Genomic DNA, 72,089 nt, shown 5'->3' on the forward strand with positions numbered 1-72,089 from the left:
GAAGTCATATTCTCATAAGAAATCTTATCACCCACAATCATTAGGATGACAAACTCTATCAATCTACCGGATGATAAGTCAATAGATCAACTCTTACGACAACTTACTAACAGTTGCAAATTTATAACTCATACCAACCCAACAATAAAAGATAGACACAAAAGTCTAAAGAACATTTGAATTTAAAATGTTTCTAAATCACAATTATTAATTATTCAAAAAAACAAAAAGGGGCGATGTTTTTTGGAACGGTTTTCAAAATTCTAACACAAGTAATATCATCAAGAAGCAGGAGATAAAAATCTATTTTGAATTTAAAGAGTTTCACGAATTTATTTCGAATTTTATATCATCAGCAAACTCACTGGACAGCTAGGTTTACCTACTTAATTTTACAACTTCGAATGGCAGACATCATATCTTTGTGTTTTTTTTCTTGATTTTGGCTTTCATCATTGAGAAGCCAAAATTCTCCAGAAAATGGTGAAATTATTGATTCTAAAGTAAGGTTACGCTCACTCCCCGAAAGAATAAACAACCAACAGGATACGCTGATATGAGCTTGGCTTCTTTCGTCACTTCCTCAAGGATTCCACAATATAGGAAGCATACAGATCCCTGCAAATTGGAAAAAGAAAAGGATTAAGAAAATTGCTAAAAAAAATTATCACAGCAGATAATTTAAGCCGGATGTTCTGTTGAATCAATTTTATTTATATATCTGAATAATTATGCGTTGTAAATTATCTATTAAGTTAAACATAAAATTAAAGTGATCGGTTAAAATCTTGGCTATTAGGATTTAATGTATCTAATAGATTGTTGGTCTTTAATGTATAGAGACATAAGTGTAATTTCTGTTTTTATGATAGAGTAAAACAAAAATAGCAAAAAGATAATGATATACATTATCTATATATGAGTCATGGTCCGTTGATCGCGCTTAATTATGTTCTTTATTTTCTCCTCCATTAAGAAAATAGTTCGGAAGAGAAACTAAATGATTCCCTCAAAGAAAAAGAACGCGTAGATCTGGAAGATCAAGACACGTTTTAAAGAATTCAGGATTATGATTTCAAGTACAATACCACTTAAGTTTTTAGACAAATTCTTAATGAATTAGTATGATGGATTCTGTGGTTTATTTGGATTTTCTGCAACAAGTGGTAACAGAGCCACTCATCCTTAAATCATTGAAATTTGTTTAAATTTTTAGATATTTTTTGGTTTCAAATCTGGAAGAGAAAATTTTGTTTGAAATTTTTTTGATATGGTTTCAGCTCTAGAAAATATTTTTGTCGAAAATAAATCTTTTAAATTTTCAGTTTTAGTAAAGAGATTTTGGTTGAAAAATATAAAGATTCGGCAAAAGACTTCCATTTTCTGTCCATTTTTTGTTCGAAAAAATATTTTAGAGAAAAATCGAAAATTTGGGTTAATTTGTTTTTGCAAAAATCGACCTAGGGCATATCCAAAAGAATATAGTACAATCGGAGGTGCACAGGGGCGTGGATTTTGGGCGCATGACGTTCAGGACAGTACCAGGCGCGATTTCGAGGTGCCCCCGCGCGTGCCGCAAATAATTTTCGGAATTTTTTTTTACGGTTGAGGTTTATTCAGTTTAAGATTAAATTCTCAATTATTCAAATAATGATAAATTTATGTTTTTCCAAATAGAATGATTGAAATAAAATGTCGTCAGAGTGATCTCTTTTATGTAACTTAATTTTTATTTTGAAATACAAAAGGATTTTGGTATGTGTGATTTATATGGATATTGATTGGCTCAAATGAAGGTTAATATTTAATATAATTACATATGCACTTGTGGTGGTAAACATGTGATAATTGTTCGTTTTTCATACGAATAATAAATTGGCCCAAAGGAATGTTGTCATTTGATATGATACTAACTATCAGTATTTGACTGCTGCGGCAGGATATTACTTACAAGTTAATCTTTAAGAGTGCTCGATATTCTATTTATGGGGGTTAAGTTATTTGAATTTATTGATTATTTTATTTGGATATTTGTTAGAACATGTATATTTGGTTTTTTTTCTCTATTCAGATTTTGACTCCTGCAAATATTCATTCCAACATAAATATTATTCCTATGTTAAATGGCTTGAACTTTAAATCATGTCAAGTTCTCGGAGTCATGGATTTGGACCTTGCGATAAGGTCGACTCTCCTCCTACCATTATTGATAAAATTACATCTGATGAAAAGAAGGAGTTTGAAAGGTTGGAGAGATCGAATTGCATGTGTATGATGATTATGAAGATAGTCATTCTAGAAACATTCAGGGTACAATGTCTAGTGACATTGCTACGACTAAGACTTTCCTTCAGGACCTGAAAATAGGTTTGCTAAAAGTGAAGTCTGAAATCGGTACTTTTTTGGCAAGCCTCGTTTCAATCATGTACACAATTAAGGGCAACATAGGGAGTACATTATGGAAATCTCTTCTTGCATCAAGGTTGAAAGCACTGAAGCTTAACCTCTATGAGGACTTGCTGGTGCATCTGATTGTGATATTTCTTCCTCCTCAGTTTAACCAGCTCAAGGTAAGCTATAACTGTCAGAAAGAGATTTGGTTTCTGAATGAGCTCATATCGCACCGTGTTCAAGAATAGGAAAGGTTAAAGCAAGATAGAACTAAAAGTTCTCATTATGTATATACCTCGAAAGATAAAGGAAAGAAAATGAAGGATAAGGAAGCTGCGGATACACATCCTCCGAAGAAACAACAGAAGAATCCTAGTAATTCTCAAAGTGCTCGTTGTTTCTTCCGTGACAAGTGATGTGAATATAAAGAAGCAATGCACAAATTATCACGCTTGGCGTGCTAAGAAAGGTATGCATCTGCATAAGTGGTTTGTTTTAACGTTGATTTAACTTAAGTACCTAGACACACGTGTTAGATAGATTTTAATGCAACAACTCATATCAGTGTGTCTATGCAGGGTTGTCTGGATTGTTGAAAACCAAGTGATGCTGAAAGATTCATCTATGTTGGAGACGAACACAAAGTTGAAGTTAAGGCAACAAGAAAATTTAGATTATTGTTAAAGACTGAATATATTTGAATCTTTTTGAAATATTCATTGTATCTTCTTTTATACGGAATTTGATTTCTATTTCTGCATTGGATAAATTCAGTTAGTTCATTTGAAATGAATTCAGTTTGTTTCATGATTCAAAATTGGTTGGTTCTGGTTCTTTATTAAGATACAATAATCTTTATTATTTCGATGTTATTACTTCATTTAATGAACTCCTGCAAACAAGTAGAGGCACTGAAAGAAAATTAACAAATGATAATTCAGCTAAGTTATGACACATGAGATTGAGTCTTATCTCTTTAAAGAGAATAAGGAGACTTGTGTCAGATAAAATTCTCGAACCTTTATATTACACAAGTTTTAATAAGTGTGTTAATTGTATAAAGGAAAACAAACCAACAAAAAGATATTTGAAGCCAACAGGAGTTTAAGCGTCTTAGAACTTATACATATTGATATTTTTGGATCACTCCGTTCAGCTTCTTGGAATGATCAACAATATTTTATAACGTTCACAGAAGATTTTTCAAGATATGTTTTCATTTATCTCATCCATGAAAAGCAGTCATTGGATGTGTTCAAAAGTCATAAAGATGAAGTTGAAAATCAACTTAGTTAAGATTAAAAGCGTCAGATTTGACCGTGGTGATGAATATTATGGTACATATGATGGTTGCGGTGAACGTCATCTAGGACCTTCAGCTAGATTCTTATAGAAATAATGTATCGTCCTATAGTACATTATGCAGGGTTCGTCCACTGAATGGTGTTGCTGAAAGGCGAATAGAATGCTTAAGGACATGGTGAGGTGTGTGATTAGTCATTCTAGATTACTAGAATCGCTCTGGGGAGAGGCACTAAAGACCGAAACATATATCCTTAACAGAGTTTCAACTAAGGTAGCAACGAAAACCCGTCGTGAACTTTGGACAAGCAAAAAGTCTAATCTTAAAGATCTGCACGTTCGGGGATATCTAGCTGAGGTAAGGCCTTATATGCCTAATGAAAAGAAATTGGAGTCAAGGACGGTCAACTTTTATTTTATTAGATACTCTTAAAGATCTAGGGGTACAAGTTTTATGATCCCACAATTAAGTCGATTTTTTACTCAGAAAATGCCCGTTTTTTTATGATGTTGAGTTCGTAATGAGAGATAAAGTAAGTGATATTGTCTTTGAATAGAAATATGTAAATATTCACACATGTGTCTTGGACATTGATCAAGATCACATTACTCACTTTGACCAGGAGTCCAAGACACAATACATAAAGAAAACATTGGAGATCTTCTTATTCCAGATGAACAAACTCAAGCACCTACAGAACCTATGCTATTAAGGAGATCCATTAGAGAGCGGAGAAATGCAATGTTAGTTGATTACATTGTATTTCTTCAAAAACATGAGGTAGACATTAGAATGATGGACGATGGTCCTATCAACTTCCGTCATGCCATAGAAATTTCTAACTCTCAAAAGTGGAATGATGTCATGAATGAGGAAATATAGTCTTTGAAGGATAATGACGTATAGATCTTGTCCCATTAGCCTTAAGGTACAAACTACAAAGCCTATTGGTTGCAAATAGATATTTAAAACCAATAGGGATTCGATAGACAATGCGGAAAGATATAAGGCTCGCCTTGTCACTAAATGTTTTACACTGAGAGAAAACATTGATTATGAAGAGACTTTCTCTCCGATTTCTTCGAAAGACTCTTCAAGGATTATAATAGCTTTGGTGGCACATTTCGATCTTGAGCTTCATCAGATGAATGTAAAGATTGTGTTTCTAAATGTTGACTTTGATGAAACGATTTATATGATGCAGCCAGAAATTTTGTGTCCAAAGACAAAAATAATATGGTTTGTAAATTAAAGAAATACATTTAAGGCTCAAACAGACATCTCGACAATGGTATTTCAAATTGCATCAAGTGATAATCCCGTTTGATTTTGAGATGAATTTGGTCGATGATTATGTGTATCATAAATTATATGTTGATGACATTTGGTTCACTAGCAATGATATAGAGTTGGTCATTCCTAAACCAACGAATATCCATGTGGCAAAGGGAGACAGTATCGGAAAATGTCTCAAGAATGATTTTGAGGAAAAGGAAATGCAGAAAATTCCCTATAGCGGAGAGTCTGATTTATGCTCATGTTTGAGGAGACAATATCGAAAAATGTCTAAAGAATGGTTCTGAGAAAAAAGAAATGCAGAAGATTCCCTATACGTATTTAGCGGAGAGTCTGACTTATGCTCATGTTTGTACACGTCTAGATATTGCATACATGACATGAATGCTGGGACGATATTTAAGTAATCCAGGACATGAACATTGAAAATTAGTCAAAAGAGTTTTACAGTACCTACAGAGAACAAAAGATTACATGCTCATATATCAGAGGTTGGATCAGCTTGAAATCATTGGTATACTAACTCCGGTTTTTTCGTATGCCAAAATAGTATGAAATCTTTGTCGGGCTACATCTATCTTTCACCATGACAACTGAGTTTGTAGCATGTTATGAGGCATCCAATCATGGAATATAACTGCAAAATTTTGTCACGGGACTTGCGCATAGTTGATGGCATTGAAAGACCACTAAGAATACATTATGACAATAAATCAGCAGTTATGTATTCCAATAATAATAGGAGCTCGAAGAAGTCAAAACATATTGACATCAAGTTCCTGGTTGTTAAAGAAAAATTCATATTAGAAAGTTGTCTATTGAGCATATCAGTACAAACTCCTGGTTGCAGATCCACTTACTAGGATACTACCACCAAACAGTTTCATAAGCACATTACTCGTATGAGTGTTATGTCAATTGATGAAATTCAGTTTTAGTATTATTTTGTTATTTTAAATACTTTTCAATTGTAGACATTTTCATTTACAAATATGTAAATTTATTTTCTGCGGAATTAAATTTCAAATTAAGTCACACTATGATTATAGTTTAAAGTTTGATCTCCATAAGGTTTAGAGATGACCAGTTGGAAGTAAGCATGTTATGATCACATTGCATTAAATTTACATGCTACACATCCACTTCATAATTCATGTCATTTAGTTGTGTTGACATATGTGATCATTGATTGGTCTTAATTACCTTGAGTATAACGAAGACTGCTTTGATCCTAATGTTAATGTGATTGATGAACCAGATTGGTTATAGATACATTTCGAAATGACAATATTTTTGAGCTCATAAGGTTATTTTCACAAACATAATTATAAAGTTACGCATATAGTCCAAGTGGGAGGTTGTTTGATCAATTTTATTTATATGAGATCATATCTAAATAATTATGCGTTGAGAGTTGTCTATTAAGTTATGTCCAAAATTAAAATGATCGATTAAAGTTTTGACTATTGAAATTTAATATATCTAATAGACATTTAATGTATAGAGACATAAGTGTAATTTCTATTTTGATGATTAGCTAAAACTTAAGTATCAGAAGATAATGATAAACATTATCTATATATAGATGAATCATACATAATCATGTTTCATATTCTCTCACATTAAGAAATAGAAAAATAAAAGATTATCTCAAGGAAAAAACGCATAGATCCTGGGAGATCAAGACATATTTTAAAAAATTCGGAATTATGGCTTTAGGTTTCCTTTTACATAAGTTTTTAGTCAAATTCTTAATGATTTAACATGAAATTATGTGATTTACGTGAATTTTCCACATGTTCATGTTTAAAAAACTTGAAGCTGATTTTCGTTGAATCTTTGGACTCACATGGAGTGCCTGACTGCATCAACAGCTGCTTTAGCTGGCAGGAAGTCTTCAACTGCAACTTCTTTGTTCTCATTCTTTTTGTCTATTTAATACAAGTCAAGGACCTGGAATATGATCAAACATAAACTATAAACAACTAACTATTCATTTTTTGTTTTTACTGTCAGTAACTTGGATTGAGGGCTAAACTTGTAACAAATAAAAACAGCTCGACTCTGAGTTAAAATACTTGTGTATCAAATTTTTGCTCAAAAAAGGATTTCTTTCAAAATGTTCACGAGGTATAAAATATAAAAGATGAATGAGTGAATAATAAGTAGTGATTGATGATTGCTAAGTGGATACAGTCCTCAAAGAAGCGGCGGATTTCAGCCAGGCGGTGTGGTGGAAGATCCTTTATGTCCTCGTGATGGCGAAACTCGGGGTCATCAGCACATACCGCAATTATTTTGTCATCCTTTTCACCCTGTGGATTGAATGAATTCCTGTGAGCTAGCAGTTTTGCAAAATAATCTATTACAGTTACAAATATAACTTGGAAGAATCTCCAGGGATGCCTTGATACTCTGCAACCAGTTCAAAAGTTTTAGGGATACAAGGGTCAATTGTGGCTACCATCTATCCTGCTCCAAAAGGTTGCATCAACTTGTAAATTTTTAGAATCTAACATGTGTCGCTGAACCATGGTGCAACTCAAATTCTTTTTAAAATCATATATAGTAAGCCATTAATGCTGCGTTGTAATCACTATGCCACCACACATACAACCACATAAGATAATGGGGCCAATTGTTGCTCCCTAATACGTTCCATAAACTATGTTCTTCCCACAATTCCTCTTCGAAAATGTTGTGTACACGTTGAACTAAATAGTGCTTTTAGAGGTTTTTCAAGACATGTAGAGACTAATTTTAATCAAGAAGCATCAATTTGGCGAAGTAAAATACTGTACCAGCGTTCCAGAACTAGTGAAAGGCGTACCTGATCTATCATTGGCATCAGCCCAATGGCACGTGCACGGAGGTAAGTACCTGGTAGTACAGGTTCCTGTGCAGAACCCACAAAAAATATGAGCAAGACTAATAAATTTCCAGTAGTAAACATAAAAAATGACATTTATCAAGTCGGAGCAACCTGCATCAGAACTAGAACATCCAAAGGATCACTATCTTCACAAAGGGTTCGAGGGATGAAACCATAGTTGTGTGGATAGACAACAGATGAGTAGAGCACTCGATCAACCTGTAACAAAATTACTATTTTTAGTACTTCACTACGAAGATGGAAAACACAACATAAAGCAAATTTTCATTCTGCTCTTGAACATAGAAGGAACCGGCATTGAGTAAACTGAGTGCACATATGAAGAACACGGAAGAACATTATTATGAAAAATTGCTGAAATGGAGATTGTTTTGCAAAAGTAGATCCTATCATGTTTCTGGAAACCCAGACTTCTCTTATTCCGTGCAATGTTATGACGTGTGGTTTTAAGGCCATGCATGCCCATTTGCTCTCTTAGCCAAAGTAACAGAAGATTGAACCGTTGAGTTCATTGGCAAAAAGAAACAAAATTTTCTGTTAAGGATTCATAGAAAGATTGTTTAGCTAATAGAACTCACAAATATAATCAAGCACATTTTCCGAAAGGTATAGCATAACTTCAAACAAAATCTTTTTTTCGTCAAAAAAGAAAAACCAAACTGATCAGCAAACAAGTAGTGTTTTGCTTCACATAAAAGTACATGGAAATGAATTTCTCACCTTGATGAGGCCGCTGTTTTTGTCAAGCTCATATTTAACCTTGCTGCCTTTACCAATTTCAATCACCTGCCAAGTTACTACAGATCAAAATACTATAACAACAAAGATAATCACATTAAACATACATTCAACATTAGCATCACATTTTTTTAAAAGAAAAAATATGCTGACAATGATTTTGAAATTTTACAATATTAAAAGGGCCACATGAAGAGAAGAATCACTCACACAGTTGAAAGTTGCTGGTGCCCCTGGCCCTGCATATCACAAAATTAGATTAAAAACGTATGTAATGCAGAGTAGAGAAAGAAAATCAGATAGGATAAAGAATGGCTATGGCTCCCGAAGAGGTTGATTCTAGAAATAAAAAAAGAGGTCATCTTAAATCTTAAATTTATGTAACTATATAATTTTATCAAGTTTTAGTTTAGTCCCGCCACGAGATTTGATCCTAAATTTTCTACCCCTACCACTCACTAGAATTATATTAGGAAAACCAATATTCTCATCTCAAATAAACTGAAAAAGCAAATTTAATGCACAACTTTAGCCCAAAAAAAAAAAAGTTTCGAATCTTCTTGACGACGATTCAATAGTTGGGTATAAATATTACCAATTTCCAAGTCATGCCATGGATGAGCAGCGACAGTTCTCCGTGACATAGAGGCTAGAATTCTTTCATTAAGAGCAACATGAGAGTTTGCCGAACTTTTCCCGGTCTTGTATTCTCCCTGGCTGTCGCCCATACTCAACTAATTATATAAATAAAACCAAAATATCAATATTTTTAGGAAAGATTCCCATGAAATCAATCATTACAAAAATAAATTCATGTTTGATACATTATTTAAAGTTAGAGAAACAGATATTTGATAAGATCTAATTACAGTATACTTGGTATAAAATCGTGGATCCATATTTGATATATGTAGACATACATAGATATTCAACAAGGTTTTATTGTTATATAATTTATAGAGCTGTAATAATACAAGCATGTTTTTATAGAACATCCTCTCTTTCACACTCTTAGATGCCATGAAAGAAAAACAGAAAAAAAAATAAAAAAATCAAAGCTTACGATGAATTCATTTTTCATGAAAGGATAAAACTGAACAAAGTGAAGAAACTGTAAAGTGGCTATGAGATAAGCATATTGCATACGGACAGCAAAAAAAATTGATTTTTTAAAATTTAATTTAATTTTCTGGCAACTCCCAGTTATCGTACGCAGTTTGCATCAGCCATCCAGTTTCTTGGAATCAATCAGCTGTTGTAAGTTAAGCTTCAACGATTCTACCAACACAATTAATCAAATTCACTTGTAAATCACTAAAACAACCGCAATAACGAAACTTGGATAATAATCAAAGATACCAAACACAATAAAGAAAGAAGACACAACTGTTTAACAATATTTCTTGATGACAATGGAATAATAGAAGTGTGACTTACAGTTTACAGGGAGAGAGATAGAATTTAGAAGCTTTCCGAATAATAATAATGATAATATAAAGAGAGAGAGAGAGAGAGTGCGGTGCGGCAACAGATGATTCGTGATCGGAATATATATATACACACACATGTGAAAAGCTACCAATGGATCCGTGCCACCTAATTTTATATATTTTGTTTTGTACCCAAAAAAAATAATACTTTTGTGGGAGACGGGAGGGTTGCGAATATAAGTATTCTTTCTTTTTCTTATCTTTTTTCCTACAAGAACATATATATATATATATAGAGAGAGAGAGAGAGACACGCGCAACATACATACATACACAAACATATATATACATAGGTATAGGGATATAGCATCATGCATCACCATAACTTTTTATTGAAACATTGAAGCAAATGGTTGGGACTTTTCGGATTCCCGTGCGTTCACAATTACACCATTAGCAGTATACAGAATAATACAAAATACAATCACGTAAACAGTTTTCCCACTTCTTGAACTTCTAATGCACATAAGAGGCCATGAGAGAATGTTGTTCTTGCTACTATGAGACGTGCCGACTTGAAGAGCTTTTCCTATATATACTCATAAATTTGGCGACGAATTCTGCACCATCAACTCAAATTCAGTGAACATCAAAAGACTGAACGGGCACTAACCATAAAAAATAATCTCTAAAGCATTAACAAATGATTAGAAGTGGTCCATCAACATTACCTTCTAGCTTTAGCAAGGCCGTTGTTCCACTTGGGAGTCTTTTATCCTGCAGATGGATATTCCATCGCTCATATGCTTCCCTTTATGTTCTGATTTGTGCAAATTGAAAAAGTTGTGAAAGAATGATACTCACATAATATGCGTACCAATAGTAAAGTTCCCTTTTCAACTTTGGCTCAACTCCCTGAAGGAATTGTTCAACAAGTTTCTGCAAAGTTGGCTATTTGTTATGATACAAACTAAATAAGACAGGTAATACAATCAGCAGTGCTGGAAAAAATTTATATTGGCCTGTTACCAGGAGAATCAATTTTGGATGAACAAAATCAGCAAGAAGCTTCTGAACCTTCCCACGAATGAGAAATAATCTGACCAAGACAAAATGCACATGTTTACCGTTAAGTGAAACATTCATGACAACTTAGAACAGTGGCGGGGTTAAAATATCTTTGTAGATGTGAAAAATGAAGCTCTTAGACCTCTTTCAAGGTAGTGATATATGCTTTTGTCTATGTTTAGTTAACTTTAGGAAATAATTTTTATTGTAATTGTGAGAAAGCAACAATTGGCCATGTTGTTCTTGATCATTGGTTTACTATATGGCAAATCAAGTTGAAATGTGGTGGCTGAATCTACTTAAAATTTCGAGCTGTAGTATCAACTATAATTTTTGGTACACCAACAAAAACTCGATCCTATAATATCTTAGTATTAGTACCAAACGAGCATTATAAAAATGATAATTGCACTAATACCTCTTAGGCAATGGATCTTCAAGAATATCAGCAGCAAGTTCCACGAGGGACTCTTCCCATCCTATTGGAATAGGTTGATCCTCCGCAAAGGGATAGCTGAAAGTTCTTAATTTAAGTCCAAAAAGCAAAAAAAAATCCTGGCCACTAGCCTTAAAAATCTTCCATTAATGAACATACTTGTGTGCTTTACAGGCTTCAAGTGCCATGACAGCTCGCCTCAGGTTTTGCTTTGATTTGGTTGCAATTTTAGCAGCAAAGCTCATTGGTAATTCAAAACCTTCTCTTTTTGCTATCTGGAGAAGAACTTCCATGACCTACGGGTGAAAGGAAAATAAGAAGAAGAAAAAAATCATTGATGATATAAATATGACAATATAATCTTCTTTTATTAAGCTGTGTAAATATTATAGTCCAAATTCAAAGAGTATATTCTAGAATATGTCAATATATTCACATGTATAAAGAGGTTAGTTATATTTTAATCTAAATTTAACAGATAGAAACTTATTTTTATGGGCATCGTACCGTGGATGTGTTCCATCATGGCTGGACCACAAAAATCCAGTATTGCATCCCATTCTCTTTTCAACATAACATTACGACTTTTAAAATTTAACAAATATTATTTGTCATACATACTTACTTCATGTGTCACAGGAGCCTCAACCTTGATAATTTTGCATCGGCTCTTAACAGACTCAAGGATATCTACGTCATCTTCACAGCAAAGAATTAACTTACAAGAATCTGAGTAACAGTCCATGATCCATTTTATAAGGTGTTGTATGTTTTCTGGGGCTTTGTCAACATCATACAGAACCAATACTGCAAGTCAGAAAATAGTTAATATTACAATTAAAGCTTATGATTAAAAAGAGTAGCATGAACATGAAAATAGACCTTTATACTCTGGCTTCATAGCTGCGGTGCTGATTTCTGGGGTGACAGTATATTTGCTGCTTATTTCCTTGACCAAAGCTGTTAGTGCATATGCTGCCTTAGGCTCTATGTACACATTAAGTTCCACATGGTGAGAACTTGAGCTTACAGGAACAACTACTTGCATAGGTCTTGACTCCTGTTGGCATTACAAAATGATAACTCAATTTGAAGTCTTGTAATTGCTTTAGAAAGAAATAATATAGATGGACGTCGGAGAAAGACATTGAGAATAAGATTATATCTAGATAATAACGATCACCGGATCAATGCTTCAACAGTATAAAAAATGAACCAAGTATAAAGTCACACACGTATATATAGATATATAATCTAGATAATGACGATCACCAGATCCATGCTTCAACAGTATAAAAAATGAACCAAGTATAAAGTAACTCAGGTATTTATATGTGTATGTGTGTGTATGATTTCTCAAATTTTTTGCTAAATAATATTTATTACCCATGACATTGTGGCTTCAATGCTTTTTACTGAATATTATATCAGTATTTTTGGTGCTATCATGGAAACTAGTCCACTAGAATACTAATTATATAGACCTGAATTTAGATTTGGCCTTTGCACAAAAAAAATAAGGTATTGTCATTTGCAATATTAACTCAATCGGCAATTTGGGAAACTTTAGATCTGAACATGAGAAGGATTGAGCACATTTACGGTGAGTGTTCAGTCTTTCCATGTCTAGATTTTTAATAGACGCAAGGGTTTGAGAAAATCATCAGTGGCTAACATACCATAACCTGAAAGTATCGTAAATCATGAGATATCTGCCAAAGGAAAATTCAGGTAGATTTCAGTTAGGTATCCAAAATATGTGTGTATGAAATTAAAGATGCGCAATAAGGAACAAAAGAACATACATTCCAAACTGGATCACCATATATTTCACGCAGAAGAGCCATTGTCAGTGACTTCTTACCAGAACCAGGTGGTCCTTTCAACAAGATATGAGGGAAAATCTCACTGGTCTTCTATGAACAATGAAAATATTAAGAATCAATAAACCATATTTAGAGATGGAGATAATTATATTTTAGCATTTGAGCCAGGCTGAGAGTAAAATATATCTTTCTCTTCCTCGTTTGGTTGATTAAGTTTATTTATTCTATCAGAAACCAGAGACAAGTCTTTTGCAAAGAATGTAAACAGAACCCCTTACAAGTTGTTGAAGAAGCTGAGCCTCCTGCTTATGGCAAGTGAATCCAATCAATGAACCAGGCTGGTGTTTATCAGCCCAAAATGGCCTCAAGCTCTCCACCACAATTGCTTTCTCAATAAATGAAGCTTCGTCAAAAGGTCTCTCTTTTTCTGGAGATTTTTGAAACTTCTTGCAGGATCCTTTCTTAATGCAAGAAAACCAAGCATCTGTCTGGCCTTTTCTTCTATTGGCTATGAATTTTTTTGTACTCGCACTAGTCCTACCACTCGAGTCACTTATGTTACTACTTTGCCGGCTTACAACAGAGCTTGAGTTTGTTGTTGTTTGAGAAATTGCCTGAATATCGTGATTGAAATTCAAGGTCACTTTGTTCCCCTGAGAGCCAGGATTTCTGTCGACAAAACCAGGTGGTTTTGGGAGAGGTTTTCTTGGATCGACACTAACATTTTTCGGAAGCACCACCTTCTGAAAGCCACCATAGTCCTTAGAAAAGAAAATGTCCCCCGGAGAAATGGAATCAGTGCTCTCAAAGTTGGGAGCATGATTGTCCGATTCTTTAGAAACCTTAGCATTTGCAAGCATTTCATTGATTTCAGACACTAAAGGGACATGCTTATGAGGAGTTTCATGAGGCAAAGGGGGGAATTTTGTCCCGTCCCCTTGATCATATTTGATATGTTGCCCCCTTTCTCTAAACCTTGTTCTGGGAGCAGATGCCGTTCTCCTACTGTAATCAGATTTCTCTCTCCCTCTACTTGAATCATGATTCGACTTTTGATAAACCAGACCATGAACCTTTCCACCACTTTATATGAAGAAACATATCTCCTACGCTCGGATGTTGAAAAGGGGCTCGCATTTTCAATATAGTTTTCGGGATTAGTCCTTTGTTCGGATTGTGCGATTTCACAAACAGTTGCACCAGAATCATTATTCTTACTACTATCGAGATTAGTCCTCCGATCAGACTTAGCAAAAGGACTCGAGTTTCTGTCCAAATCAGAATAAGTCCTACGCGTAAAAGGACTACGATTTCTATATAGATCATTATATGAAAGGGGGGGAGCATTACCATGCTCTCCTCGCGGCTTATATGGCGATATACTGTGCCTCCTTCGAGAAGAACCTGAGGATGTAGCCTCCATTTCTACGAGCATGCCAGCGGATTGCATCACTTCCACACCATCCAGAGGAATCCTGCTCCTACTCTGCATATCAAATCCCTTATTCTGAGTTTCTCTCCTGGGACTGTCGAGCCAATCAGTTTCAGTATCCGACGGCTCATAACCACTTCTTCTCCTGTTGTTACGCAATGTGCTCTCCATTTTCAATCCACAGACAAGAAACTGTATCAGATGATATGCATACAAAATCTTCAAAGCATGGAGTGCTAGTCAGTTTAGGAAGGATTTTGGGGGCCGGGAAGATGATGAGTACGAGTGTTTGGCGGTACGATGAATCCAAATTCCTGAAATGGGTAGATTGTGAGAGCATCGTCGATGTTTATAGTGGAGACAAGCGAAGTGTACGAGGACAGAAGCATCGGTGAAGTCGACGATTACTAAACGTGGAATTGCTAATAAGAACAGAAACAGCATATGCAAGCCTTTTTCATAGACAAGGATGTTTCTTTTTCCTGCGATCTCAAAGCATTTCGGGTCGGGTATTTCGGGGCCCCGACCTGAATTACACTATGAATTTTATGATAAATGAATTAATTAATATGGGCTTGCTGGCTTAATTGAATTTGTGTTTTAGTTTCTTGCATTTGTTTTTATATTCAAATTTATTTGTTCTTTATTTAATTCATATTAATTAATTAAAAAACTTAAGAATAATAATTTTTTGATTTTGAATATAGGGTAAATAACCTAAAATCCATAGCCATAGTCTCATTTTATGGTTCGAGTCATCTAGTAATCATGAGAATATTGAATAACAATCTAACATTTGTTCCATTTTCTCGAAACCAAGGTGAAATGTCCACTACTCGTTTTCTTTAAAAAATACAAATTTTTTTATATAAAACATACTCTCGGCCCTATATATATATATATATATATATATTTGCAACTTCTTAAAAATAAATTTACCAATTACCCATTTTAAAAACCAAAAGAACATAAATCCAAACATAAAATCGTAAATAATCTTCAAACCTCTACTAGCAATAGTTCAAAATATCTTAGCTCGAATAATCTTCGGGTTGTGTGCACCTTCAGTCCAGCAAGATCAACCATCAATTCCCTCATTAACATCAACATCATGCTCTTCTACATCAATCACACCTAGTGAATCTATTGACTCAGCAAATCTTAACCATGATAACAAGTAATACATATACATCCACATTGCAACAGTGAAAATACTTTTAGTTAAAATAGATTTTCACGAATATACATAAACTTAAACATTTTTTCTTTTATCCTATCATATTTTCTTTTCATCATATACGTATATATTTTCTTTTTATTAAATTCAAATCATTAATTGTGACTTTCGTATCAGCTGAAGGTCAATAGATTTATCTATGTGTAACCACAGTACTGAGCAGCAAGGATATCACCGACACTCTCACCCGTCAACTGAGCCTTAATGTAACGTACCGTACTTTTAAACATACTTAAAATTTGCGGAAAAATAAAAAAAATCATAAATAAGATTCTCATTCAAAATGCCAAATAATTAAAATATTTGAACAAATACTTGAAATTGTAGACAACTTGCAACAAGTATTTGTTTAAAATATCATAAAGTAATTCGTTAAAAAAAGATCAGAGTGAACAATTTTATCATGGATAAAAATAAAATCCTTGAAAACTAAGGCGGTTCTCGGGTTAGTCCACCGCACAGTCCGAGCCAGCTCACTGATTCCCGTTTCTCGTCTCCTCATACTCGTCCTCACCTACATCGATCAAGTCTAGTGAGTCTAAAAACTCGACATGTATAAACTAGGAATAACAAGTAAGGTATAATAAAACCACATGCATTTTAAAGTAGTACATACGTAACTTAACTTTGAACATACTTACATGACCATAGACGTGCCATCGATTCATAAACGTACTTGCATCATACATACTTAAACTTGCATAGTCATCATCGTTTTGCGTAGAGATATGTTTCAAAGCAAGTGACTCATAATATAGTGCGCCTGATCAGACTAAACCACAGTACTGAGCTGGCAGGGATGTCCACTACGACATACATAAAATCTCCGGTCATACTTTACTGAGGTGGAGAGGTCCCTGAACACATTCCCCGGCTTTCAAACCCGTTCATATTTGGTCACAAGACAATTAGAATACCTCAAAAACATAAAATATTTTCTTTTGCACGTCGAGCATACTTACATAGCATTGAGGGATTCGTTGGATCTCGCTTGGGCTACTGCTGCACATGCTAACACGTATTTCAAGCAACTCAAATTTCATAACTTAACCATACCAAGCAACTCACCACCGAAGTAAATAAATAACTTATGAATTTCTAGACCACTCAGGACTTGACCATGTTAAACATCATACTAAACCATGACATCGAACCCCGAACCAAATCTTGATGTGAAGTATGAACATTTCCCAAGCAATGAAAAACCCGAACCCCATTAAACCGTGACTCAAAGATTCCCATTCGAGACCCGTAACACCTAGTCTAACCCTCATCAAGCTTGGACATAACGACATATTAATACCCAAATGAAGCAATAACATCTAAACTTGAGGCTTGAAGGTACCAGAACCAGCGCATAGGCGTTGAGGAGTAGCGCTGCAGCGCTTGTCCAGCACTTAGGTGTGAGAACCTGAATTTCCAGCAGCAGCTAGCAATATTCAGTAGCAAAGAAAAATTCCAGCAGAAGCTAACAATTCCAGCATCAGCTAATATTTCAGAAGCTGGTATTTTTCCAGCAGACATGTATTTTTCAGCAGACAAAATCCAGCAGCAGAAGAGATTTTTCAGCGGCTAGCAATATTCAGTAGCAAAGGAAAATTCCAGCATAAGCTAACAATTCCAGCATCAGCTAATATTTCAGAATCTGGTATTTTTCCAACAGACATGTATTTTTCAGCAGACAAAATCCAGCAGCAGAAGAGTTCAGTAGCGAGATTCCAGCAGATAGCTACTGATTCTACTTATAACTTGTTACTGAAGCATTTAACATGGAATAAAGGTTGTTAATAGCACATCATGGAAGATTATGGCCATTAATAGGGAGTCCAACAGTCAGAATTTTGTCTATAAATAACACCCTCAAGTTTTTGAAATTGTTGTTACACAAGTCTTGTGTTATCACTTGAAATTTGAGCTAAGAGAGTGTATTTTCGAGCTGAAAAATCCAGTAGCAAGAGCAAGCAGATTCCAGACTTCAACAACCGAAACTCTAGCAAATTATAGTAAGTGGGCTATGTATAAATATCATGAAACCAGTTTGATAATTCATGTTTTAAGTATTTCTGATCTCTGATTTTTGAAGCACTGAAACTTAGTGAACTAATGGTAGGAATATATATTCTGAACATTACTGATTACTGGGCTCACCCCTTAGAGGAGATAACATATAGGAGACTAATATCAGTTTAGCCATGAAATTCACGAACGTGCTCAGTGCTTACTTGATAAATTTCTGAATACTGATTTCTGTTCTGAAAATAAGAATTTCTGTATATCATTCGTATTACTGTTTCTGTTTAAAAATGGTTTTGAAAACTGGGAGTTATTCTCGCCCCCACTTACTGAGTGACAACTATATCACTCACCCACCAAACCCATCTCAGATAAGAACGAGGAAGAATTGTTAGAAGAGGAAGAGCAGACTCAATTCTGGGGCTGGTGAAGAAGACTGTTCTAAATTATGTTTCCGTTGTATCTGTTAAAATGACGTTATGTTTGGTTTTATATTTTCGCTGTAAAACATTTTTTCTTTGAGTTGTATCAGACAATAAATATTATGAATAAAAGACTGGTTTCTGAATTTTGTACTTCTGAGCCTTGTTGTTTTCGAATGTAAATTTGAGAGCAACGCCGGTGTCAACCAACCCCCATCCCGGGGCGTGACATTGAAGTGATATCAGAGCAAACCAGGTTTCATAATCTGGGGAGGAGGAACTAGAAATAATAAGTTCTGTTAGACTTCTGAAAAATAAGTTCTGATAAAATACTGTAGTAGACTACTGAAAATAAACTATTGTAATAGACTACTGAGACGATAGACTAACTACGTACAGTTAGGAAAAAAGCAGTAGAGCTTTGAGTGTTTCAGCAGCATGTCTGAAATAAGTAGAAAAAAAAATTCAGTAGACCGAAAACCAGTAGGCTGAAACCAGAACCAGCTGATAGAAATCAGTAGATCTGAATGCAGAAGACCTGGTCATTAGACCTGGAAAGCAACAGACTGGTTCTAACAATGCTGGAAAGCAGCAGACAGTGCTGGAAAAGCAGCAGACTGATTGCAGTAGCATCAGAATTGCATTGAATTCCAGCAAGCGCAAGCAGTAGACCTTGCAAATGGCATGTAAGTTGAGGTGTTTTTCGCGCAAACTTCAAACGGCCATAACTTTTGATCCAGAAGGAATTTTGACTACTAAAAGATACGGTTGGAAAGCTCTCGACGGGAAAACCTAACCTAGAACCAAACTTTAATTCTGGCACCGTCGACGAACCCCAAAATCCTTCGTTTAGATAGTGATATTATCATTTCCGTGAAATTTTCCAATTTTTCGAAACTTTGAGGAATTTTCATTTCCAAACGGCTTAGTATTTTTACACCAAACTTGGTACACTTCATGTTCTTGATGTGAAGGATTTTTAGTAAATTTTTCACGCAATTCTAAGATCGAAAAATTTTGAGCTATTTCTTCTATTAAATGTATAGGCAGTACTGATTTTGTTCACTCCAGTATTCATCTATAACTTGACCTGTATTTTTGATATCATTTCTGAACATTCACTTCCATGTTTTGGATGTAGGATATGACTGACCAGAGTAATTACATTAAGAGCTTAGAGAGGAAGCTAGAGAAACTCAAGGAACATAACTATTGCATAGAGCTGCACAAAGATGAATTAGAGCGTCAAGCAGAACACTTAAGAGGTGATGTTCAACGTTATGCTCATTATCTGCATGAGGCAGAAGAGAGGAATAGGAAGGCTCAAGAAAAGTTTGAAACCTCCCAAGAGACTGTTGCAGAGTTCATCGAGTTACGTGATCCATTAGTTGAGAAGATCCAAATACTTAAGGATCAAAATCACCAACTCGTACACCAGCATAATCAGTATAGTGAACATACTGATGCTCAGATTCAAGAGCTGCAGGACACTGTTGAAGTTCTTAGCGACCAGAATGCAGTTCTGCATGGTCATATTGAACATCTGAAAACAGTGATAGCTAACCATCAAGACGAACCTGAGGAGGATCCCGATGAAGAAGTCGAGGAGGATCCTATGGACTTGGGATTAGGAGAAGTGATAGATTAGACATTCAGTAGTAGCTTTTTATAATAGCACTTGTTCTATTTGCATTTTTTTAGCATTTTCAAAGGTTATTTGTAATTGCACTTTCTTGGGTATTCAATAAAAAATATTTCTATCTATTGGTTTCATATTTAATTTTTGGAGCAATTACTCGATCATTGTGATTCCTTTGTTTAGTCTCTATTCTGCCATCAATCTTAGAACTTTCATAATTGTAGGAAATGGATTGATGACCTATGAGAAACAACCGTAACCCTCATTACAATAACCGCAACAATTACCGCAATGATGAAGATGCACAACAACCATCACAACCACCACCAGCAGTTGGCCTCAGTCAGGTGGACTTGATGGCTATAGCCACGATTGTGGCAACCACGCTACAAGGGTTCGTGAAACCTAATGCTAATCAGCCACCGCCACCACCTCCAGCTCAGAATGGGACTAAGCAACACTTTGAGTCTCTACGAAGAGAAAGAGTCCCAAACTTCAATGGAAGCTCCGATCCTGAGGTCGGACAAAATTGGATGAAAGAGGTGGAGAATCATCTTCGACTACTTGAGGTTCCACAAGGGATCAAGGTAGATGTGATTACACCTTTTCTTGTGGATAAAGCAGCCAAATGGTGGGAAGGAGTCTCACCAGCTATGGTAAGGGCGGGACCTATCACTTGGCAAAGGTTCCGAGAGGCATTTCTGAAGCAGTACTTCCCGACAGCATTTCGAGTACAGAAGCTGTCAGAATTTGAAAGCTTGGTTCAATAACTAAACATGACAGTGGTAGAGTATTCATCTAAGTTCCACTCATTGGGAACCTACTCCCCAACCATCATGGGAGACGAGAATTTGAAGATACATCGCTTCAAGAAAAGGTTGAACAGCCGCATTCAATCTGCCCTCGCTGTTATCGAGCCCAATAGTTTTGATGAATTGATGGGAGCCGCCATCAGTGCTGAGAATGACATCAAGAGGCGTGAAGGTGAGAACAAACTCAAACGTCCTCAGTCAAGCCAATACCAACCGGGCCAACAATTCAAGAGGCCTAGGTTTTCAAGCAATCAATTCACCAGTGCTCCAGCTAAAGGAACCACTTCTTCTCCATCAAGCAAAGAAGGAGTCAAGTGCCAAAATTGTGGATTCACTCACACTGGTGAATGCCGTAAGAATTCTGGAGCTTGTTTCCATTGTGGAAATATGGGCCACCGCATTGCTCAATGTCCTTTTCCAGATCCAAGGGATGGTCCAGCAGGCGGAACAACTCCAAACAAGCCTAAGGAGAACAAGCCAAATGCTCGAGTCTATGCTATTACTCAAGAAGATGCTGACAACTCAAATGATGTCGTAGCAGGTACCATTATAATCAATGATATACCTGCATATGTGTTATTTGATTGTGGTGCTACACATTCATTCATGTCTAAGAGATTCGCCAAGAAGTTAAGAACTAAGCCTGATAACTTAGAAGAACCATATAGAGTAGCAACTCCTGCAAATCGAATTTTAGAAACTCGCACTCTATATCGGGATATTAGTGTTCTCATAGAAGATCAGAATTTCAAGGCAAACCTGATTCAACTAAACATGGTGGAATTCGATGTAATTCTTGGAATGGATTGGTTAGCCAAGAATCATGCTTTAGTAGACTGTCATGGAAAGACGGTAACCATCCAAGCTCCACACCAAGAGAAACTTTTATTTCATGGTAAGACAAAAGAACGAAAGACTCTTCTTTCTGCTTCTCAAACTTGGAAAGCCATGAAAAGTGGAGGAGAAGTTTACCTAGCTATGTTAAGTGAGGTAAAGAAAGAAACCACATTTACACTAGAAGAGATTCCGGTAGTACAAGAATTTTCGGATGTCTTTCTTGAAGAACTCCCTGGCAAACTTCCCGACCGTGAAGTGGAATTTGAGATTAATTTAGTGTCCAATGCTACACCAATCTCAAAAGGACCGTACCGAATGGCTCCAGCAGAGTTGAAAGAACTCAAAGAACAACTTCAAGAATTGTTGGAAAAGAAACAGATTCGACCAAGCGCATCTCCGTGGGGAGCTCCTGTCCTATTTGTGAAGAAGAAGGACGGAGGCATGAGATTGTGTATCGATTACAGAGAACTGAATAAGATTACAATCAAGAATAAATACCCACTTCCAAGGATAGATGATTTGTTTGACCAACTCAAAGGAGCTACAGTCTTTTCCAAGCTCGACTTAAGGTCAGGCTACCACCAACTCAAGGTCAAGATAGGCGATATTCCGAAGACAGCCTTCAGAACAAGGTATGGACAATATGAGTTCATGGTGATGCCGTTCAGGTTAACAAACGCTACGGCAGTATTCATGGATCTCATGAACAGCGTGTTCAAACCATTTCTTGACAAGTTTGTTGTGGTATTCATCGACGATATTCTGGTATATTCGTCAAGTGAGGAAGACCACAAAGAACATCTTCGTCTCACCCTCCAGACGCTGAGAGAAAAAGAACTTTACGCCAAATTCAAGAAATGCGAATTTTTCCTAAAGAGCGTCACATTCTTGAGACACATAATATCAATCTTCGATTGGCCTAGACCAAAGACTGTAACAGAAATTCAGAACTTCTTGGGATTAGCAGGATATTATCGAAAATTTGTTGAAGGATTCTCTTCAATAGCAATACCTCTCACCAAACTCACACAGAAGAACTCCAAGTTTCAATGGAGTGAAGATTGTGAGAAAAGCTTCTAGACTTCTAAGAAGAAGCTTACCTCCACGCCAGTGTTGGTATTACCTACGGAAGCGAAGACTTTACTGTCTACAGTAATGCATCTAAAGGAGGTTTAGGATGCGACTCATGCAAGAGGGAAGGATAATTGCATACGCGTCGAGACAGTTGAATCCTTATGAACATAATTACCCAATGCATGACCTCGAGCTAGCAGCAGTGGTGTTTGCACTAAAAATTTGGAGACATTATCTTTATGGAGCCAAATGTGAAATTTTCACTGATCACCAAAGTCTCAAGTATTTGTTCACTTAAAAAGAACTAAATATGAGACAAAGACGGTGGATTGAACTCAAGAAGGATTACAACTTGACGATAAGCTACCACCCAGGTAAAGCCAATAAGGTAGCAGATGCTTTAAGTCGAAAGAATACGAGTAAGATAATCCTGACATCACTTTCAGCACAACCTTGTCTTCGAGAAACAATCAAGATCAGTCAAGATAGAGATTCCGCTTTGGTGAAACTGAAAGAGCAATCCAAAGAAGTGAAAACACCAGATTTCGAGATTGATAACAAAGGAATCTTGTGGATGAAAAGACGATTGTGCGTATCAGACATTGATAATCTTCGACAAGAAGTAGTGTCTGAATCACATAAGTCGAAATTTTCAGTCCATCCTGGCAGTACCAAGATGTACAGAGATCTGAAGAATAATTTCTGGTGGAGTGGAATGAAAAATGATGTTGCGACATTTGTTTCCAAATGTCTTGTGTGCCAACAACTCAAAGCAGAACACCAGAGACCTGGTGGACTTCTTCAACCATTAGAAATCCCTGAATGGAAATGGGAACATATTTCCATGGATTTTGTAGTTGGTTTACCCAAGTCGAGACAAGATCATGATGGCATCTGGGTAATCGTAGATAGACTTACGAAATCTGCGGATTTCTTACCTGTCCGCATGAACTATAATTTGGACAAGCTAGTCATATTGTACATGAATGAGATCGTACGACTACATGGAGTTCCAGCTAGCATACTATCAGACATAGATCCGAGGTTTACATCTCGTTTTTGGAAGAGCTTTCAACAAGCTATGGGGACCAAAATTACTCTTAGTACAGCGTATCATCCTCAAACTGATGGTCAAACTGAGAGGACAATACAAACTCTAGAAGATATGCTGAGAGCATGTGCTCTAGACTTCAGTGGTAATTAGAGCGAACATCTGCCCTTAATTGAGTTCGCGTACAATAATAGTTATCACAGCAGTATTGAAATGGCACCATACAAAGCTCTGTATGGACGAAAGTGTCGATCACCACTGTATTGGGATGAGGTAGGGGAAAAAGCAATTGTTGGACTCGAAATGATCCAAGAAACAGTGGATAAAGTCGCTTTGATCAAGGAGAGATTAAAAGCTGCACAAGATCAGAGGAAAAGCTGGGCTGACCTGAAAAGAAGACCCATGGAATTCGAAGTTGGAGAAAAAGCGTATGTGAAAGTGTCACCCATGAAAGGTATAATCCGATTCAATAAGGCTGAGAAATTGAATCATAGATATGTCGGACCCTTTGAAATTCTTGAGAAAGTGGGAACACTTGCTTATAGATTAGCACTTCCGCCCGACATGTCAAGAATTCACAATGTATTCCACGTTTCGCAGCTGAGAAGATATATTTCCGATCTAAGTCATATTCTGGAAGCTGGACCACTTCTGGTTGAGGGAAATCTAAATGAAGAACTGAAGTATGAAGAAATTCCGATTCGAATTGTGGATAACAAATACCAAGTACTGAGGCGACGAACTATTCCATATGTCAAAGTACAATGGTCCGACCACACCGAAAGAGAAGCTACTTGGGAGTTGGAAGAAAAGATGCGAGCACAATACCCTTATCTCTTTGAGGATCATGTATAGCAAAGTTTCGAGGACGAAACTTCTCATAAGGAGGGAGGGATGTGAGAACCTGAATTTTCAGTAGTAGCTAGCATTTTTCAGCAGCTAGCAATATTCAGTAGCAAAGGAAACTTCCAGCAGAATCTAACAATTCCAGCATCAGCTAATATTTCAGAAGCTGGTATATTTCCAGCAGACATGTATTTTTCAGCAGACAAAATCCAGCAGCAGAAGAGATTTTTCATCAGCTAGCAATATTCAGTAGCAAAGGAAAATTCCAGCAGAAGCTAACAATTCCAGCATCAGCTAATATTTCAGAATCTGGTATTTTTCCAGCAGACATGTATTTTTCAGCAGACAAAATCCAGCAGCAGAAGAGATCAGTAGCGAGATTCCAGCAGATAGCTACTGATTCTTCTTATAACTTGTAACTGAAGCATTTAACATGGAATAAAGGCTGTTAATAGCACATCATGGCAGATTATGGCCATTAATAGGGATTCCAACAGTCAGAATTTTGCTTATAAATAACACCCTCAAGTTTCTGAAATTGTTGTTGCACAAGTCTTGTGTTATCACTTGAAATTTGAACTAAGAGAGTGTATTTTCGAGCTGAAAAATCCAGTAGCAAGAGCAAGCAGATTCCAGACTTCAACAACCAAAACTCTAGAAAATTACAGTAAGCGGGCTATGTATAAATATCTTGAAACCAGTTTGATAATTCTTGTTTTAAATATTTCTGATCTCTGATTTTTGAAGCACTGAAACATAGTGAACTAATGGTAGGAATATATATTCTGAACATTACTGATTACTGATTACTGGCCTCGCCCCTTAGAGGAGAGAACATATAGGGGACTGATATCAGTTTAGCCATGAAATTCACGAACGTGCTCAGTGCTTACTTGATAAATTTCTGAATACTGATTTCTGAATACTGATTTTTGTTCTGAAAATAAGAATTTCTCTATATCATTCGTATTACTGTTTCTGTTTAAAAATGGTTTTTGAAAACTGGGAGTTATTTTCGCCCCCGCTTACTGAGTGACAACCATATCACTCACCCACCAAACCATCTCAGATAAGAACGAGGAAGAATTATTAGAAGAGGAAGAGCAGACTCAATTCTGGGGCTGGTGAAGAAGACTGTTCTAAATTATGTTTCCTTTGTATCTGTTAAAATGATGTTATGTTTGATTTTACATTTCCGCTGTAAAACATTTGTTCTTTGAGTTGTATCAGACAATAAATATTATGAATAAAAGACTGGTTTCTGAATTTTGTACTTCTGAGGCTTGTTGTTTTCGAATGTAAATTTGAGAGTAACGCCGGTGTCAACCAACCTCCGTCCCGAGGCGTGACACTAGGTGCAACCCTGCGGTGCTGCCCTGCACGAACCAGCAGCACTGCGGCGCTCCAAATGCAGTGTTGTGGTGCTAACTCTGCGTGAACCAAACCTCAAAAATGTCATCTTCTACCCATTTGCTTCCATATGGCTTCTAATGCAACCACACCCATACCGACTCGAAACAAAACATCGAAAGACGTCTGATAGCAACACATGACATATCCTAACGCAGCAATGACCACTCGAAGATTCCCAACGAAGCCTGCAACCACATAAACTCAAGAAACATGAAGAACATATTTTTAAAAAACGTCACAGTTTGAGCAGTCACACGAAAATGATCATAACTCACTCGTTTCTTGTCTAAAAATTACGAATTTACTGTCAAATCAAAGGTATCAAAAAGTAGTACGTTTTATATGTTGAATATTTTCCAGAAAGTTGACCGAAAATTCACAGTACTCGAAGTGACAGCAGACTCATTTTTGAGAACTAAAATTTTGATCCAAAATCGTTTCAAAACATTTTTGCTCAAATTTTTACACAACATACATGGATTTTGCATACAATACGCATCAAAATGCTTACTACGACAAGATCGATGCAAAAATAAAATAATATACATGACTTTGCTGATTAAACTCACGAAAAGACGGATAACGACGCGAGGGAATGCGAAGCTCGATCCGGGATGACTTATGGCACGATTTTTGCTCGAAAAACCAACGAAATTTTCAAAAATTTTGCAAGGGGAAAATGTTGGCTTCTGCTTAGAATTTAGAACCCTAGTCTTTTCTCTCAAAATGAAATGAATTACAAGAGAATTGTGTGTGTGAGTGTGTGTAGCCGCTTAGTGTGTGTGTAGGTGTGTGTAACGTGTGTGTAGTTAATTAGGGGGAAATATTGCTTAATAAATTAATTAACATGCTAATTAAAATACTAACACAATACTAACTTTACTAAAATCTCCTAATTAAAAAAATGAAATATACATGGGATAAACTTTAAAAGTTTAAAATCTTAAAATCACCTAATAAATTAATTTAGGCTTTAAAATGCTTAAAATTTCATAAATCTTTTAAAATACCAATTTTCTTGGCATGAAATAAAATTCCACATTTTCATAAATCGCATAAATCTTCGCCGGTCTCTTTTCCCGATCTCGCGTTGAAAATTCGCCCGAAATATACAACTCAAGAAAACATTTTAACGTGCATCAATTAAACATATAATAATTTAAAATAGTGGTATAATAAGTCCATTAAGTTCATTAAATAATATTTAAAATATTTTGTTTAGGAAAGTCTGTGAAATTAATAGCCGAGTTCTCAAAAAGTTCATATTTTCATCGAAAATCAAATACCGTTTAAAAATACGTCTCTTGACGTATAAAATCATCTCAAAACACCTCATTTTCAAAAATACCACACATGTACTATATATTAAATAATTAAAAATAATTATTTAATAAAAATATTTTCTCTCGTATAGCCCCGGGTCTCCGTTCCTAGATCGCGTCTCGAATAACCTTTAAAACACAATTTTATGCATTCATGTTGAAAAGTACATTTTAAACATGTAAGCATACACCCTATATTTAATCCGTACAATTAAAACCCTTTAAGTAGTCATTTTCTATTTTTCCTAGATTCGCATGCAATTAGATTACGTTATCGCATTTTGAACATTATATATTTCTCATTTCCTTCATTTATTGTCTGAGTATCATACCCATGAAAATATATGTCATTAAACTCAACAAATTTCTTTTCGATTGTGGTGAATACAAAGCATCATTTATCATAAATTTTGTATCATTAGGTAACAAAAATGTGCTTCAACCTTTAATCAAGTCTATAGGAATTGATATTGTATTCAGCGTTGTTTTTGTTGGTTTGAGTTCCAAGAAATAACTTTTATCTCGAAAAATAGTGTGCGTTGTACCACTATCAGGTGTGCAAACTTCCATGAGATTAGTTCCTTGTTTAGTTTTGTTCATAGCAGTTTCCATATTTGAACTTCAAAAAAAATATGCAATAAAAAAATTACTGACAATACATATGTAATTTATTGAAAAATATAAGACATATCATAATTATACAATAAAACATTATTATATGAGCACATGAAAAATAAAATATTTTACATTTCAATTCCAACAATATATTGATCATTGTCAGAGAAATCATTCAGAAAATCTGCAGCATCAAAATGAGTTGAATCACTCAAACGGCCACTATGTTCGGTGAAGTTGGTCTCTTTTTCTTTTCTCTTTATTGATTCTTTATAGATCTTACAAAGGTGCTCGGGGCTCGATAAATACAAGACCAATGTCTTGGAGTGCCATATCTAAACCAAGAACTTTCAAATCGTTTTGAGTTATTTTAATTAACACTCATGTTCTCATTATGCCTTTTCAATGGGTGGTTCGTGACGCCCTTTTGAGATGAGTTATAGAAGTAACTATCTCGGTTGTTTTCAAAACCAAGGCCGCGACCACGACCACATCCATGTCCATGTCTACGACCACGATTTCGACCTCGAACAAAACTTTTTCTTTGACTTTGATTTTGGCTTCCATGTTTAAATTCATTTTTACTTACAACATCTACTTCTGGAAATGTTGTTGATCCAGTGGGCCGGGACTGATGATTTCTCATTAGTAACTCATTGTTCTTTTCCGCCACAAGAAGACATGCGATAAGTTCATAATATCTCGCAAAGTCACGCACTCTATATTGTTGTTGTAGAGTTATATTTGAAGTTTGAAAAGTTGAAAATGTTTTTTCAAGCAATTCTGATTCCGTAACCTCATGTCCACAAAATTGCGAGATTATTCGATAAATCGCTGAATTGTAATCACTGACTTTTTTATAATCTTGGAATCTTAACGTATTTCGTTCATCACGGGCGGTCGGAAGTATAACTTCTCTTATATGTTCAAATCTTTCTTTTAATCATTTCCATAAAGTCATGAGATCTTTTAATCATTTCCATAAAGTCATGAGATCTTTTTCAATAACATGATATTATATATTAAATATATATATAATAAAAATAAATAAACAGTAAAATAAATATTCTTATTTTTGAATATTGTTACTTTTTTCTTGTGTTTTGGAGCTTGGAAAAATATGGAGATCCTTCGAGCATCGTGCTGATATCGTGTTAAAAGTAAAAATTTACGGTAAAAAGTAAAGATTTTAAACTCACAAAATATATTAAAATATATACTTTATAAAATTTTGTCTACTCAATTGTGTGTTTTCTTCACAAATTTAGTGACCTATTTATAGAATTTCTTTGGAAATAATCCAAAAATAAATACATCATTACATACATCATTTTTAATATTTACAACTCTTATTTTCAGCATATAAATTTTTTTATACTGATTTAGAATTTAGATCTTGTTCCAAATTAAGATACTTATTAACTGATATTGGGCCAAGAGTCCATTGACAAATGTCCACAGTGGATAATTTGTTACCTATAATCTAGGACTAATGAGATCTTACATATGTGGGTATTATCTTCACTTCAATTTCAACGGGTAAGATCTTTTCACACATACAATTTCAAAAAAAAAGTGGGTCCTATATATGCATGGACAAATCTTGGCCATCCATCCTATCATGAGGGCAATGCCCACATAGGTAGGATGAAATAAACCATCTTAAATCCGATATTCTCAAACTTAGGACTTTAAAAAGTGGATGAGATTTGAGCTATAGGATAATTAAAATTAACTTAAAATAGTTTTTTTAATATTTTTTATTAAATAAAAATATTAAAAGCTCGTTTGTAAATTGATAGAGGTATTTTTAATATTTTAATAATTCCATGGTGAGTTACACAGTAATATTTTTAAACCCTTCATATTTTATAAAAAAAAATCTATTTTCTCTAACGATTGATTCAAATGTTTGTTATACAGTAATTTTTTATAGTAGACTCTTGTGAGACGATCTCATGAATTTTTATCTGTGAGACTGGTCAACCCTACCGATATTCACAATAAAAAGTAATACTCTTAGCATAAAAATTAATATTTTTTTCATCAATGACCTAAATAAAAGATATGTTTCATAAACTACGACCCATGAGAACGTTTCACGTAAATTTTTGTCAATTTTTTTTAAAAAAGTATTTTACACAATGCACTTGACTTTTATCGGTCATCCTTGAGATGACTAAAAAGCCTTCATTTTATGACACCACTTTCCTTTACAACGCCAGACGTGACATCCACACACATCATAATTTAATACACCTACCCTTTTACTTGTGTATATATATATATATATATATATATAGTTGTATAGATGTTTGAACCTGTCTTGTTTAGTTTCCTTAAAAGTAAAAGGGTATTTGTGTGTGTGTGTGCGCGCGTTATCTATATATACATGTGCATCCGAGGACTATCTTTAAAAGCCATCGTTCTTCCTCTCCTCACCCCTTCGTAATCGGCATCCCAATCTTAATCTTAGAAAGAAAAATGGGCCTTAAAAATCTGTCTCACTTCAGATGCAAACTTACCAAGCCATGCAAGAAATTGTTGCAACTCTTCAAATTCAAACTCCACAAACCACTTTTTATAAGAGCTCTTCGACTCCGCCCTCATCGAAAACCAAACATGAACAACTCCAAACGTAAAGGGCGGAGCCACCTCTCCAAAATCCTACCAGTGTTATGTTCACTTACGCGAACAAAAGAGATGGATCGAACCACAGAGTTCACGAGTTTTTCGGATCCAGGGCAGCGTATAGCACCACATCCATCACCTCTGACCCCAGCATATGTAAGAATGCGTGCTGAAGCCATGGGAAAGGTCGACGTTTCGAATCAATATGCTGCATGCAGGAGCTTTGAGAATCATTTGACGGAGATGATTGTGGGAGAGGGAAAAATGAGAGATTTGGAGGATGTAGAAGAGTTTCTTTATTGCTGGAAAAAGCTGAGATGTCCTGTGTTTATGGATTTGGTATGTCGATTCTATGGAGAGCTCTGTAGAGATCTGTTTTCCAACGCATCTGATCAGAATGAAATCGGATTGTCAAAGGAATATCTACGATATAATTGATTTCCTCACAAAAAGTTGTAACATTATTTTGCACTTTAAATTTTATGATACGTAAGTTTGTAACATTCATTATTTCCATCTCCCAAATTTACACTTTATGCCAATTAATCATTCAGAAAACAATGTAGGAGAGTTCATTGACCCAAAGGCCCATCTGGTCTATACCACAACAAGAACGAAAAAAAGCAGCACAGCAGAACAAAAAGGATACTGTCTGAAAGTTGAAAGAGTAGAAGTTCTTCTTCTAATTCTGTGGGCAGAGTCTGGACATCAACACTAACAAAATAGACACCACAAAAATGTATTTGGTATAAACAAGGATCATTAAATTACTTAGAGACGTTATCTAAAAAAAATATTAAAATATTTTTTTTTAGAATTAACTATAGCAAAAAGTATCATCTTCAAAAACTCAAAGTTTTGTGGAAATTTTTTTATTCCATTAGTTTTTTAAATGCAAAACTTTTTAAAGTGGGTTTTTTTTATCATATTTTTTCGTAACTCTACATATAGCAAGTTTATTGGATATGAAACCCACTCTTTTAATCGAGCTTGGAGTTATCTTTGAAAGTCTATGGAGTTCCAAATTTTTATCTTTTTTACAGAGATAATCTTGATTATGTATATAACCTTGTTTTGTTATTATTAAGAGTAATTTTGATATAATATATTGGAAAATTTGCAATTTTGGTTATGTATTTTCGTTTATGTGCGATTTTAGTAATTTATATTGTGAAATTTCAGTTTATGTCCTGTATTTTTCAATTTTTTGTCATGAGTGTTTGTCTCTTCGCAATTTGATCCTGCATGTTATAAAATTTCAGTTTAGTATGCTATTTATATTTTGTTTTGACAATTTTAGTCTTTTTTTCGACGTGGCCAAGATATGACCGAAATCATAATACAGAAACAAGTCCAAGTGATGAAGGACCACACAAGTCACGATTTCCTAGGAGACGATACAAAAGCAGAAGATTTTCCGACAAAGATAAAGTAGGTATGCTATCCAATAACTCCATTAGTGAAGAATGAACCACCACTAAAAGACATTTTCACTGACTGGTGGAAGATGAACCACCAACCACCTATAAAGACAAGCCATTAACCAGTGGTCAAAAGGACCACCATTCATAAGATGTTGTCGACCACAACTGGCAGAATAATTCATAAGATTTGAAGTTCGGATTTCAAATCCACCGAGACTTTTATATAACTCAAGACAAAAGGAAGATGAAAAACATCATTCAACCTCTTCATTTTTCTCTCAAAATGTAAACTTGTAATAGTTTTCTTTATTGTATGTGTATTATAATTCTGGCTACTATAGATAGCTAAGCAAGTCCTTCCTCATATATAGGAAATCACCATGCATTAATAAATTGTATGTTTGAATAAAAAGATCAAGGCTTACTGTCCCTCTCATGTATTATTTTCAAATTGAACCATTTTACTATACACCTTGATGTAGGAAAGGAAACAGGATTGTGCAAAGTGCTGTTGAAGGAATCTAAATCAAAAACCATATGTTGCGACTGTAGGGTTGGACTGTGAGAAGCAGTTTATAAAACCCGGTGGATACAAGCCGACGACACTCTGGTCAAAAAAATAAATTGTTCAATTTATTATACGAAAACATAATGAGCCATTTAAAAAAATCAATCATTTGTAATATGGTGTATAGGATGGAAACCCTATGTAGCTGCATGTCTGGGCTGTATGCCTTTAAGAATAGATTTGATAGATATAACAATGACACGTACCATAATTATGAAGATTGATGATATTTTTTGAAAATTAAAGATTAAGGAGCTCAAACAAATATTTAAGGAAATGAAGAGTGATGAGAAAGTTATATTTTAAGGCAAAGAGTTATTAATAGTTTGCCCATCTTTTAATCATGCTAAATTTCAAATATATCCTCTAAATATTTTTTCCCTCCCTCACAATCAATTCTTTACCATGGTACTTAGCATCGAACTTTCTGATCTCTAGCCTAAATACCAGGAGCTGTTTAAATTATAAGAATATTTTGACTTGCTTTCCATCGACTAAATGGTCGAATTATTTAATAATGATAAAGAGTTCTAAGATAGTTATGATAGATTGAACAATGTGATATGGTCAATAATTGTTTTCTTACGAGACGTCTCACGGATCATATTTACAATAATAAATAATATTTTTGATATAGAAAGTCATATTTTTTATTGGTGACCCAAATAAAATATATGTTTCACAAAATTAACTCGTGAAATCGTTTCACAAAATTTTTCTTATATGGTCAAATATGTTTAGGGAATAGTCCGGCCACATAATTAAATGTACATATATACCTAGATACGTAGGATAACTTTAAATTGCTTTTTTCTTTTCACCATAGAGTTGTCATGAATGATTTTTTTGAACCTATTAGTTAAGTATATTAGTAGCATGAAATTATAGATAATATAAATTATAAGGGTAGAATTTTGAGTTCCACGTTTGGTATACGAAAATGATTTAATTTTTTCATAGCATTTTTCACCATAATTTTCCTATTACTCAGATTCGCTTCATGAAATTATCGTGATGACGTTTTTAATTTGCATCATTTGACACACACAAAATTGTCATTTCCTAGCTAGCGTTTTTCACCATAATTTTCCTAATGAATCCAAAATGAACATTCCATGTATAATATACTACATTATAAGCTCCTAGCTAGCTAGAAGTTTTCCTTGTGAAACTGGAATCGAGTCGATGAATTCATGCTAAATTCTTGGCAAAGCTTTTTGAGCGGCTTCGTCAACGTCGGACTTCCGCAGTAAAATACACCTGAAAATCAATATACCCATTGCTTAGTTTTCTGTAACACATATATATATATATATATATTGTTTGGAGGGATGATTTTTATAATTGGATCTCGAACCTGAGAATAAGATGAGGTACCGCGTACACTTAGATGTTACTTGTTGAATAATAGAAAGTAAAACATCTGTTTTTTTTACCTATTCGAGTAGATGGATGCGTAGTAGCCAAATGTGCGAACACTTTCTTCCAGTTTGGCCTTGCGAAATGAGTTCTTATCTGTTTCACCAATAGTCCATTGGTAAATATATTGATTTCTCAAGCTTATAGGTATCAGATTCGAGTCGCGTAAACATGCAAAAAGGATGCTTACCCGGCTTTCTGAAACTACATCGACCCCATTTTTCGCATGTTGCAGCGATTGAACCATTCCTATGAGTGCCGATCGAGCATCTCCTTCCTCGTACACACTCGTCAAGTAGTTGTGCATTTCTATGACATGCTGCAAGATTTAATTAAGAAGCTTTTACATGAGATAAATGTAGATAACACATGAAAAAACGTATCGTGCTCGCTCTGAGTACCGTACGTTGTGATCGTATTCTGCAATGTCATCCATAACACCTTTAAACCAGTCAAATGATCCTTGTTCCCTTGTCACCCAATAGAAATATGCTCGTTCAGGGCATTTTCTGTCGTCTATTGAGCCCTGATTCGAGAAGTTTATTCATTTGGAAGATCAAATATCTAAGGGAAACAGGAAGTTGTTTTGATTTATTTGTACTCACAAATTCATCTTCGTTGTTAACTATGTCTTTGATAATGCTGATAAATGGGGTTGCTCCAATACCCAAACCGACGAGCAGAAGGATGTCGTATTTCTTGTAATTCTGCGCCGGTGCTCCATACGGTCCTTTGATCACTATTCTTGGAAATCTGTAAGGTAGAACTTTGTTTGTAAACATAAAATTGAACCCTTTTAAACTGAGGTCAGAAACTTGTATATCTGAAAATAAATATTATCAAAGGACTATTTGCTCACTCTGAATTTTCAGTGTCTGAGTATACTTTAGTTTCCATTCTCACCAGATTTCCCCTTCTTGGCTGTGTCGATCTAGGTTCACAAGCCTGCATTTGTTGATGTTTCCTTATATTCATTACATCCTAGTGATATGTTTAGGAAAAACCATCGCGGAGAAGAAAGACGAGTAACCTTAGCAAAACGGTTTCTAAGTTCAGTTGTCCAATCTCCCAATGTGCGTATATGGACACTTAGATAGTCGTCGCCGGGGGCAGAGGTAATCGAAAACGGATGCCTGTATCGTTATTCGAGAAAGTTCTTCAACTACTAGTTTCATCGACTAAGAAATATGGATACGTTATTTCACAAGTTGCACACTTTTTACCATTCGAAATTTGATATATCAGGACACTTGACAAAAAGGTACATCCCACTCTTGTATTTGAATCCAGGAGGCCTACTCATATATAAGGCTAATACATTTCCTGTGTAAATAACAGCCTGAAAATGCCAGACCAAAGATTAGATTGCTCAAAAAAATTTCGACAGCCCGGAGAAAAACTTGTAAAAGTTGATGAAATACGACCTTAATGATGCTGACTCTGTAGTTTCTGTCATAAAGGGTGAGAATTCTTTCACTGGTGTAGACAAACATTGGTATGGCAATGTACATCCATGTCTGCAAATCACAAAACTCAGACTGTAAGTCACTGCAAATTTGCTTTCGGATTCCATGTGAGATCATACCAGAAAATAGCAAAACTCGAGTTAAAGGGAATGTTTGCATACCGTTTTTTTATACCATTGTCTGGTCAGAAATATGAAGTAACCGTGGATGATTAAGAGGGCATAAACGAGAGCCAACAAATGATGCGCATACCAGAAGGAATTGAAACCTGCCAAATGATGTAAAGGCCACGGCAGTTTAACCACGTTCCTCCTAAACGAATGCATCGCCAATGTGAAAGAAAAGATCATCAGAATTATCATCAAGATGCCTGTAATGCCGAGGACAGTTCCAACAATTCCCAAATAACTCGGCTGGTGGAAATGAAAAGCCGGTCCAAAAATGGCGTTAAACTGATTATTAGGACACTTTGTCAGTCTTACGAAGTTGCAGCCTGAGTGCATCAGCGTATGAACTAGGGTTGCTATGGCGATACATAGTGCGATTAATTTATGGAAATTGATGTTGTCGTCGAATGGTATTACCGTCCCAAGAAACGTCTCTCTTAGCTTAGTTAGAGTTCTTCTGCACACAGGGAGGAGAATCAGAGCCATGTTGAACTTAAGAATCTCCGCTGAACCTTTAGCAAAACATAGACAATATCCCATTACTTGAAAAGCAGCCCTTTTTTTGTATTGATAGAATTTCCAAGTGAAGAGGGAAATATTTACACACATCCACAACGTGAGAACCAGTATTCTTCTCCAATTATCGAAGAATCTTTCCGAGTTTTTCGATAAGAATTTGCTTATCGGGGTCCTGTACTGTTTAGGGATCATGGTTCTTGCCAATGTTTGCGTTTTCTTGTAAGTCTTTTTTTTGTCTTCTTCCGAGCCAACCATCCCTCTTAACAAGAGCTCGAGTTGCCACATCTGCTTTAAAGGAGAGTTGATGGAGAAGTATTATAGAACATAATTCTTATAGTGGAACCCAAATCAAAACGAGTGGCCTATTAGATAAGAGAGCTTCTCAAACTTATTGATCAGTGCACAATTATATGTATGATCTATATATATAGGATTTTAACATTGTATATGAGGGAGGAGGCAGAAGGAAAGAGAGTGACTTTTATACAGAAAATGATCCAACAATGTATATATATCAGCACCTCTATATATCCTTGATGGTCGGGGTCAAGCTCTTCCATGATTAAAGAAGCATATGTTGAAGCCTGTTGCTTGAATTTCGACAGCTTGTTCGCCGAAGCACTCATTACTAAAACCTTGATCATATAAAATATCCAAAAAAATTGTCTCATGAACAAGAAGGAAAAGCGAAAGACAAACAGAAGAAGCTGCTCGAAATTAGTGAAACGTTGCTCACTTCTTTAACCTCGTCTTCCGACAGCATTCCATCTCCATTTTTGTCACACCTACAACATTATTAATATGTCCAGTCAATAACATGACCGATACAATCCAAAACAAAAGTATATGGTAGCTCTAGCATCATTTTCTAGCTCAAGTCCCGTCGGCGTGGGATTCCGCTAGAATAGGCCGAGAGTCAACTTACATGTCAAAAAATATATGAAGCCTCGTGTCATAATCTTGATTTGTCATGTCTTCCCAGAATTCCCGTAGTAATTCTATCTCGATCCCATTTTCCGTGCAAATGTTCCTCCTTCTTGCCAAAGCTTCAAACAACTCACCAGCAAATTCCTTGCTGTCTCCCATTCCTAAATTCCAGAAAGCAAATCAAATGCAAAAAACTTGGCACATACAACAGAAAAAACAAGAAAACTTAACAACAAAATTACCGATGCATACTCCAAATTTGTCCTTCAACAATCTGCCATAGACCGCATGCTGATTGAAACGCTTCTCAATATCCTTCCACGCGTCCTCTTCCTTCCCCGTTCTTGTCCTGTCGAGAAACCTTAAACTCTTTAGCCCTTGTGAGGCACCGGATTCCGTTCGGCCCGTCCTATTCTTCGTGTTGCTTGTCTTCCTCCTTAAAAAACTCCGATTTGCACCATTTCGTACAGATTCCGATTTATCATCCATTGGAATATCAGCCATGTCATCTATCTCAATTTTCTCTAATATCCATTTCACAGAATCTCCTCTAGGTAGTCCTGTATCATTCATTTCGAATTATTATTTTTTTCTCTTTTTTTTCTTCTTTTTTTTTTCCTGAACTGTTCCTGCAGATTTTTTCTTTAAGGTAATAAGGGAGGGATAAAGCAAGAGGAAATATAACTATGAGGAGAAAAGGGAAGAGGAGGAGAAGAGTTAGTTAAATTAGTTGTCCTGAAAGAGAGAAGTCGCCTTATATGTAATAGAAACGAATAACGTTTTTCTAAATAAATAACAAATAGTGGACTATTTAATATTATCATTAAGTTATTATATTTATTATATTTATCTTAGATATGAACTGTCTAAGGACAACAGAAAATTCACAATTGAGACAACGAATGTATGACTTGTAAATATATTTTCCCAAATTAAAAAATAGAAACTATATAATTCCTCGATCGAAACTTATAAAATGTTACGACTTACATATTAATGTTTTTAACATTCATCTATACTTCTATGATATATTATTATTAAGATTGAGATTATGTTTTTTATAAAACAAAATTACTCTTCTTTTCAATTATAAAAATTCCATTTTATGTTTAATAAAAAAACCATAGAAATCTATTTTAGTAAACGTGTATCTCATCTCTATCTACCATATACAATATTTTAATAAAATATTTTTAATATTTATCTATTATTTTGAATTTTAAATGATCATATCAAGTTATTACACAAAATCATTTTTATAAGAAGAAGAAGATCAAGTTGGTGTCCGAGGTGACTCAAGCGGAGACAGTTTTAGAAGTCCAGCCTACTCTGCCGATGGCTAGCATTTACATTTCTGAAGGTTTTGTACTTTTTACCACTGATTTCCCACCGTTGGACCCTAAGGACAAAGGCAAGGGGAAGATGCAACCATCAACAAAGCCTTCTGAAATTCTTACTGCGGTTCAGACAGATGTCACTTTGACATTGTCTCAAGTATTGAGGATTGTGACCAGGAAGATGAAGTTGTATGATAGATGGTTTGAACACCGCACCTTTGTCAGGTTCAAACCCATCCTTGAGGAGGATTTACTAGAGAAATTGGCCACTCTTGAAGGTCAGATGCTAGACGAGGCAAAGACTGATGATATTGAGATAGCTCTCAAATGGCGGACATTCTATAAAATTTCAAATGAGAGAGAGTCTTTTGTGGCTAATAATTATTTAAAAGCAAATCAATTTTGATCTCACAAGTCACATAGCTCCTGATGATGTTGAAGTCATCTCATAGTTGGAGTTCGATGTTCTGACCAAATCACCTCCAAGATCGGAACAAGATGAGGGAGTTTGAGATGCCCAAGCAACTGCTTGCCAAGACAATCGAAGTCTACACCAATGAAGCACTTGTCATGCTCAATGATACGGATATGGAAAAAGAAACAGCTAGGGAAGAATGGAAAGCCAAAGGGGTTGAAACAGTTGTCTCAGATCCTACTCATTTCAACCGATCGCACACCGGTGATGGCTCTTCCACTGCTTATGTGGTGGACAAATCCGCTGTCTTTGAAGCTGAGAAAGCGGCGGTTGAAGAAACCTCTTCAACCATTATAGACCATGCAACTGTTGACCCTGCTTCAACCATTGGGCAAACCCAATCAGAGGTACCTTTCTTATCTCCTTTAAATAACCCTGAAAAAGGTCCTTCCTATGTCAGAGAATGTTGGAACCTTTCATGTTGGCGATCTTGATTTTGATGTTAACAAAACTTGTTATTGTATTTTTAACATATTTACTCACGTGTGAAGTTGCAAATACAAGAAGAAAACTGAAACTGAATTTAGCCAAACTGAATTTCTGGCGAGCTTCGGTTTTCTAATGATATCTCTTAGCTGGATTATTCAAATGACAATCTGCAAACTTTTCTGATCAGAAAAATCAATTTGAAACAAGTGTGTTTCACGTCAGTTGGACAAAATCGGATGTTATCAGGGTCAAATGATCGCTGAATGACCAAACAGATTGCACGAAAACAGCAATCAGTTGGGTATAAGCAGTTGCGGTATTTTGGTCGTACCTCTCAGCTTGGATATTGGAATGAAGCGATTCAGTATGTGTTGGAAAGATAAGACAATGATCTACAAATCATCTTCAGAATTCAAAGTTTGAATCACATTTTAAGATGCTGATGAATGACGAAAAAACTACTGATTTTGCACAAATTGATATCAGCATGGCTGATTTCAACTCACCAGCTGAAACTGAACAAGTTGAACTGCTGATCAGTTGAGCTGATGACCAGTTGATCAAAGTTGACCATTTGACCAATTTAGGCTCGGAAAAATGTCCAATAAGACGAATTTAACCGTTACAATTTCTAAACTGTACAGAAACTTTTCAAACGATCATATTCTTGTATCTAATATATATCATTGTTGGGCCCTATAAATACAACATCTTTAAGATCAGACAAGAACGTTGGAAGGGGATTCAAAGAATTGACAGTTAGCATGAATAAATCTGCTAGTTGAGAACACAAGCCCTTGTGTGATGATATATTTGAGATATACGCTGTAAAAGATAAATTTATCACACACAATCATTCACACATATACAAAAGAGTTTAACTTCAAATATTAGATGAGTCAATCTTCGCACAAAGACATAAAACAATGTATTTGTAATCTTCTCATATGAGACATTAAACAATATGATGATTGTGAGGTAGTGCTTGTAATCTTGAGTATTAGGAGTTCTAGTTGGGTGTTGCCCTTCTGGATTGGTTTGTACAAAGAGTTGTATAAATCAAAGTCTTCTAGTGAATCCTTCCCAAGGGGAAGAAGGGGTGACATAGGAGCATTTGAAGTCTCTGAACATCCATAAACAAATTTGTGTCTATTTATTTATTGCATTTACTTATCATCTTCATTGTTCTAAAGATGTATTATTGAAGTATTTTATGTGTTCTTCAAATATCAAAATATTGCATACCAAGTGTTTTATAAAATGCTTCAACCAAAATATTTTTACTCATTTAACTTGAATATATTTTAAATTCTTTACAAAATAGTTAATCGATTTGTACAAATGATTATTTCGAGTGTCTTCCGCTTGGTTTGAAAACCAAACTCGATTTAATTCATCGGTGTTCAATATTTCAAGAACCGATTTATTGTAGCTCAACGATTTCTCCCCAAACCGATCCTATAAGAGACATCACTACCTAGGATCTCTCTGACCCCAGTGGATGATGAGATGAAGTATAGTTTTGATCTCTTTGTGATCGGTCCACTCACATAGACACTGATCAAGATATAGATCACAAGAGTGCATCTCATGAGATAATCTTTCAAGAAACAGTTCTGAAGTACACACATCCTCAGACAACCACTAATCAAGTGCATCTCCTGAGACAATATTTGAAGAAATGGTTCTGAAGTATACACCTCATCGGGCAACCGCTGATCAAGAAGATTCTTCTGTTCCTTCTCCCCCACTGATCGAGTTTGATATTCCAAAAGATGCATCTCCCATTCTTCCCAAACTCGAGGACACCTCTGGAGCCAATAATATGGAGAATGTGGAAATGAGTACTTAAAGTGAAGACGACCGGTTGAAGTAAAATGACAGTGAAGTTGACCCTTCACACACAACTGATCATATTGCAGTTGATGCATATTTTGCAGAGGTCAATTTCTATTTTGAGAAGGTTCGGCATCTCATGGTCTTTTTTATGCTCGTCTGATAGCCTCCGATGCCGGTATTTTCAATCTTCGCCAAGCTTTAATGCGAAATGTGTCCGAACTCAAATTAGACCTCAAAATTTACATGAATAAGTTCAAGAGTTCAAAGAAGCACACTAACGATACCATAGTCACTTTGTCTGGACAGCTAACCCAAACTGAACAAAGATTTGGGGCTCGTAGTGGCGGTATTCAGGCTATCCTTGACACCCAACTATAAGATATGATGGATCATTTTCATAAAGGTGATGCCAAAAATGAAGAAGAACAATGTAGATAGGAAGAGGCATCAAGACAGAGGCAGGATGAAGCCAAAAGAAGATAGACTGAAGATGAGAACAAAAAAGAAGGATAAATCTAAGAGAAGTGCCAGAATATTCTGTTCTAGGAGTTTTATTTTTTCATGCCTGTAGGTGTATTAGGTTTTTCTACCTTTCTTTACCTTGTAACAATGAAATTCATTATCTAATTGAAATTCAGTTTTTCTTAAAGCATTTGATCTTTCCGGAGCTTTAATTTTGTCATCACTAAAAAGGAGAATTTTTTTAGATCCATTAGTTTTGATGATAATAAACAATAACTTATTGTACTAAATTAATTTGCTTTTGCATATAATTACAGGTACTCGACCGCCCTACTGAAAAATCAGAAGAAATCATTCAACAGGTCTCAAGATTTAAAGCTATTCCATCATTTCAATTTTAGCATCTTATTTGATCTACTCGACCACTCAAGCGTACAAGTTTGTGGCATAAGGACTACTCAACCTTTCACTTTATCAAAGTACATTTGAAAATGGTTTAGTAAGATAACATCATATTCAAGCTACACATCTTACAAGAATCTCACATACTTTATCATAGAATTTGACTATCTGGTCTGTACTGCAGAAAAGAAATAAATCGTAATGTTTTCTGAAAAATTCATAGCGCAGAGTTGGTTACTTTTTATGTCAACGACCGTTTCTTTTAGCATTTGGAAATGCCAAAATAGCTCATTAATTGAAGTATAATGTAATTCAATAAAAGAAATCGACAACAGTGCTTTTGAATTAATGCTCATTTATTAAGTTACAGTTGATTGTTTAACGCGAAAATGCAAAAGAGCTCTATAAATAGAAAATTTCAAGAAGAGATGAAGTCACAAAATTACAAGCACATGCATTTGAAGCAAAATTTCAAGCTTGCATTATCCAAAAGATTTATGAGCACTCTTCACTGTAATACTCACTAATGCTCAACAGTCCTCGCTTCAAAATCGTCTATCAAATCGTAAAGGATCATTAAGAGCTTCTGTCAAACTACTCAATCATTTCTTGTCAAGATCGTTTGAGGAGTTGTTCGACAGTTTGAATATGAGGATTCATTACTTTATTTCATTTGTATTGTATTGGTTATTTGACTATGTATCTCAATCTTTTGTAAGAGTTGACTAGGAGTTTTGATTTAGACAGTTGCTTCCATTCTATATACAGACTCACTAATATTTCAACTTCTTAACTAACCCAATTAAAACAACTATTCTTAATTAATTTTTAATTATTGTTTTTTTATTCGTGATTACATCCATTGTATGTAATTGTAAAACGTGCAACGTTTATCTTCGATAATAATTTCCCAAATTTTTTTTCCAAATTGCGCCAAATAAGACGTAGAAATTGCAAGAAATGGTAGAAGTCATAATATGTAATTTAAAATTTTCCCATGCAAAGTCAATATTAGTTGGAAGCACGTTGTTCGTAGTTGTTAATTGCTTGAGACGCGCTTTTTTAAAAAATTGAAGCAACTTCACCGAGCAACGTGCAAAGAACTACAAACAAATTCATCCCCACTGGCCACTTATAATTTCTTTTTTAAAAACCAGAACTACAAATAAATTATATATATATATATATACTTTTCAAACCTGATCCGTACATCGACTCGGCCAAAGCAATGGGTCATCGGGTTACTGGTTCAAGCACCGGTTCGATAGTTGAACCAACGGTCAATTCCTTTCAGAATATTTTTTTTAATAGTTTATAGGATAAGAAAATATTTATGATAATTCATATTTACCTGATAAAACCTTTAACAAAATCCAGATTATGTGTTGGTTGCAATAATTGTCCTTGCTTGATAGAGCGATTGAATCGTGGTGCTTGAGCTACTGTGCTGTTTAAAAGATTTGAGTTGCAACATTACTAGTAGCTATAGCTTTTGGTAAAGTTGTAAGTACTCGATCCTACAATTGGTATCAGAGCTAAAGTCACGGGTTCGATTCTTATTGACGACAAGGAGTGCAATTATTGGGAGGGAGATTGTTGGGTACAATAATTGTCCTTGTTTGGTAGAGCGATCGAACCGTGGTGCTTGAGCTGCTGTGCAGTTTAAAAGATTTGAGTTGCACCATTACCACTAGCTATAGCTTTTGGTAAAGCGGTAAGCACTCGGTCCTACATTATGTGCTCTAAAAACAAATTATTTGAGTATTATCAATAGTAAATATTTATTAACATAAATATGCATTCAATAAAGAAAATATAAAAGTTTTAAACAAATAACAATTATTTGTGTATGACTTTATAAAGTCACATTGACATTTTTTGTTGTAATAATAATAATGATAACTTAAAATTTATTTTTTTGGTGAAAAACTTGAGAATTTGAATAAATCCATGCAAGAATATCGTTATAAAATCTCAGTTTTGATATGTTGCACACCTACCGTGCACACCTATGTGAGCACAGATGAGGTGTCACCCACATATTGGATGTGATGAAATATAGAAAAATTGCGCATCCAATGGGTGATTGACACCTCATCGGTGCACGATAGGTGTGCAACATATCAAAACTGAATAAAATCTTCAATGTTGGATTATTTTTTAAAATATTATTGTTTATAATAATAATTTTAGTTAATTAGAGAAAGAATGATATAAAAAAAATAAAGTAATTGGTAAGTTCATATTTTTCTTCTTTCAACTCCTTCAAGGTTTCTCAAATTTTTCATCTTCGATTCTTTGTTGTGTGCACGAGACCAGACATATAATTTATTTATTTATCTATTTATTTTATACATATTTTGTGGGGACCCGGACGCTAATTAAAGTTTTTTATAGTTCTTAGAACTAATCAATCAATTATAATAAACACGGTCTAAATTTTTTTTTTAAAATACAAAGCGGAAACGTTATGTAAGTCAATCTGAATTACATATTAAATATAAACATACAAGTCCTGTATTGTCTACAATAATCCAACTAGGTTCAACTACATATCAGTGCTGACTCTTAATTTATTTCTGAGCCCGGATCTCCACGCTATCTAGTCCAGCCTCGTTCTCTTCTTGACCCTGATCATGTCCCACCTGTTGTCATGCACACATACAAACAAGACAACAGCCGGATAACTCCGGTGAGAATTACATTCCCAGTATAAATCATGTATACATGCAATCATATAAACAATATAAAAGCATATAACAGATATTCATAACATGTATCAAAATCAGAGCATGAATCAAATATTCGTAGCATGTATCATAATCCGAAACATGAATTAATATCAACAATAACCCTTATTCTAAACATGTACCAAAATCAGGAACATAAATCAACATCAATCAATGAATCAATATCCGTAACTCTTAAACTCAGACTAGACTCAATCCTAGTCTAGGAATCCCGATTTCCAGACGCTGGCATTCCATATCAATCACCAGTAATAGAAGAAACTCCAATTCTATGCACATTGATATGATATCGATCACCAGTAATATAAGAAACTTCAATTCTATCCACATCGATTGCCAATCGTCCAGTGCCCTATACGTGATGGACATTGGCACTTTCGCCAATTTACTATCTTGTGACATCGTGCAATGTGTCCGTGGCGATCTTGCCACTATCAGGTACTTCTGTCACAAGATCACTCGACTAATACCTGCTTTCTATACATTCATAGAACAAGCATATCCAGTAAAATTAATGAACATAATAATAAGAAGTATGTGATTTAGAGAAACTCAAGTATATCATACTATACTCGAGTCGATCTCCCGGTACCACATTGACTTATACCTTTCTCTTCTCGGTCTGACGAAGACGAAGTCTCAAACTCAGCTCTGTCCATCTTCAGTCTGATTCTGTCGAAGTCTTGGACTCCTTGCCTATCTATATCAATCTGGCCATAACAATATCGAATATACTGTATTAATGTATAACTCAATTCAAGACATAATCTGATCGATATCACGACACCATAATACAATCTCAATCAATACTGAATCTGATCAATATCAATTCACTGATGTTTCGACGGCATGATAATACAACCTCGATAACCCCGTCAATTTCAACATCACAGGATATAATAATACGACTCATAATCAATATCAGATAAAATCAGAACCTAATCGAATTCGGTTTCAACGGCATAACGGTACCATATAAATATACCACGCAATATAAATCAACAGATATCAATTCCTGTAACTCATACTCGATAACAATACAAATTTGATATCAAATCTCAATCAAATCGACTCCGAAAATCATACCAAATACATACACAGTATGTTCTTCGATCTGACTTCAAATATACGATGTCCACTGTATCAGAAACCCCATATATGATTCCTATTCAATTCTGACAATGTCATAATTTCAAATCATATCTAAACGTAACAACACTTACGTCCAGTTGTAGCTGTCGTCGCTAGGAACCCAGTAATGAAGTCGGATTCCAAATCTGACGGACGGATTGAAATAAAAAGGCGTAAGGATTTCAGAAGCTTTCCCAATTTCCTTTTCTTCGTTTCTTATGAATTCTGAAACGAATTCATGATATATACATATATATACATCTTCGCGCATTCCAAGACCAAGTGGCTTATTTTCCTTCTGCATGTCGCGCGCATATGCGCGCCTAAGCCCCGCGCATATGCGCCGGAAGCTCTATCCGGAAATCAGCTACTGGACTGCTCGCGCATATGCGCGCACATAAGTCACGCATATGCGCTGAGGTCCTCTAGACAATCACTTTGGTTACTGGACACCTCGCGCATATGCGCGCCATCCGCCGCGCATATGCGCGAGATCTTCTGCCCTAATCGCGCATGTGTGCGCACTAGGTCGCGCATGTGCGCGAATAGCACCTCCCTCGCACATATTTTCGCGTCATTCCCGGCCTAATCCATTCCATCTTTATTTACCTTAATTAATCCATGAATCATTTCAGATTAATCATAGATTACAGTAAATATAATCCCGGACATTACATTTTCTCCCCCCCTAAGATACGATTTCGTCCCCGAAATCACAGACAATCAAATCAGATAAAGAAATAAATGTAAAATAGAATCAGTAATAACTCCTTTCAGTGTAATAACTCTGAACATCGCTACCTCCTATCAGACTCAGTCTTCCAGGTAGCCTCTTCGATGCCCTGATGATTGTACTGTACTTCCAACAGCGAAATATTCTTCATTCTGGATTATTCTTCTTTCCTGAATCTCTAACTCCAATCTGGAATATTAATGCAAGAAGTATAATCTCATAATACAACTTGAAGTAATTCTGATAGAATCGATCTCAGAACATTGGCTATACAACATCCGTATATACCAATTACCGACTCATAACAAATCAATATTATCCTCTATTATCAAATCTGGTACTCCTAGTCAAGGTTACATTCAATTTTCCAGTTTTAAATATCAACAATCATCATCCGACGTTGACATATTCAGTCTATTTATTTTGAGTTGTCTTCATTTTCCTCTGAATCGGTTTCAATTTCTTTTTCATATCTCTGATTCCAACCGATCCAATCTCAGGTATCTCGCAGATATTATTCCTATACGAAGAAAATCTGCAGTCCTCACTGTACAATGCCTCGACTGATGGTATTTCAATACTCATCTGATAGCTATTGTCTTACAATCATTCACAAAGTGACAACACATCGCCTCAACTAGTGCTAAAATCCAGCACTACAGTTCCTGGATATCCTCCAGTTCCAGGATAGTTGCCCCAACTATCTGTCGATCTATGGACGATAAGTGAAAGAGTTTATTGTATACTCTGCCAAAAGTATAAAATCAAACGAAAATCACATTCTGATATAATCAACTTTGGCATTCAGTACAATCTATCCTTTTTTCTGACATAAATCTCCATCGACTGGTCATATCCGTAAGTCTTCATGTACAAATAATATATGCAAATTCACGCAATCTATTAATAATGATCACATCGCATCCCAATCTTGAAAAGATTTCGGTAGTTTCATTACGAAATCTATAGAAATGTACTCCCATTTCTATTCAAGAATCGATAATCGATATAACCAATCTCCTGTTTTCCCTTATCGGCAATTTAGACATTTCAGTACAAATTAGGTTACAACTGATTTCATCTGTTTTCCTAACATCAGTCAGTTCAAGTCAGTCTACATTTTTCTATCATCAGGATAAATGTTGAATTAAAGATGGCACATTTCTGATCATACCTGTCATTTTAGATTCAAAATATTCGGCATAAACAAGTCGGTTATTCACATACAATACAGTATCACCTACCTGATATTCTGATCGACACCTGTTCTGATTATCTAAACCGAGTTCTGAACATTCTGATTAAACTCCTGGACTGCTTTAATTCGCGAGTTTAGCTCTGATTCGGCTTGAACTGTATATACTCTCAACGGTTCCCAATAATCTGTATCACATCTTCGACTTTGTTTAGATCAACTGCTATATCATCTTCGGATGTAATGTCCCCCAAAAAATATAATCTGTCTTTAATACTGTTTTAGAACAATAACAATTCTCAAGCAATTTTACAACAACAGTCACATATCATAATTTGCTAACCGCAGACAAATATGAATTTCTGACTTTTCTGCCATCGGTGTCGTCCTCAGTCACTGATCACGGCCTCAACTGTGTCAAGATCAATCGGTATACTATAATCGGATATTACCTCCCACAAATACAATATGTTTCAGTCAAAACTCATATCTGAACAATTTTTGTATACACCAATTTCAGTTCTCAGATCATTCAATACAAGGTATTCAATTCAGTCAGTCATATGCCACAAGTATCTCAAAATATCATAGATAAACGGCATAAAATCATCAGAATACCTCTAAACATAGGATTCATCCACCCATAACTGAACTGAAATAATTTACAGAGAAACACACAATCAGATGTAACTCTAACTCTCAGGCAGTAAATCTTTAACTAATATGTCAATTCTTCCGATACAATCAACATCGTCCTGTCTGGAATTCTAACAATAGGAATAGTACCTGATATCAAATCAAGGCTGAAATCACTCTCCCTGATATACGGCAAACCCGGAACCTCATCTAGGAAGACTTTAGCAATTCTCCTGCTACTGGCAACTCAGTCCATGATACGCTCAGTTTTAGTAATCCACTGAATACATAAGGAATTACTCCATTCCTTTCGATAATCATCGAATCATAGGTAATAGGATATCAAAGGAATTCAAATCAAGAATCCTTACCGTACATTATTCATTCTTCGGCCATTTCAGGTCCGATTCTTACCATCTATTAGCAAGAATCTACAATACTTCTATATTTGGTCAGCATAACAATATCAATTATGCAATCAGACTCAGACAACACAAGTACACACAGTCTACCTCGATCTCATTCTTATCCTACTGCAATATACGATATTTTACAGAATTCACTGATATCAACCTTTCCCCCAAAAGGTAAAGAAATCAATACTACAGTACATACATATCCAACAGATCAAGCATCTATTAATACAATTCATTCAAAAATAATCGTAGGGCATGCCTTAGTATTTATCAATACATATGCAAACTAATCGCAAAAGAATAGTTACCTGTCATTATATAATCAAGTGCATCCTGGGTCTGTTCCTCGATCACCATAACCAGATGCCTCTGCTCCCTGGAATCTTTGGGAACCTCTCTGTGGACATACTCTAGCAAAATGTCCTGGCTGACGACAGATGTGGCAACTTCCAGACACACCTCGGTATTGCTCTGTGGAATGTCTTCCTCCACAAGTGCTACAATAAACTCATGTATAACTTGGGCTAGAACTACTGGAGCTAGATAAACCACTCCCTAACTTCTTGAACTGCTTCTTTCGAGCTTTCAACTGTTCTTTCTTTTCACTACTGCTACCACCAATCTCGATTCTGGGAGGTAGTTGCAGTGGTTTCGGGGTTGAAAGAACATACGAAGCTTCCTTTTGTCTCATCATAACTGTTTCTGCTCTTCTAGCTCTGTTCAGAGTGTCAGCAAAATTATTCGGTTGCTTCACATTAACCAATGTACGTATCTTTGGATTCAATCCCTGGATGAACTGATCAAATAAAACTACATCGTTCCTAGCCACGTGAGGGGCAAAGTGTAGCAAGGTGAAAAACTGGGCCAAATACTCATCAACATTCAACTGACCCTGTCTCGTTCCTCGTCATCATTGTTTCTATCGGAGTTTCTGACACATCCATCTGATTACTCGAAGTACTACCCAATTCTCGAATTCTTCTCGGAGGTATATCTGATAATCACAAGAGTTAGCAATCACATGAGATAAATCCATCTCAGCCCCTCTGATCAGCTTACCTCTGATCAAGAATTGGTTCTGATCCATTTTCAAATAATACACATTACCAAATCAACTCAGATATTCAGGTAACATGTATCTTCCAAAACAGTAAAACATACTGCAATATTAACATATACAATGTAATTCAACATTATAATAAATCACATGCTAGCAATCACATGCAAGGAAAGAAAACACATTCTACCCCGCTCACTAGCTTCTATCTCAGTCTCAAGAAAATACAGTTCTAGAACCTATTGTTCTGGAACCTATTGTTCTGGAACCTAAAGCTCTGATACCACCTGTTGTGAGGACCCGGACGCTAATTAAAGTTTTTAATAGTTCTTAGAACTAATCAATCAATTATAATAAATAGGGTCTAAATTTTTTTTTTAAATACAAAGCGGAAACGTTATGTAAGTCAATCTGAATTACATATTAAATATAAACATACAAGTCCTGTATTGTCTACAATAATCCAACTAGGTTCAACTACATATCAGTGCTGACTCCTAATTTATTTCTGAGCCTGGATCTCCACGCTATCTAGTCCAGCCTCGTTCTCTTCTTGACCCTGGTCCTGTCCCCCCTGTTGTCATGCACACATACAAACAAGACAACAGCCGGATAACTCCGGTGAGAATTACATTCCCAGTATAAATCATGTATACATGCAATCATATAAACAATATAAAAGCATATAACAGATATTCATAACATGTATCAAAATCAGAGCATGAATCAAATATTCGTAGCATGTATCATAATCCGAAACATGAATTAATATCAACAATAACCTTTATTCTAAACATGTACCAAAATCAGGAACATAAATCAACATCAATCAATGAATCAATATCCGTAACTCTTAAACTCAGACTAGACTAAATCCTAGTCTAGGGATCCCGATTTCCAGACGCTGGCATTCCATATCAATCACCAGTAATAGAAGAAACTCCAATTCTATCCACATTGATATGGTATCGATCACCAATAATAGAAGAAACTCCAATTCTATCCACATCGATTGCCAATCGTCCAGTGCCCTATACGTGATGGACATTGGCACTTTCGCCAATTTACTATCTTGTGACATCGTGCAATGTGCCCGTGGCGATCCCGCCACTATCAGGTACTTCTGTCACAAGATCACTCGACTAATACCTGCTTTCTATACATTCATAGAACAAGCATATCCAGTCAAATTAATGAACATAATAATAAGAAGTATGTGATTTAGAGAAACTCAAGTATATCAAACTATACTCGAGTCGATCTCCCGGTACCACATTGACTTTTATACCTTTCTCTTCTCGGTCTGACGAAGACGAAGTTTCAAACTCAGCTCTGTCCATCTTCAGTCTGATTCTGTCGAAGTCTTGGACTCACTGCCTATCTATATCAATCTGGCCATAACAATATCGAATATACTGTATTAATGTATAACTCAATTCAAGACATAATCTGATCGATATCACGACACCATAATACAATCTCAATCAATACTGAATCTGATCAATATCAATTCACTGATGTTTCGACGGCATGATAATACAACCTCGATAACCCCGTCAATTTCAACATCACGGATATAATAATACGGCTCATAATCAATATCAGATAAAATCAGAACCTAATCGAATTCGGTTTCAACGGCATAACGATACCATATAAATATACCACGCAATATAAATCAACAGATATCAATTCCTGTAACTCATACTCGATAACAATACAAATTTGATATCAAATCTCAATCAAATCGACTCCGAAAATCATACCAAATACATACACAGTATGTTCTTCGATCTGACTTCAAATATACGATGTCCACTGTATCAGAAACCCATATATGATTCCTATTCAATTCTGACAATATCATAATTTCAAATCATATCTAAACGTAACAACACTTACGTCCAGTTGTTGCTGTCGTCGCTAGGAACCCAGTATTGAAGTCGGATTCAAAATCTGACGGACAGATTGAAATAAAAAGGCGTAAGGATTTCAGAAGCTTTCCCAATTTCCTTTTCTTCGTTTCTTATGAATTCTGAAACGAATTCATGATATATACATATATATACATCTTTGCGCATTCCAAGACCAAGTGGCTTATTTTCCTTCTGCATGTCGCGCGCATATGCGCGCCTAAGTCCCGCGCATATGCGCCGGAAGCTTTATCCGGAAATCAGCTACTGGACTGCTCGCGCACATAAGTCGCGCATATGCGCGAGACCTACTGTCTCGTGCATTCTACCACTCGCGCATATGCGCGCCTTCCGCCGGCGCATATGCGCGAGGTCCTCTGGACAATCACTTTGGTTACTGGACACCTCGCGCATATGCGCGCCTTCCGCCGCGCATATGCGCGGGGTCTTCTGCCCAAATCGCGCATGTGTGCGCACTAGGTCGCGCATATGCGCGAATAGCACCTCCCTCGCACATATTTTCGCGTCATTCCCGGCCTATTCCATTCCATCTATATTTATCTTAATTAATCCATGAATCATTTCAGATTAATCTCAGATTACAGTAAATATAATCCCGGGCATTACATATTTGAATTAGGTCCAATTTTAAATTAAATTGAGAGAATGGAGGAGAATATAGTTATGGTCTAGAAATAAACTTTTCCAAGTTAAAATTATTGAAATCTAATTTGAGAACCACAATATGTTAAGAGAGATTTAATGATTTAGCGATCATTTGCATTAAAAATGTATATTTGAGTATATTAATTCATATGATGATATAATCGATGAATTTACTTTAAAAAATACAAGAAAAATGCATTTTAAATCACATTGGTTGTTGAATAAATTATTTTGAGAAATTATGAAAAACATTATTTCTAGTATGTAGCTTTTCAATTACATATTATTATTATTATTATTAAATACATATATATTTGATATTTCAAGTTAACGCGAGAGTTATGTATTTATGTCTTCGCTCCAAGCCTCATTTTTCTCATGACCGTCACTAGAAATGAGCAAAGGAGAAGATCGTCATCTCTCATGATTAGTCGAGCAAAACTCGAATACTCTTGCTAACTAATTTTTTTTAATTAATTACTTTTTCTATATAAGATCGATGATACCCAAAAGTTTCTTATATGTGTTTTTATAAAATAAAAATTATTGTAATTGATAATGTGTGTTTTAGAATCACATTCCAGTTCACAAAATTTGAATTCTTTTATTTGTTTTAGAATCAGCATTCCAGTTCACAAAATTTGAATTCTTTTATTTTTTTTAATTAATATGAATAGAAGTTAATTAAATATTTGTAATAAAAAAAATTTATGGATATGCAGAACGTGTGTACAAGTGTTCATATTAAATTACTACAATCTCATATAAATTGAAATCATACGGAGCGAGATGAGTATTGCACTACACTATGGATGATGACAATTGAAAAAAATATAAGATTTGATGTTAAAATAATTGTGAACGTCGATAATTTGTAGTTCATCTGATATCAATATATCGAGTTTGGGATGAGATCTTGAGTTTGAGATTCGATTATATAATTATCTCCCTCTACTCAAATAAATAAATAATGTGGAACATATGAAATCTAAAAATTTCCGAACGTACCAACAAATACTCCCTCAGTCTCAATTGGATAGCTCACTTTTTTTTTTCATTGTCTAAAAAATATAGATATGTACCATATTTAGCTATATTTTTTGTACACATTTGCAAATATATTCCTATCTAATTTAGTCTTAGAATTAAATAACTATTAGTAAGATAGCAAAATATTTCTGCACTCATTAAAAAAAGAAATTGGAAAGTTGTTTGTTAATTACATTTTCAACGAATTTATTAATTTGTATGAAAAAAAACATATAGAATTGAAACAAGTAACACAAAAGATTCATGTTTGCTAAGTTTATCTTAGGCATAATAGAGGGATATAGCTTATAGTATGTTTTAGTAACTTTTAATTTTCAGAAATTTTCTCAAAAATCATGTTTCTACGTATATATAAACATGATATATAATATGCGGAAGCGGATCGAGAATTACCTCCGGCCATTGAAAATTTGTAAGTTTCTCTGATTTCCTTTCGGTTGAAGCCTTCTAAGCACTCCACCCTCTCGATAGATGGTGTATATTTCTTATGAGGTGTGTGTACTTAGGGACCTCAATCGTCTCTATTGATAGGCATCTCATACCATCAACGAGAAAAATCGGGAGTCTGAATATCAAAAGAAGAAACGTGTACGCATCTCAATTTTCTAAAGTTGAGGTTGCGTACACAAGTTTCGTCAAAATATGTAGGCAATGGACGTCGCCAATTCCTACACGATATTTCTTTTAACATGTGTCATACTTCTTACATTCTCCCACTTGACACATATATCTCATTTACCATAGGAGAAAATAAAATACATGAATCATGACGATATGTCATCTAAAAACGATTATTATCTTCCATGTATCACAATGGATTATATCTCTCAAATAACTTAATGAATAAACCATATGTTTATTCGAGGTCCAACTTTATTGATATTTCTCGAATTAATGAATGTGTGCACAATAAATATGAGAAAATATCACATCATAATTTCATTAAATTTGTTCTTACAACAAAATTACATAAAGGAACCAAGTCTCATTCTTTCTGTATGATCCTTAAATTTCAATGGTGGCATGCCTTAGTCAAAGGATCCGCAATCATCAATTCAGTGCTAATGTGCTCGATAAGTAACTTCTTATCTTTAACACGTTCTCGTATGGCTAAATAGTTAATGTCGATGTGCTTGCTTCGACTACCACTTTTGTTATTTTTAGCCATAAAAACAGCAGCTGAATTGTCACAATATATTCTTAATGGCCTAGATATAGAATCCATGATTCTAAGCCTCGAAATGAAACTCTTCAGCCATACACCATGTGAGGTTGCCTCAAAACAAGATACAAACTCAGCTTCTATAGTGGAAGTAGCAGTCAGTGTCTGCTTTGCACTTCTCCAAGATACAGCTCCACCAGCTAGCATGAAAATATATCATGAAGTTGATTTTCTTGAATCAATGCAGCCAGCGTAGTCTGAATCAGAGTAGGCAATTACTTCCAAATTCTCAGTTCGTCTGAACATAAGCATATAATATTTGGTCCCTTGAAGGTACCTCATGACTTTCTTTGCAGCTTTCCAATGGTCTAAACCTGGATTACTCTGATATCTTCCCAACATCCCAACAACAAATGCAATGTCAGGTCTAGTGCAAACCTGAGCATACATTAAGCTTCCGACAGCAGAAGCATAAGGAATGTTTTTCATTTGTTCCCGCTCTAGGTCATTCTTTGGGCATTGGCTCAAATTGAATTTATCGCCTTTCACAACGGGAGCTATACTTGGTGAACAATCTTTCATCCGATATCTCTCTAAAACTTTGTTGATATAGGTTTCTTGAGACAGACCTAGAATACCTCAAATTCTGTCTCTATGTATCTTAATGTCAATGACATAAGATGCATCGCCCATATCTTTCATATCAAAGTTTTTAGAGAGGAATTGTTTCACCTCATATAACAGACCCTTATCATTGGTTGCAAGTAATATATCATCCACATATAGAATATGGAAACAAATCTTGCTCCCACTGACCTTCTGGTATATACATTGATCCATGGGGTTCTCAACGAATCCGAATGAAGAGATAACTTCATGAAATTTTAAATACCATTGACGGGAAGCTTGTTTCAATCCATATATATATTTCTTAAGCTTACAAACCAATTGCTCACCATTACTAGAGAAGAATCCTTCAGGTTGTTTCATATAAACATCTTCCTCTAGTTTTCCATTGAGAAAAGCTGTTTTCACATCAATTTGTTGTAAATCTAAGTCAAAATATGCAGCTAATGCTAGAATTATACGAAGAAAATCTTTCTTAGATACAGGAGAAAAAGTCTCCTTGTAGTCGATTCCTTCCTACTGAGTGAATCTTTTAGCTACGAGTCTTGCTTTATACTTTCCAATGTTGCCTAATGAGTCTTTCTTTGTTTTGAAGACCCATTTACATCCAATGGCTTTTACACCATTATGCAACTGAACAAGATCCCAGACTCTATTAACTGCCATAGAATTCATCTCTTCTTTCATAGCATTAAACCATAGTTTTGACTCATTATAATTCATGGCTTGTGAAAACGTTTCAGGATCATTTTCGGCTCCGATGTTAAAGTCTGATTCTTGTAAATACACAACATAATCACTAGATATAGCTGATCTTCTTATTCTAGTAGATCTTCTAAGGTTGTTTGGTTGATCAACAATTTCTTGTTGTTCTTCATTAACAACTTGATCTACTGGATTTTCATAAGCGATTTGTGGACTTTAATAATTGGTTGCCTAAGACCCGTTTGATCTTGAGGGGTGTGAATAACGACCAATCTGTCATTTGAATAAGAGGGTTGTGCATTAATGTGATCATTCTCAAAAACTATGTTATGATCACTCCCACTAATCAAGTCATTTTCAAGAAATTTTGCATTTCTTGATTCCACAATTCTAGTGTTTTGAGATGGACAATATAATTTATACCCTTTGGATTTTTCGGCATACCCAATGAAATATCCACTTATAGTTCTTGTGTCCAGTTTCTTTTCATGTGGGTTGTAAACTCTTATTTCAGAAGGACAACCCCAAACATGTATATGTTGCAAACTCGGTTTCCAACCTTTTAATAACTCAAATGGCGTCTTTGGGACAACCTTAGTTGGAACTCGATTTAATATATACACAGCTGTCTTAAGAGCTTCAGTCCACAAGGATTTAGGAAGTTTAGAGCTACTAAACATGCTCCTCACCATGTCCAATAATGTTCGGTTTCTACTCTCAGCTACGCCATTTTGGTCCGGAGAACCAGGAATAGTATATTGGGCAACAATCCCATGTTCTTAGAGAAACTTTGCAAACGGACCAGGTGCTTGTCCATTCTCAGTGTATCTACCGTAATATTCTCCACCTCTATCTGTTCTCACAATCTTAATATGTTTTCCACATTGCTTCTCCACTTCAGCCTTAAAAACCTTAAAGGCTTCAAGTGCTTCGTTTTTGTTATGAAGCATGTAGATATACATGTATCGTGAGTAATCATCAATGAAAGAGATGTAGTATTTCGGACTTTGCATCTTCATATCTGGACAACAAATTTCTGAATGTATGATTTCTAATATTTCTGTACTCCTCTTGGCACCCTTTTTAGACTTATTGGTCTGCTTTTCCTTTATACAGTCCACACAAGTCTCAAAATCAATAAAATCTAAAGTACTGAGTACTCCATCATTTACTAATCTTTTAATTCTATCTATGGAGATGTGTCCCAATCTCCTGTGCCACAATATAGAGGAATCTTTATTTATAACATATCTTTTGATACCTCCTTGAACATGCATAGTGATGTTATTATTATATAAAGAAATAGAGAAAAGACCATCAACCATTGTACCATTTCCAATAAGATTTGATTTATAAAAAAAATCTATTTATTTATCCAAAAACTGAAATGAATAACCATGAGGTACAAGTTTTGAAACTGAAATTAAATTCCTAGAAAAACTAGGAACATAAAAGGTCTTTTTCAATTTTAAAATATAACCACTATTCAACACTAGGCAGCAAGTCTCAATAGCCTCCACATGCGAAGACATCTTGTTTCCCGAATAGATGCTCCGCTCATTTTCTATTGGTTTCTTTAGGTTTTGCATACCTTGCAAGGTATTTGTAACATGGATTGTAGAACCAGAATCAATCCACCATGTGTTATAAATCATATCAACCATATTAGATTCATAACAGACAAATGAAGTAGGAATACCTTTCTTTTCAAGCCAGTCCTTAAATTTATTGCAATCCTTCTTAATGTGTCTCGTCTTTTTACCGAAAAAACACTTGGATTCTTTCTTAATGTCAGGTTGAGGTGGAATTATTTCTTTCCCTTTTCCCTTGACTTTGGCTTGCTTCTTATACTTTCCTTGTGTATTCACAAAAACATTATCACTCGTTTTCATTAATAACCTTCCTTCCTCTTTAACATACATAGTCATTAATTCATTGATTGACCATTTATCCTTATGTGTGTTGTAAGAAATTTTGAAGGGTCCATATTGTTGTGGAAGAGTGCATAAAATGTGGTGCACAAGAAAAGTTTCAGACATTTTCATTTCTAGTGTCTTTAGCCGAGCCGCTATGTCCCGCATTTTCATTATGTGCTCTCGCACATCTCTCACACTGGTGAGCCTTAATGAAGAGAATTCTATAATTAGGGTACTGGCAAGTGCCTTATCTGAATACTGAAACTATTCATCAATAGCCTTCAGTAATTCTTTGACATTATCATGCTGATCGACAGAACCACGCATATCAGCAGAGATTTTTGTCTTTATGAACATTACGCATAGTCGATTAGATCGCTCCCATTTTTCATAAAGATCAACATCATCTGGAATGCTGTTTTCAGTAATAGCAGATGGTTCGTCTTTCCGTATAGCATAATCAATATCCATCCATCCCAATTGAAGAAGAATTCTTTCTTTCCATATTTTATAGTTATCGTCCTTTAGTTCGGGAATGTCACATTTCATATCAGAAAAACTCGCAGGTTGCATAACTGCACAAAATATCATATGCTTAAAATTTTTGAGATAATATCATGTTTTACCAATGTAATTCATATTTTAAAAATCTAGTGACATAAAATTTGCATGTGGGCTAAAATTTTAATTCAATAAGATTTTTTCTGTAACTTTATGATAAAATTATCAAAATGTATTTTCCTTAACTCCTGTGGGTAAATTAAGAAAAATATAATTTGATATTTTAACCTAATTAGTTATATAAATATAATAAAAATCCATGTGTGGTAAAATTTATTATGTTTATATAATTAATTACAATTGATGTCCATTATGTGAACCAAATCCACTTAATGCATAATTTTTCATAATTAAGGATGATGTGGCTATTCCTCAATTATTTAAAATTATACGGTTCACCAGACAAAATTTTGGCTTTACTTAATGCTTTATATAATTATTATTTCGCAATCAACACTTTCCAAGAGTGTTCCCAGGAAAGATAGGTAGGGCTAAGGCCCTTTAAATACCTAACTCCTAGACAGAGCAACGTTCATCAGGAAGACCAGTGGCTAGTCAAGGCAGTTTAAACCGATCTATGAAGAACTCCCTCATATCATGTTTTCTTACGTCACATTATAATTATTATTCAACTTAATTATCCACATTTATGTGAATCTTTATAAGCCAAAATTTTTCATTAAATAACTTTATATTCACATTTTTACTTAATATGAACAAATTCGTTCCCCATCAGTTTTTCTCTTCAATCAGAGTAGTGATAAAGTGAGGATCACATTTACGTGAAAATGTGGGCTTCTCATCAGTTTTCTCTTTTATCAGAGTAATGATAAATTGAGGATTATTTGTTCATTTGTGAATATCTGAAATATTTTATTTTGTAATATTATATTCACATATTATTTAATATGTTCATTTTAAATTGTAAACAACTTAATATAATTTAATATGAACATAATGTGAATATTGATGTACCAATTATTTTTCAATATTATTTGCATTTTAAATTTCAAGAATAAATGCAAACATGATATTAAATTTTCATGTACACATCAAACACTTATCCATAATATTTGATATTTTATCTAACATGCAAAAATAATTTCTAAACATGTATTGAAAATTGCACTGAATTTGGAAATATTTTTAATGTGTACAAATTATTTAACCAAATGTTATATGTATAACGAATTATACATATAACTTAATTACACATTAATTATTTATTTATTTATTATTATTATTAAAAATAATAAAATAAATAAATAAATAAAAATATATATACACATATATTTTAACCGACAATTGCAAGCCATCAATATATGTGGGTCCCGCATTTAAATAAATTTTTTTTAATAAAAAAATCAATACATGACATCCCATTTATTATCCGAATTCAATTGCAATGTGCTCCAATCAATTAGCAGCAAGCTTTAATGCTCTTCACATGATATGTTTCATTGATATTAATTGTTTGAAATTAAAGGCAACTCATTGTATATCTCATCTTCTTTAACCTCTCCACTTTCAGAAAAAAGTCACGACCTTCATGGCCTCGTCCATATTTTCAAAAAAATTTACTCATCTCATATCAAAATTTGAGAATCAAATTTCCAAAGAGTTCATTATATATGAATTTCAAGAAAAAGAAGATAAGTTATTTTCAAGGCAGAAATATCACGGCTCTGATACCAAATGTCAGAAATTTTCTCAAAAATCATGTTTCTACGTATATATAAACATGATATATAATATGCGGAAGCGGATCGATAATTACCTCCGGCCATTGAAAATTTGTAAGTTTCTCTGATTTCCTTCGGTTGAAGCCTTCTAAGCACTCCACCCTCTCGATAGATGGTGTATATTTCTTATGAGGTGTGTGTACTTAGGGACCTCAATCGTCTCTATTTATAGGCATCTCATACCCTCAACGAGAAAAATCGGGAGTTTGAATATCAAAAGAAGAAACGTGTACGCATCTCAATTTTCTAAAGTTGAGGTTGCGTACGCAAGTTTCGTCAAAATATGTAGGCAATGACCGTCGTCAATTCCTACACGATATTTCTTTTAACATGTGTCATATTTCTTACATTAATGTCTTACACCTTATTTTTATATTGAACATTAAAGTGTTATAATAAAAATATTTTGTAGCTTATTTTAAATCAATTATTGGGAATTCATATTTTTTAGAAAACTTAAACAAAGAAAATACAAATCCTTGGATGGATCGGTTCGGACACCTATAAGGGTGTTTCAAACACAATATTCTCAATGAGCTGCAATATCTCATGTTTTAAGAATGTATACACCGATGAATTAAATCGAGTTTGGTTTCAAACCAAACGGAAAACACTCGAAGTAATTCTTCGTTAAGAAAAAATGAGAGATTTTTAAAACTAATGTCTTGTGTAAACTGATCGACGGAAATACGGGGAATCAATTCTGGCTTCTATCAGTTCAGCTATGGACATAACTGAACTGATATCAGCTGAACTGATCAAATCAGTTTAAAACACTGTTAAGCAGTTAATACACAGGATATGTTTATGGATATTTGAAGAGTCAACTGCTCCTACGTCACCCCTTCTACCACCTCGGGTAGGATCTGCTAGAAGACATTGATTTATACAAAACCTTGTACAAACTCACCCAGCTTAGAACTTACCCACTGCCTAACTGAACTCCTAGTGTAGACTGAAGGCATCACCTTCCAGCCAACACATATTTAACGTTTGTATGTCAAAGACTACATAAGCAAGTTTTACGTCTTTGTGCAAGACGGTATTTGATTGGTGCTGTGTGTGAGAACTGATCTCTGAAAAAATAACCCGAAAAGTGTTTTCACACACTGAGGGAAATAAGCTTTTATACTAAGCTGATATAACTTTGAAGTGTTCCCTCGACTGGGCTGATTGCTTCTTTGTAAGCTGATATGCAATAAGCGTGCCCTTTTTTTCTTGTTTTTCCACTCTTCCTTGCTATGTATGCTGATGGTCTTGGTCACTATTTATAGCAATAATACGACCGTACATCAAGACTCATCACATGTGATCGTTGCAGCTTGAATGCTTTCCTTGAGATTTGTGTCTCGACTTTTCTGACAGCCGTTCTGGAACATTTTGTCTTTAAGCTTTGTAGCAACGTCCATTATTGTACTATTTGATAGTACATATGCTTTTCCTTAATGCGTGCAGCTGGATTCCAATTTTGATAAGCTTGTCGTGTTCTGCAAACTGATGCTCTGATTGGTCAGTTGAACTGGTCTTCAGTTGGGCTGGTGAAATCAGTTGACTCGTCAGTTGAACTGATTTCACTCTTTCAGTTGAACTGGTTAGCTGGGCTTGTCATCAGTTAAGCTATTCCTCAGCTGGTCAGGCTTTGAAGGTCTTCTGCTGAACCACCTATCAGCTGGACAATCAGTTGAACTGGTTCACGATATATAGTTGAACTGATTCAGTTTGAGCGATCAGTTGGCGCTTTCAGTTTGCATCTCGATAGCTTCAATTTAGGCCTTAGTAACTAATCAGTTCGAGGCCTGATCAGTTTCAGCTTCCTGCGCACTTAGGTAAATTATTAGTAACAAAATAACAAGTTTTGTTAACATCAAAATCAAGATTGCGAACATAAAATGTTCCAACATCATTTTTTATTTATAGTATAATTATTGAATTATAATGAATTTCAAATACATATGATATTGAAATCATTTGAAATGAATTATTATTAATATGATATAGTATTAATAAGTATGAGACATATTTGAATTTTTTTATTTAAGTAATTTAAATGATATATATATGCACGCACGCATCGTTTGTCAAAGGCACTAATATTTTTATTATTTTTTATTCATGTTAAAAATATAGGGTAAATTATAGATAAATCCTCAAACTCAAACATAAATTTATTCTAAGTCCCTACACCCAAAAAAATTTCTTCCAACTCCCTAAAATAATAAAAATGACAAAAATACCCTTATATGTATTATTTTAATAATTGATTTTACTGGGCCAGAAATGATATAAGAACCTAGGTAAAATTATTTCAAACATACAAAATTATTATTACTGAGTGATTAACTATTTGAGGATGAGAATTTTCTCAAATAATATGGATCCGAACCCAAGTTCGAGATTAAATATTTGCAGGGTTTATTCCAAAACTTTGGAATATTTGAAATAAGAAGATCTAACCAAGGTTAGATATCAAGAACAAAGTGGAACGTAACAGAGTTTTAAGATAAAACTTATGATTCAAAATAATAGATTCCTAGAAATAGTACCAGAATCTTCCAAACTATCCGGAGATCTTAGAGAAATTCAAAAGACAACACAAAATCATGACAATATGTTGTATTATGTACCACAAAATGTGGAGAAAAACCTTGAAAAACAAGAAGAAATTCTTGGAACATTAGAGGATATTCAAACAAGAATTCAAAGCCCGGAACAACAACCAAGTTCTAGTAAAAGAACTTTGGAAGGAAGGTCACCACCACTTTTTGGTACTGAAACCTTATTACATCAAACAGGGAAGACCAAAGTAATGCCGAAACCTTTAGCTGACGAAGAAAAAATGATCAATCTAATTAAAACTGTTTAAAAAAAATTAATCCTATGACAACTTTATAAAGGATTGTTCTCGATGATCAAGACCTTGCAGAATCTTTTGCAAATCTCAAGGTCGTAGATCTAAAGATGAACACAACTGGGGGTGAAAACAACCATAATAACTTGGTCATCTTCTCATGAACCACCAAGAGAAAGTGTGGGATCTCATAATACAAATATGAGAGGATCCCAAACAGATTTTCATACTGGTGGAGAGTCACACCCAACAGGAACAATGTTAAGGAGAAGTCAAATTCCCTTGCACCAAATATCCTATGAGAAATTTGTTTTGGAACCCATACATCCTTATGGGGTTATGCTTAACCTTGATTATTGGACTTTAAAAATAGAGAAGACCTCATGTATAATTGGACATCGGCTATGAGAATCACAGCACGAACACTTGATCCCAACAGAGAAGGATTCATCAAATTTTTAGAAATGAGTTTTATGATATCAGTTAAGATTGTCGCGACATGACTTCGGTAGAAACCAAAGAGTCAACCATAGTTGGAGAATCTCTCAGTGAGATAGCCAGAAGAATGGATACCCTATTTAAATCACAATTTATAGGGGTAGACTATTTTAACAATCAAGACACAAAGAAGAAAAAAATATACTTAAGCTTTGTATAGCCTTGAATTACATGACATCTGTTTAGTGGATGAATATATTATGTTATTCATTAAATATAGATGGAATTCAGGGGTCGAAGAAAATATAGCAATGCAAATTTTATTCGCCAAAATACCAAGTCCCTGGAGAGAAATGCTAATTAAGGAATATGTCCCGGGAAATCAAGATAATTTGGCACGAAAAGCCTCTTTTCTCAAAGGAAAATTGACAGAATGATGACATATGAAGAAAATGATCTTCCAACAATTATTGGAAGTAAACCACAAAGTCAAAAAACAAAGAACTTTAAATCTCATCCTATGCTAGAAGTGAAAGAAATTCTTGAGAACCAATAACAGTATGGTCTAGACAAAGGCTAGATCTTACAAATCTGGACAAAGAAGTGGACAATCAAAAAGTAGGATGTCATCCCAAGCATCGAGCACATCTCGAAGTACAGGAATATCACCTACAAAAAAAACTTTCAGAAGAGCTCATACCCAGGCTAATGAAATTTCTAAAGATTGTAATTGTTGGACATGTGGAGCTAGAGATCATACTTCGGCCAACTATCAAGAAAATGATAAAATGATGAATATAATGCTTCAATCCGACCTTAGATATTAAAGAAGCAGTTTATTACCAAGATCTTGTTCAAGTATACCAGTTTGAGGATATCGCCTCAAACGAAAGTATATACCAAAAAGAAGAAGTCTCAAGTCAGGAAGAATCCGATGGAACATAATCAGAATTTGATTGAAGGCGATGTGTTTCGACACGAAACGACGAATATTTGTCTAGTTTCTTTAGTCAGACAAAAATATCTCATAACATGGTCCAAATGATCACGAGAGAAAATCATAGCCTATAGAAATATGAAGGATTCTTTGCAGCATAATAGAAAATTCTTAGAAAATCTTGGTCTAAAAAATAGAAAACATTATCTAATCTATAATGTTTTCAGAAGGGAAATGACAATCCCCATGGAACTTACGAGAAATAGAATAGAGATGCAATAAATTGCTTCTGAAGAAAAAAAGGAGGAATTATAAAAACTCAAGATAGAAGTAGCAGAAACCATGTCCTAGATTCACATCGGAGCAATACAGATTATGATAAAAGCTACTTTTAAATAAGGAATAGAATCACCCATCGATATTGATATATGCGATATACGAATGGGTGACCTTTAAGATTCAATACGAGGAACAATCTCAGAGAATCTATGTGCAGAGAAAATTGTATGAGTAATTTATCGAAGAATTCCCTATAACCTAACAGATCGGGATTTTATCAGAGTTTTGACGTTGCATCAGAACTTCAAAGAAAAAAGGCTAATGAAAGAGGGTAATATACCATATTCTATTACATATCAAATTTCATATGTTATATCTAATACACATCATTCGGAATTGTTTATTAGAAATGAGTTCATTGAAATACCTGAGATATATAGAAAAGTTGCTCAGACAATTTATCCAGAAAGAATTGAGTTTCCATTAATACAGAAAACCGATATCCAGATCCGAGACAAACCGATTTTACGAAGGAATCAAAGTCTTAAACTAGAACAAGAAAGACTATCTTTTCAAGGAGATAGAATTACGAGCTACAGATGGGGAAAAACCCATGTCCGAGAAACCCAACGTGTACTAAAAATATTTTCGACAATAGAAAATCTTAGATGTCCAGAAAGATGGAAAGAAATCGAAATAGTATTTGATATTACAAAACAAAAGAATCAATTTCCTTGCAATATCACATACTATTTTGAACAACTTATGATACGAACTTACTAAGGAATGATTAACATCGGAGAATTGAAAGTTCATATCAATGGAATCCCAATAAAAGAACCAGAACAATTGGTTCTTGGGCTAGAGTTTCTCGAGGAACATAAACCTTGGAAACGTCCAAAAAATGGAATTAAGTTCATGGCAGATGATAGAATGTGGAAAATCCAATGACCACAAGCTCATTCTCAATACACATCTTAGTTGGGTTGTTATATGAGCAATATATGACATAATATTTTGCTGCTTATATTGATTCATGAACTTAAATCTATAAAACAAATAGAGTAGTTTTTCAAAAAGAATTAGAAAAATAATACCTTATATTGATGGATGAGATTTCTCTAAAACAATCTTAATCTTATGTAAATTGATTAAGATGTTATAAATATTAATCGGAGGTGCTGGAAAAACACCTTGATACAGAAGTTGACATTCTGTTAGAAAACAATTTACTACAAATGTTTAAGTCATATAAACAAGAAAATGATATTAGAAGATTAGTGGTTCACAAATTATGTGATCACAAAATTATAGTCCAGAGACTAAGAGAGCCATTTTACAGAAAATTGTCAATACAGTTTCACAGCAAGCATGGTGATGGGGAAAACTTCTGAATCCAAAAATGAAGGATTTTAAAAGGTTTAGGGAAACAATGCTCCAATTAAGAGCAAATAAGGACCTCCAACCTGAAGAAATAGAATTCCTTAAGATAGTTGTATACCAGAATGAGATAGAGTTTGAATCAAAAGTATCTCTAGAAGATTTCAAAAAAAGGATCAAAGAAAATTACAATGAAGATCTTTTGGCATGATGGGATAAGAACCAACTCCAAGCCAGCCTTAAAACTAAGAAAATCAAGGAATATGAGTTTGTCAGATGTAAATCTATCCTGATGAACATAGTTGATCAAAGGGATATGCAGATTATAATCAAAGAATATCTGGACCTTGGTTTAATCAAAGCATGAATTTCATCATACAACAGTCCAGATTTTCTTGTAAGAAATCATGGTGAGATAAAAATGAACAAACACATATTATTTATTAATTAACAAGAAATTAATAAAATTTTGAAGTTTGATGGGTATTTCATACCTAGTAGAGAACATTTAATCAGTTGCATACACAACGCTAAAATATTCTCTAAATTTGATTGTAAATCTGGATTTTATCAAATTCAGATGCATGAAGAAAGCAAGAAATTCACAATTTTTCTCCATACCACAAGGACACTATATTTGAGAAGTCTTACCAATGAGATTGGCTATTTAAATATTATTTCAATGTTATGTTTGTCAATATTGATGATATTTTAATAACATCTAAAAATACGGAAGAACATATCAAGCATTTAAAGATTTTTTCTAAAGGTTGTTAGAAAGAATGACTGATTTTATTTGAAAAGAAAGCAATCTTTGCCACAAGAAAGATTGAATTCCTAGGAATAGAAATCGATGAGTCGGGAATAATTTGCAAGAATACATAGTATAAAAGATGCAAAATTTTCCAGATATTCTAAAAGAAAATAAACAACTTCAAAATTTCTTAGGAGTTTCATTAAGAACCTAGCAAAACATAGGAAAATGTTCAGTCTATTATGAAAAAAGATTCAAGATTTATATGGTAGAAGAACACACAAAGTGACTTAACCAACTAAAGGAGATTTTCAAAAATCTTCCAAAAATGGCTATTCCTCAAGATGAAGACGATCTGGTACTATACACAGATGCTAGTGATCATTGATGGTCAGCATTTCTAACAAAGCTCACGTTAAAAAGAGAACAAGCATACAAGTATTGCATTTGGCTATTCTCAAAAGCAGAAGCCACAAGATGTTACATAAACGAAAAAGAATTTTATGCAGTAAAAAAAACTTTTGAAAAATGGTTATTATTTTTACTGACAAAGAAATTTATTTTAAAAGTTGATAACACACATGTAAACACTTCTTGAAAAATAGAATAAAATAAAAACCCGAGAAAACTAGATTATTAAGATGACAAGCTTTATGTTGAAATTACATTTTTGATATTGTTTATTAAATCTAATGAAAATATTATTTCAGATTTTTTAACAAGAGATGGACTGCGGTGATATCGCTGTCATCATAAAAATACACAAGCATTTGAGGAAACACCTTGAAATACTTCAAAACGAGTTCAACAAGCTTGCCATAAATGCAGAAGTTGCGGGTAGGCTGCAACAAGCTGATAAGAGAATTGTCTCTGATCGAATTACAGGATGTTTACAGACTTATACTGTAAGGTCCAAAATGCGATAACGTAATCTAACTGCATGCAAATCTAGAGAAAATGGAAAATAATCAAATAAACTGTTTTAATTGCATAAATCAATCATGGTAAACATGTTTAAAATATATTTTTCTATAGAATGCATAAAACTGTGTTTTTAAAAGTTATTAGTGACGCGATCGAGGAACGGAGACCGGGAACAGTAAAAGGAAAAATATATTTTTATTAAATAATTATTTTTAATTATTTAATGTATGATATATTTTAATTGGTATTTTCGAAGATGACAACTTTTGAGATGTTTTCATGCGTCGAGTCGTATTTTAAACTGGTAATAAGTTTTCAATGAAAATAAGGACTTTTTGAGAATTCGTCTAATATTTTCACAAACATTCCTTAACAAAATATTTTAATTATTATCTAGCGGGCCTAATAGACCTAACATACTATGATTAGTGGGACTAAACCTTGTATCAATTATTTTATATCAACCAAGGCACCAAAACCCTACCCATAAACCCCAAAACTCATGCCCCACCCTAGGAAAAACACAAGGACTCTTCCACCAGCACAAACTCACACATACCACACGAGTTTTGAGAGGAGAATCACGTGAATAGTGCAGAAATTCAGCAAGGTCTCTTTCCGCCAACGTTTCTCGCATCACAAGTCGTTTTTCGTGCGTAATAAACGCAAAGATATGCCTTAATCTTTTTTTTACTCATCTTTCACATCATATTATGTGTGTTTAATCATGTGTGCATGAAATATATGAATCCCTCCATGTATTTTTGTTTTATGGCTTGTTCATACCAAAACATTGATTTTTAGGCATTGAAACTTATGGTTACATTGCACAAAGGGGGCTGCCATTGTAGGGCTCTTAGAAGGGATGAAATCTAGAGGGTTTAATGGCCTAGACAATGCTGCATAAGGTTAGGACATGGAGGGTAGCAAAGCTGAACGAAAAATTGATTGTATGGGAGTTAGGGTTTTAGCTAGGGGTCCTTAGCGGGGCACGACTGTAAAGCCCAAAATAGTATACGTAAAATCCATGCATATATTTAATTTATAAAATTTATTATTTTAATTATTTATGTTTATTTAATGTATGTTAAAATGTTTTCTAGAGTTTTATTTTCAGTCGATTATTCGAGGCGAGATCGAGGAAAGGAGATAGGGACGATTTTTTTTAGTAAATTTTAATGCAGTATTTTATTTAAGATAAGGATGGAGTATTTTAAATAATTTAATTAATTTTAGTAATTTAAGAGCTTAATTATTTAAATGATTAATTTATTTTAAAATTTTAAAGTTGTAGTATTTGTGCATCTTATTTAAATTTAAAATTTATAATGGGGTTAATATGAGATTTATTTTAAATTAGTATGTTAAATGTTTTTAAATAGATTTTTTAGTATATTAAATACATATGTTACAATTGTTTATATATATGTAGGTATATATATATACACATATATATATCAACACACAAGCACACACACTTTGACTCACACACACACTCACACATTTACACACACATATACACGTACACACACACAACACAAAACACAAAACAAAACATGCTATTAAACTTTTTGACTAAAGAGAAGGTTGTGTTTTTAAAACACTCCTCTCTCAATTTATTTATTTCATTTTCTTCCTTCTTTTTTTTTCATTCAACGAGCACATCTCCTCTAAAAATTTCCAGCATATATTTAGTAAGTTTTCTTTGAAGAAATTGAGCTAAGTTCGTCCCGGATCGTCTCCCGTATCATCTCCGCTTCGGTATCGTCGTTTCGGTATTTTTAAATATCAAAAGGCACGTATATTCTGTTCTTGATGCATCGATCTTGTCATATTATGCGTTGTGTTGTTATTTATGCGAAAATTATATGTGTGATGCGTAGAAGTTTGAGCAATCACGTCTAGATCAAGTTTGAAACAATTTTGGATCACCAAATTCACGTTTTTGCTGTTCTGTAAAATACTGCGATTTTTCGGTATTGATTTTGAGAAAACTTTCAACGTGAAAATAGTAGAACTTTTCGATGCCTTTGATTTGATATAAAATTCGAGTTATTTGGATTAAAAACGAGTGAGTTATGATGTTTTTAGTATGACTGCTATTTTTAGATCCGAAAACTCATGTTTCGCTGTTCTTTCGAAAACTGCGATTTTTTGGTACATATTTTGAGAAAACTTTTAATTACAAAAACGTAGATCTTTTTGATACGTTCGATTTGATATAAAATTCGAGTTATTTGGATTAAAAACGAGTGAGTTATGATGTTTTTAGTATGACTGCTATTTTTAGATCCGAAAACTCATGTTTCGCTGTTCTTTCGAAAACTGCGATTTTTTGGTACATATTTTGAGAAAACTTTTAATTACAAAAACGTAGATCCTTTTGATACGTTCGATTTGATATAAAATTCGAGTTATTTGGATTAAAAACGAGTGAGTTATGGAGTTTTTAGTATGACTGCTCAAATCGTGTTTCAAGAAAGTTATGAATTTTAATATGTTCTTGAAGTTTTTATGTTGCAGGCTTTGTTGGGGATCGACGGGTGATCGTTGCTGCATATAAGAAAGTTAGTAATGATGTTTAGAGTATTTTTGAGGTTTTGATTCATGTCGTTAAGAGCTTGAATTATTAAGATGTCGTAAGAAATAAACTTTAATATAAATGACAATATTTTGGGTCGTATGAATTGTAGGGTGATTATAAAAGTTTAGTTCATTGTTATGGTGTCCTAGAATGGTCTCATAGTGATGAATCTTGATGCCTTATGTGTTAATTGGGAGAATAGACATGTCGCAAAATTTTCATAAAATAATTCGTCGAACAGAGCGGACACGGAGGTAGGCACGGTGTCCGTGCCTTCTTATTTCATCACAACAATTTTTAAGCGCACGGACACGGACCATGATACGGACCTAGGGACGGGGTCCGTGTACCTTCAGATTTTAGGTATATTCTTTTATTATTTAAGGTTTGATTTGAGGTTTTATACCATGGTTTAATATGATGTTTTACAGGGTTATGTCATGGGAAATTATAGAATGTTCTAAGAATTTATTTAGCTTGGGATTAAGCATGACATTTACGTTTAAGTTGTACAAGTTAAGTTTATGTATTCATATTAGTATGTTGCAGCAACGACCCGATTGACATCCAACGAATCCCTCAATGCAAAGTAAGTATGTATGACGTGCAAAGAAAATATTTGAAGTTTTTGAGGTATGCTAAATGTCTTGTGACCAAAAGTGAATGGGTTTGAAAGTCGGTGAACGTGGCCGAGGACCTCTCCACCCCGTTAAATTATGAACGGGTTTGAAGTTAAGATTGGAAAGCGTTAAATTATGAACGGGGACCAATCCGCCCGTTAAATTATGAACGGGTTAGATCGTGGTTGTGAAGCGTTAAATTATGAACGTGGATCAACTGGCCTGTTAAATTATGAACATGGATCTCATGTATGTGGCAGTGGATACGTCCCTGTCAGCCCAGTACTGTGGTTTGTCTGATCAGGCATTTATTATGTTATGGGTCACTTGCTTTGAAACATCCTCTACGAAAAATGATGAAGTTAAGTATGTTGAAGTATGAAAGCATGTTTAAAGAAAAGTTTATGTGATGGCACGTCATATTATGTATGCATGTATGTTCAAAGTTTATGCAAAGCTCAAGTTTATGAAAGTTCAAGTTATTATGCAAGTTCAAGTTTCAAAGTATGTATGTTCAAGTTCAAAGAAGTTTATGAGAGTTCAAAGTCATTATGAAAGTTTAAGTTTCAAGTATATATGTTATATTTTGAAGTTGTATGTGGTTTTATTATGTAATACTCGTTATTCTCAGTTTATATGTGTTGAGTTTTTAGACTCACTAGACTTGAACGATGCAGGTGAGTACGTTGAGGAGGAGACAGGAGGTGGCGACCAAGGGGCAGGCTTGGACTGAGCGGAAGGCTAAACCCGAGGACCACTATGTTTATGTTTTATGAAAACTTTAAAATATTATGTTTTTATGTTGGATGTGAGATGATTTGAAATAAGTACTTTGTTGGAAAATATTAGTTGGGAATGTTGATTTTAATATTATTAAGTTAAATGACAAGTGACGACCGTATGAAA

The 72,089-nt window shown here is 34.6% G+C and overlaps 4 protein-coding genes across 8 annotated transcripts; 1 reads left to right on the plus strand and 3 right to left on the minus strand.

Annotated features, from left to right (window-relative positions):
• Positions 1–278: 278 nt before the first annotated feature.
• Positions 279–10,192, minus strand: LOC142529919 (soluble inorganic pyrophosphatase 4-like). Of its 3 annotated transcripts, none has more exons than XM_075635625.1 (9): positions 10,059–10,192; positions 9,217–9,355; positions 8,832–8,860; positions 8,604–8,669; positions 7,974–8,081; positions 7,821–7,886; positions 7,185–7,305; positions 6,840–6,921; positions 279–618 (listed from the first exon to the last, which is right to left on the minus strand). In XM_075635625.1, the coding sequence occupies exons 2-9, from the start codon at positions 9,347–9,349 to the stop codon at positions 576–578; spliced, it is 648 nt and encodes a 215-aa protein (XP_075491740.1). In that variant the 5' UTR covers positions 9,350–9,355; positions 10,059–10,192; the 3' UTR covers positions 279–575. The 3 variants fall into 3 exon arrangements, with proteins under 3 accessions (XP_075491740.1, XP_075491738.1, XP_075491737.1); XM_075635623.1 differs by lacking the exon at positions 10,059–10,192 and adding an exon at positions 9,834–9,866; XM_075635622.1 differs by lacking the exon at positions 10,059–10,192 and adding an exon at positions 9,685–9,780.
• A 233-nt stretch (positions 10,193–10,425) lies between these two features.
• LOC142529897 (replication factor C subunit 3-like) lies at positions 10,426–15,268 on the minus strand. Of its 2 annotated transcripts, none has more exons than XM_075635590.1 (11): positions 13,660–15,268; positions 13,361–13,468; positions 13,235–13,267; positions 12,438–12,615; positions 12,181–12,362; positions 11,715–11,851; positions 11,538–11,633; positions 11,081–11,150; positions 10,916–10,990; positions 10,783–10,828; positions 10,426–10,671 (listed from the first exon to the last, which is right to left on the minus strand). In XM_075635590.1, exons 1-11 carry the CDS (start codon positions 14,239–14,241, stop codon positions 10,610–10,612), a joined length of 1,569 nt encoding a protein of 522 aa, XP_075491705.1. In that variant the 5' UTR covers positions 14,242–15,268; the 3' UTR covers positions 10,426–10,609. The 2 variants fall into 2 exon arrangements, with proteins under 2 accessions (XP_075491705.1, XP_075491704.1); XM_075635589.1 differs by having other exon boundaries at positions 13,361–13,471; positions 13,660–15,267.
• Positions 15,269–30,527: 15,259 nt separating this feature from the next.
• On the plus strand, positions 30,528–31,163 carry LOC142528455 (transcription repressor OFP17-like). The gene has a single exon (XM_075633508.1). It carries the CDS (start codon positions 30,579–30,581, stop codon positions 31,161–31,163), a length of 585 nt encoding a protein of 194 aa, XP_075489623.1. The 5' UTR covers positions 30,528–30,578.
• A 2,589-nt stretch (positions 31,164–33,752) lies between these two features.
• LOC142529107 (putative respiratory burst oxidase homolog protein H) lies at positions 33,753–37,861 on the minus strand. 2 transcript variants are annotated; one of them, XM_075634500.1, is made up of 14 exons: positions 37,458–37,861; positions 37,214–37,376; positions 37,025–37,073; positions 36,810–36,923; positions 35,764–36,573; positions 35,561–35,653; positions 35,360–35,475; positions 35,167–35,269; positions 34,996–35,081; positions 34,742–34,889; positions 34,543–34,662; positions 34,327–34,455; positions 34,154–34,232; positions 33,753–33,977 (listed from the first exon to the last, which is right to left on the minus strand). In XM_075634500.1, exons 1-14 carry the CDS (start codon positions 37,786–37,788, stop codon positions 33,868–33,870), a joined length of 2,451 nt encoding a protein of 816 aa, XP_075490615.1. In that variant the 5' UTR covers positions 37,789–37,861; the 3' UTR covers positions 33,753–33,867. The 2 variants fall into 2 exon arrangements, 1 of the variants encoding a protein (XP_075490615.1); XR_012815833.1 differs by lacking the exon at positions 33,753–33,977 and having other exon boundaries at positions 34,327–34,445.
• Positions 37,862–72,089: the final 34,228 nt, after the last annotated feature.

The sequence above is a fragment of the Primulina tabacum genome, chromosome 16, assembly GCF_025594145.1.
Source record: "Primulina tabacum isolate GXHZ01 chromosome 16, ASM2559414v2, whole genome shotgun sequence".
In the NCBI taxonomy this organism is placed as follows: Eukaryota; Viridiplantae; Streptophyta; class Magnoliopsida; order Lamiales; family Gesneriaceae; genus Primulina; species Primulina tabacum.

Coding starts and splice junctions, on each gene's coding strand:
- LOC142529107 (XM_075634500.1), bottom strand. CDS start 37,788: ATGAATGATACAGGACTACCTAGAGGAGATTCTGTGAAATGGATATTA. Junction 35,654..35,763: donor GACAATGGTATAAAAAAACG/GTATGCAAACAT, acceptor TGTGATTTGCAG/ACATGGATGTACATTGCCAT. Junction 33,978..34,153: donor GCATCCATCTACTCGAATAG/GTAAAAAAAACA, acceptor ATTGATTTTCAG/GTGTATTTTACTGCGGAAGT.
- LOC142529897 (XM_075635589.1), bottom strand. CDS start 14,241: ATGCTTGCAAATGCTAAGGTTTCTAAAGAATCGGACAATCATGCTCCC. Junction 12,363..12,437: donor TATGAAGCCAGAGTATAAAG/GTCTATTTTCAT, acceptor TCTGACTTGCAG/TATTGGTTCTGTATGATGTT. Junction 11,852..12,180: donor AGGCTCCTGTGACACATGAA/GTAAGTATGTAT, acceptor TTTCACCCGTAG/GTCATGGAAGTTCTTCTCCA.
- LOC142529919 (XM_075635622.1), bottom strand. CDS start 9,765: ATGCAATATGCTTATCTCATAGCCACTTTACAGTTTCTTCACTTTGTT. Junction 9,356..9,684: donor TCATGAAAAATGAATTCATC/GTAAGCTTTGAT, acceptor TTATATAATTAG/TTGAGTATGGGCGACAGCCA. Junction 8,861..9,216: donor ATGGCATGACTTGGAAATTG/GTAATATTTATA, acceptor TGTGATATGCAG/GGCCAGGGGCACCAGCAACT.
- LOC142528455 (XM_075633508.1), top strand. CDS start 30,579: ATGGGCCTTAAAAATCTGTCTCACTTCAGATGCAAACTTACCAAGCCA.